Consider the following 72,089-nt stretch of genomic DNA (forward strand, 5'->3'; position numbering starts at 1 on the left):
TGAAGTACATAGGTACTGTTAGGTACGCTTACCGTAATAAGCCTTATATATTTTATCGGAATGAACAGTACTCAGAATCAACCATACAAGTGATGTCCAACCAATTGATTGACTTCAGAGTAGCAATGGGTGCGTTGATTACTAATTTTAGAGTTAGGAAAGACGAAATTCAGAATTTAAGACCCTACGCTTGCTACGATTTTAACAATTACATGGAAGTACCAGCAGAATGGCATCAGACAAGAAATGTAATATATCTGAGAGGTGACGTTGGACGCTGGAATCTAGATGATAACCGGTCAGCGTTTACAAATAAAGATAGACATAGAACATCCTGGGTGAGAGGGATGTTGAAACACAAGAATAGAGACTAAAACCAATCGTGACACGTATTGTTTACAATACTTTTAAAAGGCGTGGTCAGGGGGGTGAAACTCCCTCAGTAATGACGTGAACCGAATGAACTGCTGCCATCTCTGAAAGGTCAGCGAATTAATATAAAAAAATGTTAGTTTCCTACGCTGATAATTCTGCGCATAAACTAGAGTGACTTTGTAGCATAGACTAAGTTAATCTTTGATTCTGCGCTTGTGTGTGAAATTGATATGTCAAATGATCAACATTCGATTTCAAGTTTGTTTGTTCATTTTATTACAAGTTTTCGTTGGGAAGAAATATTGTTGTGTACCTAAATTCAAGAGCAACGAGTAAAAGTGAAAGAAGAGAGAAAAAATTGCCTATTCTTATGGTTCCTTATAGAGTTATGGTTGGCATAATTCTTGAGAAGCCGGACTATTAGGAATTCGAAGAATAAATCTTTTCTGATAACGTAGGATGTAGTACCAAAGAAGAGGTATGATTTTCTCATGAAGCGCTTGAAATCTTGTCCAAATTTGAGGTATTTCAGCTCATAAAAGATAGATAAGTTTCATTAAACTGATTTTTGTTTGTTTATGAATCATATATTCTATTGTTTTTCAATTATCATATGTGAACATTTCATCTAATAAATTGTATGTATGAACTCAGAGTATTATTTGTTACATAGTTGTCTCCAAATAAAATAAAATAAAATTACCTTATCAAAGCGTAAAGAGCGCTCTCGACAAATTAATCGAGATTAGTTTGCTGACGTTTAAGAGATGGCGCTTTTCTTCGTAACAAAATTTTATCTGAGAGTTTCCCATCTATAGTGTTTATCTATGGGCCCGGTACTTTCACCTTCGAATAAATTTTATTCACTGTCAATAAATATCCGTCAAATAATTTCCTATCTGAAGGATACCTCATTTCGGTGCTTCCAGATGAAATTATTCGACGAATAACAATTCTATGAAAACACGGTATACTACTTTTCACTGATTAATGTAGAATAAGACACCGCATTGTAGAAATTGTCATTATTCCAACTAGAGAGCAAATATTTCGTGAAAATCACACAAAAAATAATCATATATCAAGAATCTAAAATATTCAACCAATAATATCGTACCGATATTCGATCTATGACAAATAAACTCTTTCAATTAAGTTTCAATGACAGATTTATTCGATGAATAACAATATCTGAAAGTGAAAAGACTGCATTTTTACTTATTCTAAGGCCCGGTACTTTTACCTTCGAATAAATTTTATTCACTGTCAATAAGTATCTGTCGAATAATTTCCTATCTGAAGGATACCTTATTTCGGTGCTTTCAGATGAAATTATTTGACGAATAACAATTCTGTGAAAACACGGTTTACTTCTTTTCACTGATTAATGTAAAATAAGACACCGCATTGTAGAAATTGTCATAATTCCAACTAGAAAGCAAATATTTCGTGAAACTCACACAAAGTGTAACGATACATCAAGAATTTAAAAAATTCAACCAATAATGACGTACAGACATTCGATCTATGACAAATAAAATCTTATTAACGAGTTTCAATGACAGATTTATTCGATGAATAACACTATCTGAAAGTGAAAAGACTGCATTTTTACTTATCCTAAGAATAAGACTTATTTATCGAATAAATTTAGTTATTCGCACGTGAAAGTACCGGGCCTAAGAGTAAGACTTATCTATCGAATAAATTCATTATTCGCACGTGAAAGTACCGGGCCTTAATTACAAAGACACCAAATAACTGAATTGTAATTTTTTAAATTAATTCTATGAGGTTCACATTATTTTGTCAAATGTCATTCAGATCAGACTTAACATTGAACATTCAAAGTGGCGTAACTTTTGAGCTACTGGTTTCCTGAAGTTGAAACCGCTTTTTTTGAACTCAGCTCGTCGAAATATACACAATAAAATAAAAAATTCCAAGAAATCGAGTTCGGCGAAAGTGTAGGCGGAGCGCCATAATAATATCGAAATTAGAAATGTTTGGTTGTCTGCTTGGCTTAGAAGAAGATGGGACGTATCCCAGAGTGATTTTTTATATATTTATTTATTTATTTCTCAAAGCATTTCATGTCTGATGACATTATTAGTAATAAGATTGGTGTTCGATAGATTCAGTGGACTGTATTTTTTAATGATATTTTTTTTAGATTCTTTAGGGGGCTGAACTCACCAGTCTTCTGTTCGCCACTAGTCCAAAAACAGCCGACACTCCCGGTCACCTCAAACGTCCTCTTTGCGGCGCACCAATTTCCCAAGACCGAAAATCACAGTTTTCTAGAGTATGTACGCGAATTAGCCCCTAATATTTGCGAGACGAGAATTTGTGTTCGAAGTTTAAGCGGCGATTTCTGTATCTTTTCACTTCGAGTTTTTAATCGAGATTGTCCTCTTCTGTCCAGCCCCATATGTTGCATATGACCCGTGCAGAGATGCGCGATAAATAATATAAACAATATCTACCGGGGCTTCGCATGAAGTAACTCCCTCATACGAGAGCTCAGGACGAAACAATTGGTAAACGTATATTGAAGAATAAGCGAAAAAATCAGTTCTTCATAAAATACAGGAAAAGCTTATGCGATGTATTATGTGACCGCATGACTCCAAAAAACTTTTAAAGCATTTCGAAGACTGTCAAGCACGAGAAAACACAGGGCTTCACGCTGAATGGGCTCGAAAACGCGCCCGAAACAGAAGAAATTCAGGAGAAACTAAAAACGAAAGTGGGAAATTATTGGATCGAATTATTGACGCCGCATTCAAGGAGAAACGCACCCTTCTGTACCGAACAAAATTGCTCTTCCACCACGACAACTCACCAGCTCATTCATCAGCAGTCGTCACTGCAAAATTGGTCGAATTGGGCCACGAATTGCTACCTCACCCACCATATTCACCAGATCTGGCACCGTGTGATTTCTTTTTGTTTCCAAACATGAAAAATGGCTCGGCGGAAAGCGAAGGTTCACGTCAAACGAGGAGGACATCGCTGGGACGGTGGCCTATTTTGCAGAGTTTGAGAAATCATTATTTTTTGGAAGGCATGAAAAAGTTGGAATATCGCTGGGCTGAGTGTATCGAGCTAAAACGTTGAGAAATAAATATGAAAAATTTCAGAAAATTGAATTTTCTTTCATAAAATTATAAGATGTTATTTATTTCAACTGTAAAGTAGCCATGAATTGATGTTTCCAAGGTTTCAAAAAAAAAATATATATATACAGGGTGTCTCAAGTTCTAGTGCCTATTAGACGTTTCTGGAGAACTAGACATATTTGAAATCTGAAAATTGGGATCATGATATTGTTCGAAGTTCTCTACAGAGCTAAAATATTTTCGGAGCCCAAAAACTTCCGGTTATACAGGGAGTGAAAATAAATTCGACGAAAAAATTTTTTTTCAAGTTTTCTATTCCTGGTATGATCGAGTATTCAATAGTGAATACATTTCTGTTAAAACCATTGTATTAAATCGAATAGTTTTCAAAATATCCTAAAAAAACTGGAAAAAAAGTCTAATATGTTCAGTCAATAATATGTTCATTATTCTTATTTTAAATATCCTGAGCGTAAACCGTTTTTACAACATCGAAGAGGAAGGATGTGAAAAGGTCATGCATCTTTTGGATTTCAAAAATATCATCACAGAGTGTTTCAAATTTTGTGTTGAAAATTGTGATCTTAAATTGGCCATAACTTCTGTTTTTCAAATTAGAACCCTATTTTTTTATAATTGTGTTGGATTCTGCGGTCAAAAATAATGATAGTTTTCTCACATGATTATGCTCCTAAATTCAATAATTTCTGAGTTATTTGAGATTTTCTGGATTTATGGTGTACGTAGAGTCAAATTGATTGCATCTAAAAAAATTCAATGAATATTCTTTCGAAACCATGGGAACACTCTGTACCCATAGAAGATAAATTATCTGTTAATATTTCACAAGTGTCAGGTGTTATTGTTATTCGTTATCTTCATTTCTCGATTTAACAAAATGAACCGTTATTCTAATTACGAAATTCTGGATCTATTTTATATACATGGTGAATGTGACAGAATTATTAGTAGAACCTGCCGGGCCTTCAACGAGAAGTATTCCCATTTACCTTCCATGACGGAGAAGATCTTTAAAAAATATGTTTCAAACTTTCAAAGTTTTGGATGTGTAAGAGCCCCTAAAGAATACGAAAAAAGGGTAGTTGATGATGAGGAAAATGAAATTAGTGTTTTGACTTATTTCGAAGCGAATGAAAATGCATCTATTCGAAGTGCAGCTCATGAAATCGATTTAGACAGAAATTCAGTGCACCGAATTTTGAAAAAACACAACATGCATGGCTACAAATATGAGAAATTTCATGCATTAGAACCAGGTGACTACATAAAAAGGTTAAATTTTTGTAGAGAATATTAGAAAAACTTGAAAATGATGAAAATTTTTTGAAAAAGTTCATTTGGACAGACGAAGCAAAATTCAATAATGAAGGACTATTTAATAGAAAGAATTGCCACATTTGGAGAAGTGAACATCCTCATAGAAAAAGACAAAGAAACCCCCAGAACAAATTTAGTTTTAATGTGTTTGCTCTTTTGATGAACAATAAAGTGCGGTACTACATTTATGAAGAAAATTTAAATACAGAAAAATATTTGGAAATCCTGAGAAATTTTGTTTCTGAGTTTTTGGATGAACTGCCGTTGAGTATGTCGACTACCGCATATTATCAATTGGATGGGGCTCCGGCACATAGTTCGCACGAGGTGTCTGAAGAACTGAATGCAATGTTTGGTAATCGGTGGATCGGACGCCGTTCTTCACTGTTTTGGCCCCCACGATCTCCCGATCTTACTCCCTTAGATTTTTATTTAAGGGGTAGAATAAAAAACATAGTCTATGAATCTCCTATTGAAAGCAAAGAAGATTTGAAACGGCGTGTGGAGGATGCTTTCCACTCGCTAAAGGGGGAGGAAATTGAGCGAGCGACTAACCGAGGTGTTTCAAGACGTATTCGAAAGTGTGTGGAACAAAATGGTTACCATATTGAAACTCTTACCTGATCATTTATTTTGTTAATAAATAATGTTATACAGGATGCGTCAGAGAAACTCACTTATTTGAAAAAATTCCCGCGCGATGAGTTGGGCGGGTAGAGGGGCGAGAGGGGGCGCATCTGGAGGGGGAAGTTCCCACATTTGTTGCTCCTACCAGTCAGTTGCCATCAGGGGTATGAAACTTCCTTGAATTTTGAGTAGGGATCACGTGACCTACCCAATATGGCTGCCTGCCGAAATTACCCGAATGGATCCGTAAAAACCGATTCAGTCCAAAACGAATTTGACAATTTTGACATTAGTGGTATGTGTTTGACGGATAATACAATTATGATGGTAAATTACCATAGATAAAGGAGGAGAAATAGATGGGACACGCGCCTTCCCCCACCAATTTCCTATTTTTTAGTTAGGGATCGCAAATACTCGCGGCGCTGTGTACGCTGCTTTTTTGCATTTATAATTTTTTTTAATTATTTATCATTTATTTATTAAATTCTAACCATCAAAGAGCAAATCCGCTGTTATTTGAGTCAACATTCACATTATTAATGTTCAATTTTGCTATACAGTCATAGAATATAATAATTCTATATGTTACATGTTTCATGGAATATTTTTCTATGAAATGTTTTTCGATCATAGGTTATCTTCAGAAGACAAACTTTATTTATTAAATATTTTTATTTGAACACTTCAACAAGCAACAGCTGAGTTTGTGAGTTACAGCACCTTTCGAAATATCTAAATTCAGCCACTTTGAATTTCTTGAGGTGTCAATTGAGAAATCAAAAACTACTAAAGAAACAGCGGAGGTACACTCTTGAAGAAAAAATTCTGTCCCTGGCCCTTTTCAAGTCTAGTCCTAAGGGCTATAGATTATTGAGTAAAATATTTGCCCTACCTTCTAGCAAGACATTAACTAGACTGCTAACAAAAATACCATTTGGTCCTGGTCTCAATGATCATATGTTTGAGCAATTGAGACCAGCAGTCAATAGAATGGATGATAAAGAAAGGTTGTGTGCTCTCATTTTTGATGAGATTTCCCTATCAACAAACTTAAGGTATGAGAAGTCTGATGACATCGTGGTTGGTTTGGAAGACCATGGTTTTGAAAGGAGAGCAGTGTTAGCAGACCACGCCAATGTGTTCTTCTTAAAAGGGGTATATAGGCAATACAAGCAGCCTATTGCCTTCACATTTAGCAAGGGTGCGATCAAAGCAGTAAAATTGAAAAGGTTGATCAAAGAATTGATCGAAAAGTGTCAGCTCATTGGTCTGGAAGTTCTTGTCACAATCTGTGACCAAGGTTCTTCCAACCAATCTGCTATTAAAATGCTGATGGAAGAGCGAAAGGCGTGGTGCTTAAGAGAGGACAAAGAAGATAGGTACTTCGGTTTCCTCATAAATGACAAGGAGGTTGTGCCCCTCTTTGATACCCCCCATTTACTGAAGGGAATCCGAAACAATCTTCTCACGAAGGATGCCCATTTTTACCTCGATGGCCAAAAAAAAATTGCGAAATGGTCGCACATCGAGCAATTTTATGCATTGGATATTGATGACCCCGACACAAGATTGTGTCCTAAATTAACAGATGCTCATGTTTTACCCACAAAAATCAATAAGATGAAGGTAAAAATGTGTACCCAAGTGTTTACTTACACAGTAGGATCATTAATGAAAAAAATTTCTCAATGGGGTGAGCAACAATTTTCTTTTTGTATTCGAAGTAGAAATATATATGTCATTAAAAAAGCTTAGGTAAATGGACTGTAAAATAATACATTTCGTAATTAACAGATTTGTAATTAACAACCATAAGTGCTACAATTACAAATGTTATAACAATTTTTTCTGTTTCTAGGCATCCAGAACAAGTTGAGGTTACCTGCCGAGGCACAGGACACAGGAGAACTTATAATATATTTGGATAAAATTTTTGATTCCCTAAACATTCGCAATACAAAGAGGACTGCAAAACCTTTGAAGAGGCCAGTGGGAAAGCATTCAGGTCATGAAATTTTTTGGCACCAAGCCATAAATTTTTTAAAGACTATGACTTTCTACTGTCCTCTGAAAAAACGTACTATTGTGGTCCCCTCTATAAAAAATTTAATTCATAGTCTGGAAGCATTTATCTATTTACGAAATGACTTATTGAATGAAAGGGGTTTTAGATACATCTTAACTGGATCATTAAATCAAGATTGTTTAGAAAACTTTTTCAGGTACATTAGGTCCCACGGAGTAAGGAACATTAATCCAGATGTCGGACACTTCATGACATCATTCAAAACCTTGATAATAAACAATTTCATGACAGTACACTCAGTTGGTTCCAATTGTCAACAAGATTTGACCACTGAGTGTTTAGATAATCTTAGATCTTTCCTGACTGGAACAAAGACCCATGTTTATCGTTCTTTGTCAGATGATGAATTTCCTATGATTGTTCCTGACAATATTGCAGCCTATAATAGAAACAGAATTGCAAAGTGCACACTCGTTTACATGAGTGGTGCACTTTGTAGAATAATTCTGAAGAAGAATTCTATAAAAGGCTGTTTGACCTGTAAGGATAATCTGCTTGGAAATAATGATTTAGTAAAAGATCTAGATTTTATTGAATGTCGAAAATATGAATTTGGGGAATTGCAGAAACCAGGTGATTTTACAAATTTTTTATTCATTCAGTGTTTCAATTTTCTTTTTTATTCTATTCCTAGAACTTGTGAAAAAACAAATATTTCAAAATTCCTTCAAAATTTATTATTCTCTAAATTCAATTTTCGAGTCATGAAGTGTCCTTTACATGACCTAGATGACATTTTATGTCAAACTATAGTGAAATGTTCCTTATTCTGGTGGTGCAAACAAGTAAACAAAATTGCAAATGGTAGTGATACAAAATTTTCCAAATTTCTTTTAAAAAATCCTAGTGAGGAATTTATTGATCCAATTAAGCTGCAAGCTAAAAATCATTTTGATTCTACAAGAAGGGCTCGCAAATAGATAAATGCTTTTTTTAGTGTTATATTATATTTTCTCAGGGGCATCAAGAATTTTATCTGACTATGTTCTCATACTGGGTTATGCACCTGGGGGTAGGTGGCGACAATACCCAGGAAAAGAGGAGGGGGTTTAGTGAGGTGAAAGTCCCACACGAATCCGCAGCATACATCAATCATTTAATGCATTTAACAACTAACGGCCTGCCGCGGAGAAGGCATTAGCTTCCCCCTACCTCAAGGCCAAAAAAAAAAAAAACTTTAGTTTGATGTTTGACGCAATTAATAATTTAGGTAAATAATATTGATAATATATATAATGTAATAATATGATGATGTATATAATATTGATAATATTAATATTGATGCAATATTCATTCTGTAGTTTTATTTTCAATGATTTCTTACACACTGTTTGATATTCATTTTCAATGCAATGTGAGTTCAATCATTGCGATTGCATTCGCATTGTTTTGAAAACGAATTTTGAACAACACTGACTTCCAACAGTGTTGTTCAAAATTCATTTTCAAAACAATGCGAATGCAATCGCAATGATTGAACTCACATTGCATTGAAAATACGTACTACAATATGCAGATAGATAAATTCAAATTTCCCGCCTAGATAAATTCAAATTTTCCCGCCTAGATAAATTCAAATTTTCCCGCCAACTTTCGATCTAAACATTGCGTTCAGCGCCCCCATGCGTCCGCGATCCAGCACTACAAAATGAATTCAAGTGACAGTAGGGTCGTGTCGTATCTATTTCTCCTCCTTTATCTATGTAAATTACAAATTTCGTTTCGAATGAAACTTTATTACCTAGATGAATTGCTTTTTCAGGTAAGTTTTGATGTCTCATGACAGAGCATAATTGTTCTACATATGTAGTTTTATTATTATTAAAATTCCCTAATTTTGTCAGGTCCCTGTTTGATGAAAGGCTGAAAACAAACAAAAAATTGGATTTAGGATTCAAGCCCCAGGTAACCGAGGAGAATTTATTTGAGTAAGAAACAGAGCTTATTCATGGTAAATTACAAATTTCGTTTTGAATGTTTGAAATTAAAACTTTATTACCTAGATGAATTGCTTTTTCAGGTGAGTTTTGATGTCTCATGACAGAGCATAATTGTTCTACATATGTAGTTTTACTATTATTAAAATTCCCTAATTTTGTCAGGTCCCTGTTTGATGAAAGGCTGAAATAAACAAAAAATTGGATTTAAGCTCCAGGTAACCGAGGAGTCTCTGGATATATTTGATGAAAGGCGAGTAGCTTAATTATCGAGGATAGGATTTGAGCCCCAAGGGAGATTGTATTTGGGTAAGAAAGAGCTTATTTTATTTTCCTTCCATCAATTGTCGACAATCTAAACATGTCGGGAACTACTGCAGTGTCATATCCCGGAAATAGAACATATTCCTGCAAATATCCATCTTGTCAAAATGCTTTTTATTCCCATGTGCCAGCAGGATATATCCAGAAATTTTTTTTTCGATTTCCCAAAGATAACTGCAGATTGAAACTCTGGAAAAAAATTTGTAAATTTAGCCCAAGCATAAATTGTTTGCATTTTCGGATCTGCGAAGATCATTTTTTATTGTCTGATTTCAATAACCCTAAAGATCCCCGCCGATTAAATTGGAAAGCTGTTCCTCGGTCACCAGTGATAGCTGATACTCATGATGAGCACTGCTATGCCAACAAACTTCAGGATGAAGTTGTTCCTTCTGATATTGCTTCTTCCAACTGTCCTACAAGTATTCCTACATCTGACCAATATTCAAATGATTTCCCAATGGAATCTATGTTATGCCCCTCCATTTCTGTCAATCATCTTTTGTCTGATTTTACTGGATATGACACTACTGTAGAACCTAACATGTTTCCAAGTACCGATTTGGAGAACCCCGTATCAGATTCAGTAGGAAGTTCTAGTTATTCTGAAACAGCTATCGATTACACAGATAAATATTCATTTTTGACGGAAAATAAAACAGGAATTTTGAGTAAGTCTGGGCTGAGTAGATCAGAATTAACACCTCAAAAGGATAGTCTTTATAGAAGTCATAGAAAATTTATTGAAAAATGAACGTGCTCAATTACATTCTTTGAAAGATCTATATAATCAGGGTAGATTTAAATTCATTGAGGAAAATTTGAATGATTTCACCAAAAGTTTCTTAAACAGTCAACTCCAAAATGTTAATAAACCCCCTACTGGTCGCAGCTGGACAGTAAAGGATAAAGCTTTTGCTCTCTCGATATTCAAAAGAAGCCCCAGGCTATATAGATACCTACGCGCTTTTTTTCAGTTACCATCCCCTCGTACCCTTCAAACCCTCCTGTCGCATATTCCTTTTGAATGTGGAGTTTTGGTTCCTGTTTTAGAGTACTTAAAACTTCAAACTGAAGAAATGACGGAGCTAGAACGTAACTGCGCCCTAATCTTTGATGAAATATCTCTCAGTGGTGGCTTCTCTTATGAGAGCGATAAACAGAGGATTTCTGGTTTTGAAGATTTGGGTCAGTTAGGTAGAACATCAAACCAAGCAAATCATGCTCTAGTCTTCATGATACGGGGAATCAAAAAAAATTTCAAAATACCAGTAGCTTACTATTTTGTTAAGGATACTGTAAAATCGAGAGATTTGAAGAACTTGATAATATTAGTAATAGAAAAATTGCAAATGGTGGGGATAAAGATTTGTGCCACAGTTTGTGATCAAGGCAGTACCAATAGAGGTGCTCTAAGTTCCTTGGTTGCAGACTGCACAAATGAGAAACCTTCGCCCTATCATTTTGTTGTGAATGGGCAAACTATCTTTACAATTTTTGATGTTCCCCACCTTTTAAAGAATACTAGGAATGCACTCATCAAGTGCAAAATAGAATTTCGACAAGGAAAGTTTGCGAGTATGGAACACATCAAGCAAGCTTTCCTTTCAGACAAGATGAGCCGGACCTATAAATTATTGAATAAATTAAATGACAATCATTTCAATTTTAACGATACATACATGAAAATGAAGGTGAATGTGGCTGCCCGACAACTAAGCCACACAATGGCAGCAGCCATTGAGACTTTTCATGCGTGTGGGGAGTTGAAGCCTGATGCATTGGGAACTGCAGAATTTTGCCACATTATTGATAATTTATTTGATTCTCTTAATAGTTCTCAATTCAATAATTTTGAAGGAAAGAAGTTTAGGTCTGCATTATCTGTTAATTTACCTCATTTAAAGTTTTGGTCTGAAATTTTGCCACAAATCAGTAACTGGAAAGTTTTGGAAAATGGGATATACAAAAATAATTTTAAATTCATTGAGGGTTGGCAAACAACTATAAGGTCGGTGATGGCTCTTTGGCAAAATTTGCGTGCGGAAGGGCTGCTCTTTCTAAATCTTAGAAATCTTAATCAAGATCCCATAGAAAATCTTTTCGGTCAAATAAGGCAACATGGTTGTTCGAACACTAACCCAACATGTTCACAATTTGTTGCAGCCCTTGAAACGGTTATTGTTAATAATTTGAGCACACCTGTTTCAAAAACTTATAATTGCGAAGATGATTTCTGTGAAGGTTGGGTAATTTTGGAGATTTTATAGAAAAATTCACTAGAAACGAAGTAGCAGGTGAAGATGATATTGATCTTTCCAGTAATATCATCACAGATGATGCAGATGATGACGATGACTTAGATAATTTTGCTGAGCAGAATTACGCCACTTCTAATGTAGCAGGCTACATCTTGAAGAAATTGAAATTAGATTGTCCTGAATGTAGGGCTAACTTATTTTCTGAGCCTTCATTAAATGTTCATTTATTCGTTAGTTTTAAAGAGTATGACGAAAAGCAGAGATTAAATTATGCAAGCAAGCGGTTGATTCAATTTTTAGACGATATTCATTCAAAATTATATAAGTTTTTAGATCAGCACGGTTTTTGTAACAATTTAGAAGATAAATTTTTTGAATCATTCAGTGAAGAATGTGAAAAGTTTAGTTTTTGTAGCGTTCACAAAATTTCGAGAGATATCCTTAAAATCAATTTTAAATTAACAATTTATAAATATTTAAGAGAAAGGAATATCAAAAACAAATTGATTAGTTCTGGCCATTCCAAAAAAATTTTTTCTTCAAGTAGAGTTCCATAATTAAGATGATACTGCTGGTTTTTTTTTTTTTTTCATGCATTGGAACATATCGAGACCAACCAAAGTAACTGTGATGCAGCAGCCTAGTCTTACACCTTTACTACCAATTGTGACACTACCTACTGTGATATTAATGTGATATTGATTAGTGCAATTTGTATTTTTTTTCGTTTTCTTATTATTATCATGGACACTATTTTTGACACCTAACCTAATCGATTGTGACTCCGAATGTGTTGCAGCAGGCTATTCTCTGCACCATTCAAACCAGAATATTATATAATACTGTGATATGTTATTTTGATTAGTGAAATTGTGTTCAGTTTCTAAGAATATTATTTAAGTTTTTTTTCACTACTTCTAATTAGCATAGACACCTGTACCTGACTGTGACTGTATATAAATTGTATATACTGACAATTTTTTTGTGAGGATTATATTTGCTTTTGTTTTTTGTTCAAGAAATATATATATTTTTTAATAGAAAATTTTTATCAATGTTCTGTTTTTCTTTATATGATATTAATTTATTTTTTTGTTATTACCTGAAAAATATTGAGATATTCTGAATATGTATAACAATAACTCGTATGTTCTTCATATTTTGAGATTACTTATATTCAATAAATAAATTTTTTAACTGTGCTTCATTTCCTTAATATTAAAAAATCGATAATTTCATCTTAAGCCCGTTTGCAATAGCCGAGAATTCTCTGGAGAATTCTCTACAGAATTTTGTCAAGAAAACGGCAGAAATTATTGTATAAAAATTGTCGGTATAGCTTTGGATATGTATGCAACTGAACATAATTTTCTACAAAATTCTCGGTACGCGCTTGCGCTTTATAATCGTTTGATTTGAATTATTAAATTTGACATGTTTATTCTAACCTCAAATATATCGTATGGTTTATGTGAAGACGCGTTATTCTGAATAATTCAATAATACGTACACGTTCTCTTTATTATCTTATCGCCTGTGATTTGTGATTTTCCAATAATGGATTTAAATGAAACACTATTGCCTTTGGCAGGAATCATTGTTGCTACCGTTATGTTAGGTGTTTCTCTAAAATTAAAACAGAAGAAATCAATGAAGAAGAGGAATCCACCTAGAAAATGGTTCTCAAGAAGGGGATCACATGGTTTAGGAATTTTAAAAATGGTGAATGAGTAATTTACATTGGAAGATGCTGATTCATTTAAAAATTTCTTTAGAATGAGCAAAGAAAAATTCGATTTTCTATTGAATTTAATCGAAAAAGATATAGAAAGAGCTGAATTGCCAATGCAAAACACAATATCAGCAAAACATAGGTAAGATTCAATTCAGTGCAAAATATCGGTGAAAGTAAGCAATATTTTTTTATGTTTAAAGGTTAGAAATAACATTACGATTCCTGGCTACCGGTGAGTCTTTTCGTTCACTGATGTTCAGTACGAGGGTTCATGAGAGCAGTATATCTCGATTTGTACCCGAGGTGTGTAGGGCAATACACAAACAGTTGAGAATCAACCATTTGAAGGTATATACTCAATTTAAAAAGATTAGTTGGGAGTATTCATTAATTATGTATTATCGTAGATGCCCTCGACTACAGAAGAGTGGATGTCGATATCTGAAGGCTTCAACAATCTATGGCAATTTCCCCATTGCTTAGGAGCTTTAGATGGAAGACATATAACATTTAGAGCTCCAAAATCAGAAGGCTCCTATCACCATAATTATAAAGGAAGTGAGAGCATTGTCCTTCTTGCCTTGGTCGATGCTCGCTACAGATTCATATACGTAAACTTAGGTTGCAATGGCCGCATCAGTGATGGTGGTGTTTTCCGGAACTCAAAGCTATCAGAAATATTACAGAAAAATTCTGCCAACCTCCCCAAAGATCAAGCATTGCTAGGAAGATCAAAAGCAATACCTTTTGTTGTTGTTGCTGATGATGCATTTCCTTTAAAAACAAATTTGAGTAAGCCTTTTCCTATGAGAGGTTTGAGTCTGCAACATAGAAGATTCAATTATAGACTTTCAAGAGCACGTAGGGTGGTGGAAAATGCCTTTGGAATTTTGGCAAACCGGTTCAGAGTTCTTCTCAATCCAATCAGTTTGAACGTTGAAAAGGTTGAAGCGATTTGTTTGGCTTGTGTTTGCCTCCACAATTATTTACTTGAAGACATTCCTACTGAAAATCGAGCCTGTAGTGACATCACAGACATTCCCAGAATAGGTATTCAGGCTGGCAATAGATCCTCGTCAGATGCTAGAGCTGTGAGAGAAGAGCTCAGCGAATATTTCTCTGCACCAGAAGGACAAGTCGACTGGCAAGATGAACAAATCAATAGTTTTAACTCATGAGCAATAAAAAAAGAACAGTTAATGAGTCATGTTTTGACATTATGTGAATAAAGATTGTTATGTTTTGTGATTTATGAATTAAGTAAATGAATACAGTTATTATCTTTCAACTTTTATTTACTGACAAGTATTTAGATTTTATTTCATTCTACTTTCTCTGATTCCTTCAAACAAGAGATTAATTATCCGTTCTTCCACATCAGATTTAACTTGTGGATCTGATATTTGCCTCATTTTGGAAACGACATATTTTCCAAATGCTTCTTCTGCATCAATTTCTTTATTTTTATTTGTCGGTGCTTCAGAAATAGTTTTGGATATTGTGCTCAGGGCAGCAGAAGCTTCTTTCAAAAGTGAATTTGAGTCATCATCCAACTTCTTTTTCCGTTTTGGCCTTGGAGATTCAAGTGGCAGCTCAGATTCCTCTGATATTAGAAAGCCAGATTCATCCACAAAACACTGTTCCAATTCATTGGGGCATTCTTCTGATTCTTGAGGGGCAGCTTCGATCTCCAAGAACTGAGATGAATCAAAAGAAGGCCTCACATCAACATGTCGACAATGAACTTCATACTATTAAAGTACCATAATGAAGGTATATAGATCTGTAAGAAAATGTGTTAGTTTTACACTGAAACAATAGTAATTCATCTCAACTCTTACCTCATCTTGTCTAGCACCACTTTTCATGCTTTGAACATGTTTTCTATGCTCATTCAAGAAATTTGTTTTCAGAGCTTGAAATTTGCTCTTAATTTCTTGGGACGTTACACTGGGCCTTAACGTCTTCAGGGATGCTTCTACAGCTTCTATCGCTGTATTTCGGGCATGTTTGTTTTTGTACATGGGTGATTTTACCGCATACAAACATGGGTACTTGTGATACTCCTCTATCAGGAGTGAAACTTGATCTCTAGACCACGACATGATATCAATATTACTTGACTCAACAGAACAACACACACCACACTTAAGACTTTTCTTTCGAAAACTATGATTGTATGCACCAAACTCTCTAAACACCCTGAAATGGTCTATTAACTTTCTACCCTCCATAACTTAACCCCTGTAACGTAAACAGAAATCACAGATTTCCTTAACCTACACGATTAGGCTATGTTATAATTCTTCTTCTATCTTTTATTATGTGCCTGCCTGGTAGCCATCTACATGTTTTATTTCTCGAAGATATACTTAAAATGGCGTCAACCCGTTCTGGTTCATTGCGCATATTTACTGTCATATTTTCGACCACTTTTAGAAAATTTCGGAATGAAATGAATTCTCTGGAGAATTCTACCGAAAGTGTGTTGCAACTGCAGATAATTCACGCTGAATGAATTTTCGAGTAAATTTTCTAGAGAATTCTCTGCTGTTGCAAACGGGCTTTAGGTTTGAATAGCTCTTCATTAAAACTGTCTAATCAAAGACAACTGGATAAAATTAAAAATTCATTAAAGGTAACTCGTTTGTGCAGCCTCAGTTCAAATGAAATTCAAGCTTGAACCTAGTTTGAGCTTGAATTGAATTGAACTGAGAGTATAACCGAGACTAGCATTAGCTTTGTTCACAGTTTTGAAATTCCCGCTATCGGAGGCCACGCCCCTACCCGAAATGGCGGTCGGCCAAATGTCATTCGTGTTTTTGACGATTACTACTGACATTTCACTTCTTGATATTAGTGTTCTGTGGTTGCCATCATGCTCTGGTCTAGAGAGCAGCGTGCCTTCGCAGTCGAGACCTTCTTTTCTACCGGTCGCTCAATTCCTCCTCACAGACTCGTTCAGAGCTTCACCAGAAGCCACTTAACTGTGAGCGAGTTACTGTCTGGTGTGCGATGTCGGTAATGGGAATAATTGGTCCTTATTTTTTTGAAGAAAACGAACGCGCAGTTACCGTTAATGGAGCTCGTTACAGGAACATGATCGAGGAATTTTTTCTTCCAAGACTCGAAGAAATGAACGTTAGGAACGTGTGGTTTCAGCAAGATGGAGCCACAGCACACACAGCACGAGACTCAATGAATTTGTTGCGACAACATTTCCCCGACCGCCTCATCTCTCTCAGAGGCGATCTCCAATGGCCGCCACGCTCTCCAGATTTGACTCCATGCGATTTCTTTTTATGGGGTTATTTGAAATCTCTGGTTTATGTCGATCGACCACGGACCATAGCACACCTCAAGAACAACATTCGCGACGCCATTGCCAACATACCGATTGATATGCTGCAAAGAGTGGATACGAATTTCAAAAATCGACTTCATCAGTGTATATGGAATGGGGGCCGCCATTTACCCGATGTCATTTTCAAGACTGTATGAAAAAAAAATTGGGATATTGTATTCTCAAATAAAAAAATTTTAAAACAATAATTGAAGTACTTTTGTTTTTATTGACCTTTCAAATAAGTAAGTTTCTCTGGCGCACCCTGTATATTGAAAAAATATATATTGACAACTGACGACAGATTTTCGTTTTGACCATATTTTAAAGAAGAACCTTCGACCGGATATAAACCTACTAATTACAGGTAAAGACTCTAACAGCGGGTACTTATCAATCCAGCCTCGTAGGTGTATCTACAGTGACTCTAACGAGACAGTGGCGACAATTGTGGTCTCGTTTTTCATCGTTTTAGCAAGAATATGGCGGATTTGGTCACGTGACGTGACGTGAGCCAATCCCCATTCCGAATTAGAGATCAGAGCATTGAAATCTGTGCTTCTAATCCGCCATATTCTTGCTATATCTCCAATTGTCGCCACTGTATTTCATAGAGTCACTGTAGGTATATCTAGCTCCACATTGACAGCTCCAGAGGCAGAGGAAGTTCCTAGTATAAAAGCAAAGGCAGAAATTGGTACACGAGAAGAAGTACCAGCAAAACAAGGACCCATTAAACCTAATAAAATTCTAATCAAACGGAAAAGGTGAGGTGAGGTGTGGCATTGAAAGTTTTAGTATCGAATTATGGTTTTTGTTTTTAGAAAAACCCATGTTGGACAAATGGATGAAGAAGAATTCAGATATTCCACAACGAGAAAAAATTTATTATTCTGAAAAGAACAATTTTTCTCTTCGGAAAAAAGTCCAAACTCTGCAGTCAAAGCTATGGAAATAAAAAAAAAAAAACATATAAGTAACTTGAATGATCTGCTGAAATATTTCAAAGAAGAATCTTTCGCAACAGAATCCCAGAACCCAACATAAAACTATTCAATTTTTCATGATGAATGAAATATTTTATAAATTATGTTCCCCTTGTAGGCATCTGAATGTTGAAAGGGCGATCAACACAGAAATATAGTCCTTCCTTACGATTATTTTCTTTGACTTTGGCGTTCTACTCACCAAGAGCATATAATTTTGTGCGTAATACATTCAACCGTTCCTGAGTACAATTGCAAAGTGGTATAAATCAGTTGATGGTAGTCCACGTTTTTCTCAGGGAGCTCTCAATGCAATGAAAATAATTCATTCTGAGGCAGAAAAACGAAGTAAATTTGTATTCTGTAACTTGGTGTTTGATGAAATGTCAAAAATGAAATTGAGGCATATTATCGAAGCAGAGGTTTCCCAGGGGTGATTGGTGCCATCGATGGTTCTCATATTAGAATTGATAAGCCATCCCTAGATCCAGATTCATACCTGAATAGGAAACATTTCTATCCTGTACAGGTTGGTAGAATGTTCTTAAAAATTCCTGCTTGACAAGTAGTAAGATAATCAAATTATACTATTGCTACGTAATATCTTTTTGAAAAGATATTGATTTATAGATTATGAAAGAAAACACTGCTTCTTTCTTAGGTGTTTGAATATAAATATTAATGTTTCGAATGCTAAATAACACCTATTTATTCCACAAACTTATTGATATCATTATAAAATATGTTCATTATGTATGTGTTATCTACCTAATTGTTTATAAAGACTTGATAATTTCTATGATAGTTCAGATGCAAATTATTTGTGATCATAAATGGAGGGTCAGAGATGTTTTCATACGCTTTCCTGGTTCTGTGCACGATAGTAGAGTTTATCAGGCTTCACCATTGAACGATTAATTGGTTCAGAAGTGTGGAGAATTTTTCATATTGGCTGATAGTGGATATGCATGTCTTAGAAATATGCTGACACCATATAAGGATAGAGGCAATCTACAACCATTCTAGATTAACTACAACTTAAAATTGTGTAGAAACCGTTACGTTATAGAACATTGTTTTGGTATGATGAGGCAGAAGTTTCGGCAACTTTATCACCTGAAACTCAGGAAAATAAATGAAATTGTTCATTTCCTCAGAGCATGTTGTATATTGCACAACTTAGCACTGGATGACAATTTTCCCACTGATGAAAATTTTCTTCAGGAAGATATCGAAACAGGTATATTCGAAGATGAAGGGGTAGGAAATGACGTGTAGGGCAAAAATAGCCTGGAATTTAGGAATCAGGTGGCTCGAAACCTTCCAATGTAGAATATATTTGTCCAATATTTTTTTACTATTCCTAACAATTCACTTAAGAATAAATCGATGAAATAAAAAAGTGTTTTATTCTAATAAACTGTATAAAATGATAAATATATAAACTTGGTAATATGGAAACTCAAAAATATAATACATAAAATCTAAGGCTGAATTAAGGACTTCGGTCGATGGCCATTAAAGAACAGTTATTAGTTGGGAATTGCCACTACGAACAAACCTTATATAGGGTGAGTTGGCCTGAAGATATTTAGTTGTTTTCTCGCAAATCAATTCTAACCCAAAAAAACTGTTCTGGGGCAGATTGACACAGCTTGATTCACAATCAATGCGCGGGCACGAAGTTGGCACGTAATTTACCATTCACAATTAACTTCGGACTTCAATTGAACGCATGCGTTATGAAGTTTGTAGCAAATCTGTCATATAAGAAGAAGATAACCTAACTTTCAGTGGAACTGAAACCGAAAAGAGAAAGAATTGAGAAATTGTCTGTAAACCAATAACATTATGTTCGAATTTTCGTTTATTCCCTTCTTTCTGTTCCTTGTGTTGTTAAAGTTAGTTTTCTTGTGCTGTAAAACAATAATGGATGCTGTACGAAGTGAAATTGATGACGAAGCGTTGCTACAGTGCATTTCGAATTTCAAGCCCTTGTACGACAAAAAAGATAAAGGGTATAAGTCAAATTTACAAAAAGAAAATTGTTGGATATCTATATGTAACACCCTAGGTTGCACAGGTAATGTATTAAAAACTTCAAGTGTTAATATCAAGTACTAATAATTTACTTACGTTTTAGTGATGGAAGCAAAGGCCAGGTTTAAAAGCCTGCGAGAGAAATATAGGAGGGAAGTTCTCATTAAAGAGAAACTTGAGAGAAGTGGTGCTCCTTCAAATAGCAGACCTGTATGGCCCCTCATGAGCTTCTTTCATTCCCTGTATAAATGTAGTGAAGAAGCAACTAAGGAGACCATTTCGAATATCCCTGTCGAACACTTGGAAGTATCAGATGCAGAAGAAGAGCATATATATGTTCAATTTGCTGAAGATGCAGGTTCCTCTACTCCGTCCTGTAGCAGTACATTCAGGAGTACTATTCCGAAACGTAGAAAAGACCGCTCTGATGCAAGCTCGACGGATAGTCAATGAATTCAGCCCGCGAATTGATTGTGAATCAATTCACGCAGATCTCAGTATAATGAAACCCGAAGCAACAAGTCTAGCTTCTGCTTTCAATAAAACAAATGTATCCGCGCTTTTCAAAAACCTCAAACTGTGCTGGATCGCCTTCATCTTGGACCTAGTGACTTATGGAATATGGATAAAACTGGATTGACAACAGACAGACAGAGTTGTAGGTCGCAGAGGTTGTAACAAATTGGTAGAATTGTTTCTGCTGAAAGAGGAACACTGATCACGTTAGCTGCAGCTATATCAGCTTCGGGAAACACAATACCACCGTTCTTCATATTTCCGAAAGTTCATTTCGAGGATCTATTCCTTAATAGGAACACACTCCAGGAAGTGCAGGCGATTCAATTCCATCCGGATGGATGAAAGCGGAACATTTTCTGAAGTTCGTTAAGCATTTTGTGAAAAATACAAAGACAACGAAATAAACTCCTGCACTTCTGTTACTAGATAATCATGATTCCCAATTGTCGATTGATGCCCTGAATTATTGCAAAGATCATGGTTGTAACGGTTTCAAATAATAATACGGTACGAATTGAATTTGCAGGTTATGTTGATGTGGGGCGATCGGCCTACTGTTATTTACCGCTACCGGTCAAGTGGGGTTAGATCTTGACGTTTTATTTTAGTTGCCCACAGAGTTTTGAAGTTAGATAGCGTCAGATGAGTTTTCTGTGTAATTAGCCATTTTGTAAGTTCGGAGGTATCCATCAGGAATTTCTGGAGTTTTCAATAATTAAAATCGTCCATTTGTGGGATTAATCTTCGGGTATCTGTTTGATCTCCTGCCGAACTGGTTTATTTGGATTCTATATTGGCGTATCTCCTTAAGGAGGATTGATCGAGAGCTTTCTTCGCTGTGGCACGTGAAGTTTTTCTTCATACAGGTATGTTCGTCGTACGTCGTTCTGCAAATTCATTATTGTGTGCTGTTTTCTTTCCATTACCAGCTATTGCCGTGAAATTCGTTGACTTAGAAGAATTAGTTGGGAGCATCCTGCGTTTATTGTGATAGGACTGAGGTTTTGGCTGTCTGATTGCATATTCGAGCTTGAAAAGATTTGGTGGATTCACGTTAGATTTCAATTGTTCCCACGAAGAACTGGGTATGTATAAAACCATCTTTTGTGATACATTATGTTGTCATTCATTCTTCCTTATATGGTGAGGATTAAGTTCTTACGTTCTTTCGTATCGACAGGGTCCTAGTGTAGGGAGACGTGTAGGGTGACGTATCCTAGTAGACTTCCTAGTGTAGGGAGAAGTATCCTTGTATAGGGAGGAAGTCCTTGAAATCCTCGTATAGGGAGGAAGTCCTAGAAATCCTAGTATAGTCACAGTCCAAGTCGAGCCTTCTAGAACTACTCGTGAAATCCAGTCCAAGTGGAGCCGTTAGCATCAGAAACCTTGTAGAATTGCATACCAAAGAGGCCATCTCCCCATTCAGGAGCGGAGAGAGAACTCTCAGGACACTCAAGTGTATTATAGAAGTTGCATATCGTATTATATTGTTGTTTTCGTTAACGATAACGGTTTATATTGTAAAACCTTAACGTATTGCTATTATTATCACATTCTATTGCTAGTGGAATGAGATATAGATTAATTTAGTTAGAGTACGTCAGCCTGGTGACGTTGATGTTCTGTGCAGTTAAATTGAACGTATATTAGTGTTGTTCGTACATTTGGGAGTTCTGAAGAACCTCGCGCTGCGCCTGAGCTCAAGCGACGCGATTTCGGTTAATTATATATAAGGCCATCCTTTCGAAGTATTACGGTTATTATCAGTCACCACAAACCCCCCTTGGCGTTCAATACAACTATAGCCATACAAGTAGGCCCGTGTATTTTATTTGCTGCCTGAATGAATCGTTCTTCAGTACAACTCGTTTGGTTGATTTGAGGTTGTTACTGTTCCTAATAGGGGTGAAAGAAATCTACCTGGCGCCCCAATCTCTTTTATCGGTTCCGAACATTGAACCCACCCCATCTTCACTGAGTGAGCCGTGGATACCCTCGCTTGGCAGCCCGGGTATTTTGCGTTTTGATGTGAAGAAAGGTCACATGGTGTGACCGTCCTTCCTTTCCCACCACACTGCAGTCACAAATTGCAACCTATGGACCGAAGTGTCTACGGACCTTTGAAAAAGTATGTCAATTCAGCATGCGATGCATGGATAACAAATCATCAGGGAAGAACGATGACGATTTGTGACATCCCGGGAATAATCAATTCGTGTTTCCATCTCGCCGCAACTCCATCAAACATCAAAGCAGTTTTCCAAGTATCGGGCATTTGTCAGTTCAATGAAAATATATTTGCAGATGAAGAATTAATGCTAGGGTGTACCCTCCCCAATATCGGAACCGAAACAAACTCCCAATTTTCTGCTGATGATTCTGTTGCAGGTCCTTCTCGGCTGATTTCGCCTCCTAATACTCCCCCATCACCAGTGACACCAGAGGCTCGGAGGCCATTTCCAAAGGCAGCACCCAGAAAAAAAATTTAAATAAAAGAAAAAGATTCACCCAAATTTTGACTGATACTCCAATTAAAAATTGTTTGGAGAATGAACAAAAATCTGTAAACCACAAAAAAGATTCAGAAATCTGCAGCGCAGAAAATGAAGAAGTCTGTTTCGAACAAAAAAACAAAATCAAAATTAGAAAAGGATGATTCAGAGAGTGATGAGGACTATTTCTGCCTTGTGTGTTTGGATAAATATTTCAACAGGTGTACACCTGGTGAAGAATGGATCGAGGGCACAAGATGCCGAATGTGGGCCCATGAGCAATGCAGTGGGGCAGAGGTATTTTACATCTGTGAAAACTGCAACAGCGATTCGGAATGATTTTTTTGAACCCCTTTTTTTGTTTTACAAATATTATATGAATAAAAAACTTATAGACTCATTAGAATTTGCCTAGGTTTCTCTAAAAAAAAAATCTCAAAAATGAGTCAACTAGCCCCGGTCTCCCCTATCACATAGCAAATGGAATTATAATTTTTCTTCATCTGCTGTGTGGGATTTAACTTCTTATTGTGAAGATGTGGTAGGATATATCAGACTAGAAAAATAAAGAAGTGTGTCATGTGCACAAAATGCAAAAGTGACTCATTAGAATTTGCCTAGGTTTCTCTAAAAAAAAATCTCAAAAATGAGTCAACTAGCCCCGGTCTCCCCTATCACATAGCAAATGGAATTATAATTTTTCTTCATCTGCTGTGTGGGATTTAACTTCTTATTGTGAAGATGTGGTAGGATATATCAGACTAGAAAAATAAAGAAGTGTGTCATGTGCACAAAATGCAAAAGTGACTCATTAGAATTTGCCTAGGTTTCTCTAAAAAAAAATCTCAAAAATGAGTCAACTAGCCCCGGTCTCCCCTATCACATAGCAAATGGAATTATAATTTTTCTTCATCTGCTGTGTGGGATTTAACTTCTTATTGTGAAGATGTGGTAGGATATATCAGACTAGAAAAATAAAGAAGTGTGTCATGTGCACAAAATGCAAAAGTGACTCATTAGAATTTGCCTAGGTTTCTCTAAAAAAAAATCTCAAAAATGAGTCAACTAGCCCCGGTCTCCCCTATCACATAGCAAATGGAATTATAATTTTTCTTCATCTGCTGTGTGGGATTTAACTTCTTATTGTGAAGATGTGGTAGGATATATCAGACTAGAAAAATAAAGAAGTGTGTCATGTGCACAAAATGCAAAAGTGACTCATTAGAATTTGCCTAGGTTTCTCTAAAAAAAAATCTCAAAAATGAGTCAACTAGCCCCGGTCTCCCCTATCACATAGCAAATGGAATTATAATTTTTCTTCATCTGCTGTGTGGGATTTAACTTCTTATTGTGAAGATGTGGTAGGATATATCAGACTAGAAAAATAAAGAAGTGTGTCATGTGCACAAAATGCAAAAGTGCACTTGAAACTGAAATTATAGTTTCTCAATGGCAAGGGCGGAAGCAATATGGAAATTTCATTAAAGCCCCTCCTACTGTCAGATTTGTGTGAAGCCGCAGAGGAGAGCTTTAGGCTTTATCAGTGGCGGATTATCCCAGAAGTGCACTAAGCGCGCGTTTAGGGCCCCTAAGTGAAGAGTGGCCCCCTGGCTCTCCGAAAAATATCCGTTTCTGTCGGATGTAATAAATCGGAATACGAGATTCCGAATAAATTTGGCATAATTCGAACGGGTATCGTTAGAAGCTTCATACACTGTTGCAGCAGAACTGCAAAGGCGTTGTAAATATGACACTTTGAGACGCTTGAAATCAGACGGTATTAAGACGCGGGAGTTTAAATAATAACCTGATCGATAAGAGCTGAAAGTGTTTTTTCATGACCGTCAGTAAGGAGATCTGTAATTGACTCCAATATCCAATGATAGGGACTTCAGAACGGGTGAGAACGGTCAGTCATGTTGATTGAAGGGATTTATTAGTCTGGAGACCCTAAGAACAAATCAGTTCGCAGAATTCGAAGTAGCCGAAATTTTCTCGTAAGCGCCGCGCTTGGGAACGCTGATTTTTCAACTCAGCAAGAATGATCGTCCAATTATTTCGATTTTGGTACCACCCATAGCGTGGGAGAGAAAAACCGGCGTGCAGTGTAAAGGAACTTTTCTAGCTGAGGTAAATTTTGGTTTTTCACCTGAAGAGTTATTCCATATGATTACGAGGATGTGAGAACGATGCGAGAGGATAGCTAAGTGGTACCGGGAGAGTTATGAATTTTGCTTTTATTTTTGTGCGGAGAACAAACCACCTTAGTGGTTTAGAACAGTAGTAGGTTGAGTAATAGGGAAGGAACTATAAATTGTGAGATAAATTCTTTTATGAAACTCAATTTTGTGAAAGTTAGTTTTAGGAAAGAGTTAGGGCATCAAATGCCAAAACTTTTTTAAAGGAGGGAGTATTGTAATAAATCGGAATACGAGATTCCGAATAAATTTGGCATAATTCGAAAGAGGTATCCCTAGAATTTTTATACATTGTTGCAGCCGTGCTGCAGAGGCGATTATTAAGTGGAAATATGACACCTTGAGGCGCTTGAGATCAGGCGGTATCAAGTCGCGGGAATTTAAATAATAACCAGCTCGATAAGAGTTGGAAGAGTTAGTGTCACTCAGTCAGAAAATCCGCAGATATTCTATTCATACAATGTACGTTTTCGGAGAGCAACCGGCGATCGCCGGCCTATGTAATTGATTCCAATATCTGGTGATAAGGACTTCAGAACGGGTGAAAACGGTCAGTCATGTAGATTAAGAAAGATTTATTAGTCTGGAGAACCTGAGAGGAAAACAGTTCTCAGAATTCAAAGTAGCCGAAGTTTTGTTGTAACCACCGAGCTTGGGAACGCTGATTTTTCAACTCAGCAATAATGATCGTTCAATGATTTCGATTTTGGGACGTTTTGGTACCACCCATAGCGTGGGAGAGAAAGATCGGGGGAAAAAGGGCATACATTAATTGTCTCCAAGATGCCAAATCATATCGACCAATCAGAGTGCAGCGCATCTCCCGCTAAAACATTTCTCTGGTCTGAATGAATTTATTAACAAGAGGGGATCTTGCATATATTATACGTAAATTCAATATAAACAAACAGCGTGATACAGATGACATGACAGTAACAGCCCTGAAAGTAGGAGAAATGAATAGTCAAGAAGAAAATACTGTTTTTTTGTTCAAACAGATAGGTAATATTTTTTCACTGATTATTTGTATTTTCCTGATATTTCAACTTTGTTAGGGGAAAATTACCCTGAGCTGAGAAACGAGGATTTCGCTTCAACCTTCATGAATAAAATTATGGAAAAAAAGCTAAGAAAATACAGCAAAATCATTTGCATTGACGGCATCCATGGAACAAATATCAGGAATTGGGGACTCACCACAGTTTTAGTCAAGAATGAAAATAATATGGGATTCCCAGTAGCATTTCTGATAAGTAATCGTATGGATCAAACGATCCAGAAAATATTTTTCAGGTCATTAAAAGCAAGACTTCAAGTGTCCCTAAGGTGCAAATACATTATGACAGATGATGACATAAAATATTTTAATGCTTGGTGCGAAGCAATGGATGATGTTGAAAAGCCAAGACGCTTACTCTGCACTTGGCATGTCATCAAAAACTGGAATATTCAAGAAAGGAATAAATTGAAGAAACCGGATAATAAGAAAGGAATGAAACTAAGAATGAGAAATATCTTGAAAGAGACCAGTATTTCAAAATTTCTAGAATTGAAAGATGAATATTTTAAATATCTTGAAGAAGAAAATGAACTGGATTTCTTGAAATACTTACAGAAGTAAATTACCATATAGTCAGTATGGTCAAAATCATTTCAATACTTTCTTTATTTTCAGTCATTATTTCCAGTGCAATGAGAGAATTATGATGTGGGCCCACTGCCACAGAATAAATGTAGGAATAAATACCAATATGGCTATTGAGAGCCTACATAAAGTACTTAAATATAATAAAATGAAGGGACATCAAAATTTACGGTACAATTTAATATATATAAACTACTCTTTTCACTTGACAACCTATCAATTCCAGAATCGAGAAGTTATTAGACTTATTAGAAGACCTTGTTAATGAAAAAATGTGGAGAAGAGTCATCGAGTCTGAAAGGTCAAATGTTAATTTCTACCAATCTAGAGTTAATAGAGAGGCTCATATAAAGACAGAAAAAGAAGTTTTAGAGAAAGTTGTCTGTCTAGATTCTGGTGAGTTTAAGGTTTTCTCAAGTAAGGTGGGGGACCAATTTTATATAGTCGATTATAATGAATTGTGTGATGATGATTGTGGAACTATGTATTGTGATAAATGTAGAATCTGCATTCATAAATACAAATGTACTTGTCCAGAATACACAGTAAAAACTGCATTATGTAAACACATACATGCAGTTGCTCTGATCGAAAAGAGAAGCGATTCTTTTCCAGGTCCAGGTATTGCTGAAAATTATCCATCTATTGATGAACCATCAACAAGTGGAGTACAGAAGAGGACAGAAATCAAAGAATTCCTAGATGAGACGATACAGAACCAAAATACTGTTCTTACTCTAGATCCAAGCAAAAAACGAGAGGTAAACTAGGAATATTTGGTGATGGGAATAGCTTTGCATAGGATTTTAATTGTTGATTGTAATGAAGGAGATTTTTATGAAATTGGAATCATTAGATGATGAAGATTTTGATAATATCGTGGAGTAATTTTTAACCCAACTCTATCAGCTCGGTGCACAACTCTATCAACTCAGTGACTACGTTTATCGTTACATGCTTCTGTGAACGTAACCTTTAAATCGCTATCAATCAGCTGTTCAAAAAAACCGGTGGAACCTGTTGAATCTGCTCAATTCAATTCATTCGATTCTAGATTCTTCGTTCGCTCAAGTGAATTGTGAATTGTTAACGTGATTTTTTAGTGCACTCTCAACCTTCTCAGTCAATTCGAATGTAATAATACCTATTATTTTATAATAATCACTCGATTAAAGTCTCAAAAGGTACAGTACGTTTTTCATACAACAAAAAAGTAATCATTTTTTGCATGTGGCTCGTTAGAATATCATGTACATAACTTTCCTCTCAACATTCACTCCATCACTATGCCTTTTCTTACTATTACATTCGAAATATTCTGCTCTACATCTCGTCACGTTAGAGTTACACTGTTGTATGTCGCATTTTTTACGATTTTGCGTTTTTGGTATAACATTGTTGTATGTGCATGGGATCGTCACTCTACAGAGTTCCAAGGTTCCATGTTATATCTTGAATTGTGTACAACCAGAAAAACATAGTTGTATCGAAAAAATCACGATTACGAAGTGGTATGTGACACATACAACTTTGTTACATAGTTGTATGGAAAAAATCATAATTACTAAGTGGTATGTGACACATACCACCAGCAACAAAAGTATAATATATTCAGCATACCTACTACATACAATTTTGTCATTTTTAAACCAGAACTTCTACGTATCCGGTCGGAAAATGATCGTTGTGAAGTTAATAGTCGAAAGATCAATTGAAAAACATTGTGCGTCTGTGAATAGGAAGTGAAAAGACTCAATGATATAAACTGTGCAGGTATTAGTGAGTTAAAAAAGAGCTAGAGGATAAATAATAATTGGAAATTGAAAAGTGAGGTTAGGTTGAATTTATTTATGATGAAATAATGTATTGAAAGTATATTTCAATATTTTAGAGAAGAGTTCTTGGAAGATATGGATAGCCATTCAAACGATTCTGAATCTGAAAACGAAACACTTGCTCATTTAAGGTAATAAAGATTGTTATTTCATTTTGTTTTTGGGTTTATGATGAATGAATTTTGTGGCCTTTTAGGAACAAGATCAACAAACACAAAGCTGCTGCAAGTGCTGCAGCTGCAGGAATTCTAGAAAACTTCCCAGAAATTTTCAAAAGGTTTGATGGATATGATTCCGACATAGACAATGAATATTTACCACCACACAACACTTCTGAGAGCGAATTTTCTGATGAGGCGTCCCAGGATAATGCAGCTGAACATGCCAAAACTACATTGCCTAGTGAAACCGATGCACACGTTTGTGCGGATAATGCAGTCGAACTTGCCCAAACTACAATGCCCAAATCACTAAAACGAAAGAGAGTAAGAAATCCTGAAAATTGGAAATGTAATGTTAGAAAAACTGCCCACAGTGCCGGTAAAGAATACGTATCGATAAGAAAGAAATTAGTTCCTGAGAAACGTATAAAGACATTAAGAGACTGCAGAAACAATTGTTTGTTTAATGAAAATGAAATTTCATTGCTTTACACGTGTTTCAACGGTTGTTAGTGTGCTATATTAATTTGTCGTCTGTTTGTTGACACTGTGTGTGTTCATAGATTATGTTATTGTAGGGTGGCACCACTGATTTGCGTGCCACTTGTTTCATCTGTCATAAGTCACCCTTCATTCGTTTGGAGGTCACTTATCTGTCTTGTCGTCGAATGACAGATGTTTGCGTTTGTATTCGTTTGTTCCTTCTGGCAAAAACTGGACCCGATTCTAGCGTTTAGTTTTAAAGTTTCAAGTTTTAATTTGCATTGACTCTTCCGCATGCCGCCTGTGGTGTTATTCCTGGACGGGTAATCATCAAAATAAATTCTCTCTCTTGTAATAATCATAGTTACCCTTCCAGGGAACCCTGATGATGACATTGTCGAAAGCGCTCGGTTCTTAATTGAAGTTTAATAAACTACACACTGCAGTACTTCGTTTCAATTAATTAAATATGTATATGTTCTAAAAAATATTTTTTTCCAAAGTAAGAGATACGAGGATGTATTGATATCTAGTTAGCCTAGACCAGTTCCACGCATAAAAAAAATATTGCGTTAGCATAGCCACGAACAATAACTCATTAGATGTGTCAGTGTGAAGTTTGAGGTAAAAAAAGTAAACCAGAGTTACGCAATAAATTGAAAGAAAGAAGATGTCCACCGAAATTGTGAAAATCGAAAAATTGGAGTTTCGAGCCATCATCATATTACGATGTGTGGAAATTTGGGAAAGAGTAGCAGAGTCATTGAAATTTTTGGTTTGTGTTTGCAAAAACATCGGCCCTCTCTCTCCTCAGATCCTCACGAAATTAAGGAGAAAATTATAATCGATGAAGGTTCGGCCATAATATCAGCATTTACCTGTTTTTGTAAGGCCGGTTTAGGAGGGAGGTGCAAACATGTCTCAGCAATTCTATTATATTGCACCAGGTTGTATAAATCCAATGTATTTGACGTCTGAATCGGGACTTGCAATTTGACAATCATATGTACACAGTATAATTGTTAGTTATTTGTTTCAGGACTGACCTTCTCAAACTTGAGAAAATTTCAAGCACCGACCTAAAATGCTGGTGAAAAAAGAAAAAAAATGAGACGAAATCCAAATATCAAGCTATTCCACTTTTGGAAACGAATTGCCTAAAAGACGAAGCTTCCCTTGTGCATCAACTATCATCACAGGATGGAGAAGATATAAGGAAATTTGTTAATAATAATAATAAATAAGATGCCTTCATCCAGCATTGCATCTCATAAGTAAATAACTACAATCTCATTTGAACCTTTGAATCTGTAATTTTCATGTATTTTCAGAATGAAGAATTTGAATAAGGCACCCACTAAGATGTTCAGCACAGAAACATGTAAAATGGTTAATAGAAATGCAGAAAATTCTGATTTTCTGAAGAATTTCAAATGCCCTCAGTGTATTATCACATACAGTGAATTGGCTATGTTCGATTCTTTAAATGTATGTATGGCAACTGAATCCAATAAGGCTTTCTGGGAGCAAGAAAGAAAATTTCGAGTCACTGGTTCTCCATGCTATGATCTGTATACTTATTCGAAAAATGATTTGGAACAGAAATGTAGAACATATTTCTATCCCAAGCAATTCTCGAATGTTTATACCAGACGTGGTATAAAATATGAACCATTGGCTCGAGAAATTTTCGAAAAGAAGACAGGGTTGTCAGTACTGAAGATGGGCCTAATAATATGCAGAAGCGAAATTTGGCTGGTATATTCTGCTGATGGAATTCTATTAAAAAATAATTAACCTTATGGTCTCTTAGAGATAAAATGTCCATATAAGGCTAACAAAATGTTATTTATTTTCTTAGTTATAATTAAGATTTTGCAACTCGCCATTATTTTAAAGTTAAACAGAAGTAAAGGTGAACATTAGAGACAAATTGTGTGTTGGCTATCATGGCGAGGGGTATCCAACATAATTGGAAGCAGCACATAATTCTTGTGAAGTGAAATATTTGCATCAGATAATAACCACAAGCATAAGAAAATTGAGTCAGATAGGATTGAATATTTTGGCATTAATAAGTAACCAAGGTTCAAATTTTTCTAAATTTTCAGAGGAGATTGATGAGCCTTATTTCTATATTGATGGAAGAAAAATTTTTCATATTTTCGATACCCCACATCTACTGAAGGGCACAAGGAACAATCTTTTTAATTATAATTTCTGTAATATATTGTGTGCGCATGATTAATTAATTATCTAGGTTTCCACATGCGTTGGAGAGTTCAGTATTCGGAAAGATTTTATGTTGGTAGTCGAGATTGAGAAATTGTATATCGAATAAATTTGTAAATCACCAAACGTAGTTTTCTTATGGACATGACAATAATCTGGCGACGAGGATTATGGTAAAAATAGTTGGATTATTATTCCGGCTTATGAATTTGAAAGAGTATGTCGGACGCAGATGGTGCTGCAAGTTCTCAACCTAGTTCCAGAGGAAGAAGTCCATCCAGTGAAGTGAGAGTGAGCTGGGTGTACGAACTTAATAAACAAGAACTAATTGAAAAACTAAAAACGTATAACGTTACTGTGAGTGAAACTGATAGTGTTGATAACTTACGAAAAACGCTCGTCAAAAAACTTCGTGGAAAAAACGAAACTTTCACAAAGAAGGAACTATACCGGTGCGACATGTCTGACTTTAATAAAATAAGTTTTACCCTAAACAAAGACAATTGGGAAGTTTTTATCGAAAGACTAGAATTAATTTTCGAGTGTCAGTGTATTCCGCCGGAAAGACAAAGTGCAGAACTGTTAACAAGAGTTTGTCAAGAGACTTTCATGTTGTTTCGCAATTTAACTTCACCAAAAAAGGCTAAAGATCTTTCCTACTCTGATTTAGTTAATATCATGAACTCTCATCTTCATCCAAAGCCTTCAGAAATTTCCGAAAGGAATAAATTCTACACCACGAAACAATTACCTTCGGAATCGATACACGCATTCCTTACAAAATTGAAAGAAAGATCTTTTTATTGTAATTTCAAGGACCTTGATATTGCTCTTCGTGATCAATTTGTATTTGGACTCATAAATCACGAAACAAAAGTGGAATTATTTCGTCAAGAAAATCTAACATTTCAAAGTGCGGTGAAGATAGCGGAGGATCGAGAAGCAGCTATAAAAAATTCCTTATCAATGAAGTCCGCAGATGCTGTGTCTGAAGATACAATTTTTTACATGAATAAGGCTGGTTCAAAATATTCCAATCATCAACAATACAGAGGAAGGGGAAGCGGAAACGCAGAAGGAAAATTCAAATCTTCGCAACCAAACAACGCAGCCGCGGCTTCCACTTCCAAAGACCAGAGCCAGAAACTCATCAGAGACAATAGACAAAGACAACACGATAACAGGAGCAGTAACTACAGACGAGAAGACAGAAACGGCAGCCGTAGGTCGAATGTGTCAAACAATTCTCAGGTACATATAACCTCAAAAACGCGTAATAATAATAAATGTTATTGTTGTGGTGGATTTAATCATTTCGCAAAAGACTGTAAACTTAGGTGGAAAACTTGTAATTATTGTAATGTAAAAGGTCATATTGATAGAGCATGTCTAAAAAAACAAAACGGAATTAATTTAGTCAATGACAACATATTAGAAAATGAAGATTTGGATAGTTCTGATTTAGATTTTTATTATATGCAGCAAAACGATTTTACTGAATTTCAGGTAAACAATATTGTGGTAGAACCTCATAGTTTGAAATTAATTATTGATAATAATCAGGTAGAATTGGAAGTTGATACAGGTTCACATGTGACTGTGTTTTCAGAAAAAACGGTAGCTAATTATTTTGCAGCTAAGAAAATCCACAAGGCAGATATTTCATTGTCCAGCTATGACAGAACAAAGTTGAATGTAATGGGCATGTTGACCGATCTTAAGGTGCATTTCGAAGGGGTTGAAGCAAATTTGAAAGCTTACGTTTTGGCAGGTAACGGGAAAAATTTAATAGGAAGGCAATGGCTTCAAGCCTTGGGTATGTGGCCGATAACTTTTAAACCTCAGTTTACGTTGAATTGCTTGAATGATCATAACAGTATTATTTCACATTTTAAATCAAAATATCCCCAATTGTTTGACAACAGCCCAGGTAAATATAAAGGTAAATCTATTAAACTAACTTTCAAAAAAGATTATCAACCAATTCAATGTAAACCTTATCATGTCCCTTTCGCTTTGAAAGACAAAGTAGATGCAGAAATCGATCGTTTGGTAAGAATAGGTAATTTGGAACAAGTTGAGGTGAGTGAATGGGCTACTCCAGTAGTTCCTGTGGTGAAAGGGGAAGGAGTTCGTTTATGCGGAAATTTTAAATTAACAGTGAACCCTCAAATAATTATTAAAAGATATCCATTACCCTTGAAAGAAAAAGTATTTCAGACGTTACAGGTTGGAACCAAATGGTCCCAAATTGATTTAAAACATGCATTTATGCAATTTGAAGTTGCTGAAGATTGTAGAGATCCATTGACAATAATCACACAGAAAGGTTTGTTCAGGTACAAAAAATTGCCAGAGGGTGTAGCCTCCAGCCCAGCAGAATGTCAAGATATTGTTACTGATATTTTGAAAGGTATTCCGAATATTGAAATTTACATAGATAATATTTATTGCACAGGCAAGAATGATTCAGAGCATCTCGATAATTTAGAAAAAATATTTTATAAGTTGAATGAAGCAGGACTTAAAGTAAACGAATCAAAATGTGAATTTTTCAGATCTGAAATAGAGATATTAGGATTCAAATTGGACAAAAAAGGTTTATCACCATCTCCTAGTAGAATTCATTCAATTGTTAATATGCCTTCTCCAAAAACTAAAAAAGAACTTCAAGCATTTTTAGGGTTAGTAAATTTTTACGAGTCATTTTTGTATAAGCGAGCTGATGAACTAAAGGTGTTGTACGATGTTTTGAAAGCGAGCAAATTTTATTGGAATTCTAATTGTGATCAAGCAGTTAATTGGGTAAAGAAGGAATTAGCATCGGATAAAGTTTTAGTTCCATATCAGCAAGATATTACTTTAGTATTGGCTACAGACGCAAGTTACTCAGGGTTGTCAGCTATTTTGTCTCACAGATTTTCAGACGGTACAGAGAGACCAATTGCCTTTGCTTCTAAATTAATACCTCATAATGAATTACATAGATCTATTCTAGATAAAGAGGCAGCAGCTATAATTTTCGGGTTTAGGAAATTTTATCATTATATTGTTGGTAATGAAATTATTCTTAAAACTGATAATCAACCTTTAAAGTATATATTTGGTAATTCGAAGAAATTGAATGTTACAGTTCAGAATAGGTTGTTAAGATGGATATATTTTTTATCGGGTTTCAAATACAAGATTGAATTGATTTCATCATCTAAAAACAGTAATTGTGATGCGCTTTCCAGGTTAGCAGTACGAGATAAGATGGCTGTGTTTGATTCTGAATTAGATGTTATAAACTTTATTGAAAATGAAAGTAATTTGATTGATTTAAATTTGATTAAGCAAGAAACAAAAAAAGATAAGATTTTATGTGATGTGAAAAGAAAGTTAATGTTTGGATGGGTAGAAAATTCAAATGATATTTCTTTGGAAGAGAAAATGTATTTCGATAAGAAAACAGAATTAAGTATTGAGAATGAATGTCTTGTTCGAGGTTCTAGACTAATAATACCAAAAGTATTGCGAAAAACTTTATTGAAATCACTTCACCAGTCTCATTTTGGTATTGTTAGAATGAAACAAGTAGCTCGTTCGTTTTTTTGGTGGCCGGGTTTGGACGATGATATAGAAAAATTAGCAAATAGTTGTGAGTTATGTGTGAAAAATAGAAAACAAAATAACAAAATCAGTACTTTTCAATGGCCATTTCCATCTAACCCATGGTCCAGGTTACACACTGATTTTTTAGGACCTATTCAAGGAAATATGTTTTTAGTCATAGTTGATGCACATAGTAAATGGCCTGAAGCTATAAATATGAAAAATAACACCTCAGCTAGCAAATTGATTGAAGTTTTTGATTCTATTTTCTCAAGGTTTGGATTGTGTGATCATTTAGTCTCAGACAATGGTCCACAATTTGCAAGTGAAGAGTTTAATGAATTTTTGAAATCGTTAGGTATACGGCACACATATTCTCCACCCTATCACCCAGCAACTAATGGAGCAGCAGAAAATTTTGTGGGTACATTTAAAAATAAGGTTTTGAAAATTACAGGAGAGGGTAAGTCGTCATTAAATTTTGCTGTGAATTCATTTTTGTTTGATTATCGTACAATGAAGCATTCGACAACGGGAAAATCACCATCAGATATTATTTTCAAAAGGGAGATTAAAACGAGGTTTCATCTTTTAAGAGAAAATTTAGTCAGTGAAACATCTTTTAAACAATTCAATATGTCAGATAAAAATAAAATAAGTAAAATTGATTTCAAGTTGGGTGACGTGGTTTTAGTAGATGTTTACAACAATAATAAGAGGCACCGAGTTCAAGCAAAAATTGTTGAAAAATTATCACCAGTTACATTTAACTTGTTATGTGATGGAGGACGAATTATAAAAAGACATGTTAATCAAATGTTGAAATTTTTAAATAATGACAATGATATAAATAAAGACTTGAAAGATGATATAAGTATAAGGAGATCTGAACGCTTGAAAAATTTAAATAAATGAAATTAAGATCCAGTATTTCTGTTTATATGTATATTGTAATTAATTATATATTGCATAATAATTGTATAGTAATGATAATTGATTGTATATTGTATAATAATAGTTAATTCTATTAATTGATTATTTCTATATTACATAAATAAAAAATAAAAATTTTTGATTGTAAATTATTATTTTGGAATCATATTGTTAAATTAATTTTGATCGTATTTGTGATATTTATGAAAATAACAAAAAAAAACAAAAATTATAAAATTTAAAAAATTAAAATACATACCTATTTGAATTCTTAGATTAAGATGTTATTGTAATTTCTGATTAAATCAAATTGTACTTATTTAAATGGGGGAGATTGTAATATATTGTGTGCGCATGATTAATTAATTATCTAGGTTTCCACATGCGTTGGAGAGTTCAGTATTCGGAAAGATTTTATGTTGGTAGTCGAGATTGAGAAATTGTATATCGAATAAATTTGTAAATCACCAAACGTAGTTTTCTTATGGACATGACAATTTCAAATTAGGAGAAAAGGTAATTAAGAAGATCTATATAGAAAAATTGTTCAATTATGATGTGGGTAGAAGGAATCGGCTAATTCCTCGGATCTCAGAACTCTTTATCAATCCCAATTCATTCCAAAAAATGAATGTTTCTTTGGCTGCTCAAGTTTTTAGTACTACGGTAGCATGTGGGATAGAAACACTTGTATCGTTCTATTATCTACCCGCTGATGCCATTCATACGCCGGAGTTCATCGCACGAATTGATAAATTGTTCGATGTTCTGAATGCATCAAATTTTCAAGCACCGAAACTTTCAAATATACCTTTTCAAGGCACCACTGATCAAAAAGATCACCTTTTGAAATTATTGGGCATTTTTGAGAGTCTTAGGATAATAAAAGGGTATAATAAAGACATAACAAATACTGTCAAATTCATTGAAGGTTAGAGACAAACTATTAGAGCTGTATTGTTACTTTGGGAAGAAATGAATGGTAGGATGAAATTTATGTGCACTAGATATCTAAACCAAGATGCACTAGAAATTTTTTTTGGCAATATTAGGTATCAAGCAAGATTATAGAACTAGGAAGATAGGAAACCAAGCGTATACACTAGCGTGAGCGCCATCTAGTGGTTCAATTGTTGTACTAAAATACTAGGAATGGTCAAAATATTTATTCGGGGGCCATTTGCAGAAACAAAATTTTAAATTTTGTGAGTTATTTCCAGTCCACATTGGAGAATGATGATCGCACATGGCTGTTTTCATACATAACCTAGCTGTTTTGTTTTGATTTCGTACGGTTTTTTGTGTTTTTTCTCAGTGAAAACGATTTCAAAATTGTTATATAAACTCTCTGCTCAACATGTCTTACAGCAATTATTGTATGGTGCGGAACTGTGGAAACTGCAGTAAGAGGAGTTCCCCGAATATCAGTTTTTTAACTTTGCCGAAGAAAATGGAAACGTAAGTATTGAAACTCGTACCACGTGAGTGGGGTATTGATTAGATTTATATTTTCAGTGCTTTAAAGTGGGTAGAATTCTCAGGGCGTGAAGACATTGACTTCAGTAAACGGTACACCATGTGTAGTGAACACTTTACTGCAAGTCAATTCAAATAATTCCATCCATGTGAGTTGCTATTTGCAGGAAGCATCCATTGCATGACGGGGCCGACAAAAGAACCTGGTGGGATGGAGAGTAAGCAGTTTGAAACTGATAAAATGAGCACTGATGGTAAGTCGTCCTAGATATCTGCAATGCATTACTGAATGCATTACTCATTAATCATATATTCAATAGTTTTTTTTCTGTATGCAGTAAGCATTCCAATGATGGAGGAACCAAGACCTGAGATGGAAAGCGAGCATATTGAGTGTGTTACAAATACTGATAGTAAGTCTTTCTACATATCTGCAATGCATTACTGAATGCTTTATTTCTTAATCATATATTCAATAGTTTATTTTATGTATGCAGTAAACATGCCCTTAACAGAGGGACCACTTGAGATGGAAAGAGAGCATATTGTTACAAATACTGATGGTGAGTCTTCCTACATATCCGCAATGCATTACTGAATGCATTACTCAATAATCATATATTCAATATTTTATTTTCTGTATGCAGTAATCATTCCATTGATGGAGGAACCACCTGAGATGGAAAGCAAGCAGCTTGAGAGTGTAATTTCAAATACTGATGCTAAGTCTTCGTACATATCTGTCACAAAAATAATAAGGAGCACTACTTATTTATCTTATATTAAATAAATTATTTCATTATATAATTAGATTACCACAACTTCTCTTTTTTCAGATATTCCTTTGCGTGCACCCGTTGGAACTTCACATTCGAAAAAATTTTCAAAATCTCTAAGAAGAGACAAAAAGATATGAAGAGGACAATCAACTCCTTACGAGCTAGGCTGAATAGAAGGAAATCACAAATTTGCTACTGCAAAGGTAAGCCTGTTGAACCAGTTTTATCCAGCAAAAAAGCTGCAATTTTTCAGTTGATAAACGAAAGAATTCATAAGTTGCCTTGACATCTACAAAACAAATCTAATTACATTTTTCCACCCCTGCTACCATACCTGTCCTCCCTTCTCAATTTTCCATAACCATAAATTTTTCCATTTGATTTATGAACATTCAACTCTTCGCTGGAAGCATAGTCATTCAACATAAGGATGGCATGAATAAGTCAATCCGAATCTTCTAGTCAGAAGTTTCTATAATTCTATAATAATTGTTACTTAGGGAAGAAATGAATGGTAGGATGAAATTTATGTGCACTAGACACCTAAACCAAGATGCACTAGAAAATTTCTTTGGGAATATTAGATATCAAGGAGGAAATGCCACAAATCCTACTCCAGTTCAAAAGTTTATTCAAAAAGAATTTTTGTCTTCAATTTTTTGAGCAGTTGGAAGAAGCAAATTGCATAAAAGATTTGTCCGAAATACTCATTAATTTTGATGACTTAAAAATTGAAGCTTCCCCTAAAGTCACATTAGAGATAAAGGTCTTCTCAGAAGTTCTTAAAGTAGATCCAGAAAAGAATGTGTTGTCTTATGTGTGTGGGTATCTTAATAAAAAATGTTTAGAAAAACATCGATGCAAGTTATGTGATGAATTTTCGCAAAGCCACAGCCAACTGACTAATGAGACATTATATTGTCACATTAGAAATCACAAAGAGAATAATTGTTTGGCAATTTAAAATCGCCTCCAAATTAATTTTATGAATACTTATATAAACCAAATGGATAGTACTTTCATCTCACATTTTCCACTTTTGTCAATTCAAAACAATGTTGGGATTAAATTGAAAAAAGAAATGGATAAGCTTTGCCCTTATAATCACCCTTGTGAGAAATTTCCTTCAAATTATTTGTTAAGTTTCTATGTTCGATTAAGAATTAGAGCTGTATTATTACTTTGGGAAGAAATGAATGGTAAGATGAAATTTATGTGCACTAGATACCTAAACCAAGATGCACTAGAAAATTTCTTTGGCAATATTAGGTATCAAGGAGGAAATGCCACAAATCCTACTCCAGTTCAAAAGTTTATTCAAAAATAATTTTGCATAAAAGATGCCTCCCCTAAAGTCACAATAGAGACAAATGTCTTCTCAGAAGTTCTTAAAGTTGACCCTAAAGATTACTCAGAACTTGATTACCAGAAAATAATGTGTTGTCTTATGTTTTTGAGTATCTCATTGAAAAATGTTTAGAAAAACATTGATACAAATTATGTGATGAATTTTCGCAAAGCCAAAGTCAACTGACTAATGAAACATTATATTTTCATTTTAGAAATCACAAAGAGAATGAATTGTTTAGCAATTTAAAATTGCCTCCAAATTAATTTTATGAATACTTATATAAACCAAATGGATAGTACTTTCATCTCAAATTTTCCACTTTTGTCAATTCAAAACAATGTTCTGATTAAATTGAAAGAAGAAATGGAAAAGCTTTGCCCGTATAATCACCCTTGTGGGAAATTCCCTTTAAATTATTCATTAAGTTTATATGTTCCATTAAGAATTTATTACACTCTTAAATTTTACAATAAAAACTCCATTGCACAAAAAAAAAACAAATAGAAAAGAAAAGAATTATCAAAATTTCACATTTATACATAGATATATAATTATTTTTAGCGCTGTGAGCGTAATAACAGCAAACCCTAAATTTTAAATGGGAAAAAAATATTTTCAAAATATGCATTACCTATTTAGTAGATAACCTAAAGGTTCTATATTCAATGCAGATCACAGCAGCTTTGTGACAGAAGGTGGTTGATTACCATAGAAATAAGAAATCTAGAAAAATGAGACCTCTCAAAATAAAGGAAAAAACCTTTCTAACCAAGAATTTTCCCTAACAGAAAATTATCTGAAAAAACACTAATTCAGACACAACCATCGCGTTTACTTTAGGACATATGCACTAAAAATGCCAAAAAATATCATAACATATTTATTAATATGTTAAATTACATAGTACACTTTTTGAAAACCCACCTACTTTAAAGTTTTTATCCTTTTCAGATAGGTAGACTGCTAATAACTAACTACAATGCCTAGAAATTAGAAATAGCTAAAAAACATTCGTGTAATCGTACTAAAGCTATAGCAATAGCTACAGGAGTTTCGAGTCCTTTGTCGATTGCCGAACTAATAAAAAATGACTTAGAAAACATTCCGTTTATAAGGGCGGCTACTGATGCTAGCAACCATGGCAGTGAGAAATTATTTCCTTTGGTAGTTCAATTCTCGATGTAATAAATGAAGGAATCGCTACGAAACTCCTCGAAGTAGAGACCACGGTAAATGAAACGTCCGATACCATTTCTGAATTGATCATAAACCAACTTCCAAAACATGATCTTTTGTCTAAATGTGTAGCGTTTGGAGGAGATAACTGCAATACAAACTTTGGGGGAATGAAACGACAAGGAGTCAACAATGATTTCTATAAGCTAAAAGAAAATCTGAACCCCAACCTGGTTGTTGTTGGTTGCTCTGCACACGTTCTGTATACACAGTCCGAACCGAATCTCGAGATCCTTTGTATAATGCCAAAAATTGCCAGGTGGCACTCTTCAAGCAATACTGAAAAACTTGAATGTAACCAGTTGCATTTTCTTCAGATGTGAATAATTAATCGATTACGTCTGCCGAGCAATTTCATTAGGTAGAACACTCAGCATCGAGAGAAGACCTACAGTGAGTCAGGACCTTCGTCCCAAAATGAAGAAAATTATTTTAATAATTATAGTAATACAGAAGTGATACATGCACTGAGTGCATTACTTATAATAAAGTTGATGTTTGGATAAGCAAAGGTAGAGGAACCAAAGAAGATAAGGAAGCTACATTTCAAATGCTACAACTGAGAGGTCCAGAAAAGTATTCAAAAACGTTTGAGGATAAGTCTACTGTGAAACTATTCATTCTTTTTCAAATGAAGTGAATATATTTTTTCCAGGCAAAGGGCAAAGAATTATATATAGTATGTCATACTGGTAGTGACACTGTTTTTTTTTAACTGGAGGACTCTGGACTTTTCATCCAAAAAAACTGGTGACTATCATGAAGAAATGGATGGTCAGGCCTTTGAAAAATGGTTCGAGGGTATACTTCCTAAATTGGAAGAAAATGCAGTAGTAGTTTTAGATAATGCTCCTTACCATTCAAGAAAACTGGAAAAAATTCCTAACTCACGACACAGAAAGGGTGATATCCAACAATGGTTGAGAGCGAAAAATATTGCATTCACCGCTGACCTCATGAGAGCCCAATTGATGCAGATAGTCAGGCAGAACAGAAAAAAATTTGAAAAACACATCGTGGATGAAACCGCAAAGGCCCAAAATATTACTGTTCTTAGATTACCGCCCTACCACTGCGAACTGAACCCTATTGAATTGATTCGGGCCGATGTCAAGAATTTTGTGGCATATAAAAACACCACATTCAAAATGGCTGACGTCCAAAATCTTTTTCAAGAGGCTCTCTCACGGGTTACTTCCGAAAAAGGAGAAAGTGCGTGGAATGTCAAAAAAAAAGTTGAGGTAGACATGTGGAAACTGGATAATATTATGGATGATATAACACCAGTCATCGTCAACTTAGAAGAAAGTTCTGCATCTTCTGACGACATTACGGACTAGTCACTCTCACAAAAAATATTGTTACACATTTATATACATAGTATGTATTAAAGTGAGGACTTTAGATTAACTGTTCATTACTGGGACTCATGAATAGGCATACATATTTTTCGGTACAAGGGGGAACATAAAATGCCCAGAAATTATGAAACATTATAACACATACATGAGAGCAGTGTACCGCGCAGACAAACTCAAGGGAATTTATGATGTAGATAGGAGGTCCAAGAAATGGTGGCACCGACTTTTTTGGAGTCTCCTGAATATCGCTTTGGGCAATTCTCCGATTCTGTATAAACTCGATGAAAATGAAACCATGACCTTGCTGTAATAAGGTAATTTTATTCTAGTAGATCCGAAGTCAGGGATCTGATGAATCAATACAGCATCAGATATAATCTAAGAAAGAGGAAGTCCTCTTTGTTCCAATCAGAAAAAAAATTGGTTTTCGAAACTTCATGATATTGAATAAAATAGATTTTTGTTAAATTTTGTTTTCTCAACGATACTTATTTGTCCTTCATTCATGGGCAAATACGGATCTCACGGTACCAAAAAGTACCAAGGTGATTTGACTATACTTCAGAGTCTTTCTTTTGAAAAATATATATGAAATGCGATTAACAAAAAAAAATATGGGGTCTTATTTGAATGACATTAACGAGAAAATTTTTTTTCCCAAAATAATAATGTCGTGGGACACCAAGGGTTAATACAATTTAAAGGCAAAGAGGATAACCTGACGACTCTGGAAGAGTTTCCACAAATGCGACAGAAACCGCTAAACTTCTCTATGGAACTTATATCAGACCAGTAATGGAGTATGCGGGTCCGGCTTGACGGGTTGGTCAGGGGGATGATCTGGCCTTGCTGGAATCTGTCCAACGCATTCCTTTACGGTCTGAAAACTTTTGCAGAACGTCTGAATGGACATTTTTCCCTATCATTCGGTGAAAACGGTTGTCAGAGTTAGCTTGATTATTGATTTTCAAAATCGTGAGTTTTTTCAGTCCAGGATTATCTGAGCGTAAATATCGTTTCTTAATGTATTGGTTCTGCTAAATATATTGTGGTAATTTCTTCAAAATTTTATATTTTCAGTATGAGCAAGTCTAACTGCCCATTCACAATGATGTTGTTTGTGTAGATGCGCACTGTCGATTTATAATTTGCTCACAAACCTAACCTCTATAATCTTTGCCTAACCTATTTGTGTTTAGTAGTTCAGTCAGTTCAGTGCTATCTTCGTTTCAACACTCCATAATTTCAAACAAAGTTGGTTTCAAACTCGACGATTTTGAGAAACACGTTGTTAAATTCTATAATAAATATAAGAGAGAAGCTTCAATCATGCCGGTTGATGTATCGTTATTAATAGAATTGGTGCAACAATACAGCTTCCTCTACGTCCTACGATAAGAGTAGAAAGGATTTAAGAGATCTACATAAAAAAACAACGCGTGGATTGAGATTGCAGAAACTCTGGACTGTAATGGTAAGTAGTATTTTCGGTCATTGTCTTGTTTTACCTTCCCCTACAAATTGTAGGGGCGAGTTTATGCTAGCCGGTAACTTTTTTCCTAATATCTTAACTTTAGCCCTAACTATGAAGCCAAAAAAAATTTCTCAAGGTAAGGGAAAAGTTAAAGTTACCGGCCAGCATAAACTCTCTCTAAGATCCGTTTGTTTAACAAATCTATGAAAATTCTTCAATTTTCAATACCTACTCAAAATTTTTTGTTTTTGTAGTTGAAGAAGTGGAAACTCGATGGAGGACGTTAAGAGAAAGATTCGTCAAGGAGAACAAAATCCATGAGATCCACACAAAAAGTGGGCAGAGTCAGGAGAAGCCAAGCTCTTGGGAGTGGTTTGAAGCCATGACTTTCCTTAATCCTCATGTAAAGGCAAGAAAAACCACTTCCAGTAACCTTTTAATAGAAAATTTCATTGAAACTGTGGAAGTAGATAGCCAGGATGATTGTTTCGGTGGGCCTGAATTATCTCCCTCTATTAGTATATCTGCACCAAGCTGCTCGAAAGATGTCAGTACCCCTTCAAGGGTAATGGAAATGAGTTACGGAAAGAAAGGGAAAACTTCAGAGGATATAGATGTGGAAGTATTAAATACTTTAAAGGAGATGAAAGACATCAAATCACAGGCTCCTACGGAAAATGAGGATGACGTTTTCTGTCGGGCTGTTGCTTGTGAGTTAAGGAAAATAGCAGATGTGAAAGAGAAGCAAAGAAGAAAGGCAAAAATATATTTAATTGCAATTGGAAATGAAGAATTCATAGTTTAATTAAAATCATATTTTTGAAATGTCTATTTATTTATCAAAAACAAGAATCAAAAACATAAACAAATTTGGCCCCTTTTGTATCACTTTCAAAGTATAAGTTAAAAGTTAAATTTATAAAAAAATATGAAGGTGAAAAAACTTATTAACTTGAATTTTCTAATTATAATACTAAATATTGCTTCGCCTCCTTTTTACATAATCTACTTGACCAGGTAAAGATCCTACTGAGCTGATGAGATACTCTGTTAAATTTTCTCTAATCGTGAGAGCACTTTTACCAGGATTATTGCCACAATTTCGCCCTCTATGCACATCTTCTAAAACTACACATTCCCACTTCCCTACGCCAATCTCCTTCAACCACTCCATTGTCAGTTTCTCGATCAAAAAAATTTTGAGGACAGTACTTTCTCTTACCCTCACTCGTATGATATTCTTTTTTCTTAATGAAATGATGTAAACAAACTGTTGCTTTTATTATGAAATCCATTGTCTCTGGGCGTGAGGATATAGTTCTGGTGAAAATTCTCCACCGTGCAACCAATATACCAAATGAATTCTCAATAACTCTCCTTGCACGGCTCAATCTATAATTGAATATTTGTTTTTTTAACGGTAAATTCGTTCCCTTGTATGGTTTCATTAAATATTTGCTGAGGGAAAAAGCATCATCCCCCACAAAGAAATATGGCATTCTTATTGTGCTGTTTGGAAGATAACATTCTTCTGACAATTGTAATTTATCCAGTGTATCAAGAAAGGCTGAATTTGATAAAACACCACATTCACTCTGTGAACCATAAGCTCCAACGTTGACATAACGAAAATTTGAGCATCACATATAGCGAGTAGTACAATGCTAAAATGTTTTTTGTAATTGAAAAATTCGCTTCCTGAATTAGGAGGACACTGAATAGCTATGTTTGCCATCTATTGCACCTAAAGTGTGGGGAAAATTCCACCTATCTTCTAATTGTTCAGCAATTTTTTGGAAGTCTACTAAAGTCAAAGTTTCTGTAGTTTCCTTGATTATTAGGGAAACTGTTAATCTACCAACTTTATATCCTGAAGCTAAACTGAATAAGGAGTCACCCTGCGATAAGAACCTACAATTAAATTTATCATTGCCATAGGCAGAAGTATTATACAACGTGGTCCACGGGAACCTGACGTTTTTCAATTGGGTAGTACTCGGCAGGTAGGTGGAGTGGGGCCATCAGAAGGGTCCCATTTGAACCGTTGGAATGTGCCATTTAGTGTACATCATGACTGCGTGGGGTGTGAGGCATCGCATGTTCGCGTTTGAAGCTTTTATCAAAAATGGTGAATCAGTGGTGGCTACGCAGAGACTGTTTCGGCGTGAATTTAATATTGGCCGTCATGGAGCTGTCCCAAGTCGTAACACGATTCTGAAGTGGGTCAACGATCTTCGAACAACTGGAAATGTGATGAAAAAGAAGCCACCAGGACCTACTCGCACGGCACGGACCCCCGAAAGTGTGGAGAGGGTGAGGCACGCGTTGCGAACAAGTCCATGCCGCTCAGTGCGAAAACAAGCGCAAGCATTAAGACTAAGTCGTTCCACAGTTCGCCGTATTGTCGAACATGACCTCAGATTCCACCCATACAAATTGGCAATTGTCCAGCAGCTGAAACCAACTGACTTTCCACAACGCAATGATTTCTGCTCTCAATGCTTGAAGTGAACGAAGATGCTGTACTGTTTATGAGTGATGAAGCTCATTTCCATTTGAACGGTTTCGTCAATAGGCAAAATTGTCGTTATTATGCCAGTGAAAACCCTCAGCAACTTCATGAACGGCCCTTACACAGTCCGAAAGTGACGGTCTGGTGTGCAGTATCGTCCAAATGTGTGATTGGTCCATATTTTTTTGAGGAAAACGGCAACACAGTGACTGTGACTGCAGCCCGTTATGTTGAGATGATAAACACCTTCCTGAGACCTGAGTTACGCAATCTACGACTTCCTGCTGAAAGCATCTGGTTCCAGCAAGATGGGGCAACCCCTCACACAGCTAGAGTATCGATGGATGTGTTGCGCCAAATGTTCCCAGAGCGCTTGATCTCACGGTTTGGGGACATGCCTTGGCCTCCGCGGTCACCTGACCTGACAATCTGCGACTTTTTTCTGTGGGGGTTTCCTCAAATCTCGTGTCTACGAAAACAAACCGAGAACGTTAGGCGAGCTGAAGGAAGCGATTCGAGCACAAGTCCACGCGATTGACACACCCTCATTGGAACGCGTTCACCAAGGGTTTTTGAACAGACTTGCAACATGTTTCGAGCAAGATGGTCACCACTTGACAGATGTTATTTTTAAGGTTTGATTTCTTAAATGGCATAGTACTGGCTGTAAGTACATGAAAAAATAAATGTTATATGCTGAAAAACAAATGTGTACTACTCATTTAAAAACCGTCAGGTTCCCGTGGACCACCCTGTACATGAAAGTTATGCAAAGTGCTAAAGGTCTACCTCAATGTTAATGCTAAGCGCTGTGCTGGACTTATTGGTTCACGGTTGCTCTTTTTGGCTAGAGAAGGCCCAATTAGAGATAGTATTTCGTCGAATTGTACAGGCGTCATTCTAGTGTACAGGAAGAACCATTCATGATCAACAATCTGTGATAGTGAACAGTCTTGACATAGACATCAACATTGACATCTTAACATTGACGTTACCATTAACATCATTGTGAATGGGCAGTTAGGACATATCCCCAGGAAAATGTAGAGAGATACAGACCTTACTTCTTCACTCTACATATTCCCAGAGAAAAATAGCATCACTCACAGGTGTTTCCAAGTGAGTAGTCAACCGAATCGATATAAAAACCGATAAAAACCTGCCACTTGAATCGGTCCGAGTCGGTAGATGTGGCAGAAAAAGAATAACCACTGCTCGTACTGACCGCAAAATCAGAGACATCTGTCTTCAAAATCGTAAAAAGAGTGTGGCTCGGCTGACTACAATGATGAACGACGAGGGCATCAACATTTCCAAAAGGACAGTCCAGAGGCGCTTGGCCGAATAGAACCTGATCGGTCATCGTCCAACCAAAAAACCACGCCTCAACGAGGCAGTGAAGAAAAAGCAATGGGCCAGACAACACCGAAATATGACAGTTGCGGATTGGAGTCGAGTAATTTGATTTCAATTAATTTGTGGTATTCCTCAATAGTGTTTTAGTAGTAATAATAATATTTTACAGGTATGCTTCTCTGACGAGTCGTCTTTTGGTTGATAAGAGCTCATTCGTCCGCCGACGCCCAAGGGAGCAGTTCCAGCCTTGTAGAGAGGGTTAAACATCCTGTTAGCATCATGGTCTCTACATCGTCGAAGGGACCATGAGGCAGGACCAGTACAGGCGTGTACTCTCAAGTCGGCTCTAACCACAGGTTGAAGAATGGTTTCCTGATGATGAGGAATACGTGTTTATGCAAGACTCGGCACCGTGCCATAAAGCCAGGAGTGTAACTGCATTTCTGGCCGCCAAGAACGTGAATGTTTTGTCCTGGCCGGGGTATTCACCAGATATGAACCCCATTGAAAACCTTTGGAAAATCACGAAACGTGAGGTTGCCAAAGAAGTTAAAACCACCAAGCGGCAACTAATTGAAACACTTATTAGGGTGTGACATCACAACCCCAATATACAGCACAATGCAAAAATTTTCATTGAGAGCATGCCCCGACGTCTGGAAGTCTTAAATGCAGCCAAAGGCGGCATTACCAAATATTAGATTTTTTTCATTTAATTATTCGTCATCATATTTTATGGAAAAATAATTATTACGTGTGACTATGGAATATGTTGTTTTCCTGTCCTAGTAAAAACCTCCAATAAATAAAGAAGAAGTTACAATGCATCATACAATTACAATACTAACATCAATTATTTGCTCATAAAATTAATTCAAACTTGTCCCTAATAATTTGGCAACCTACTGCATACCTTATTTCAACATGGTAACTGGTATTCCCTTGGAGTAAATGCATTTAATTTGTCTCAATGTAATGAAGAAGCTCATTATTGTAAATATAAGGATATATGGTAAACCTTCTTTCAAGTTAGGTTCGGTAGCAATTGAGGAAATATATTAAGGGGACCGGAAAGTAATGTCGTTTCTGCACATGTCCATATTTGATTGTCATTTAACACCTGATTTTGTATCTCAAAGGCGTACCCAAGTTATTTTAAGGTTATTGTAACTTGTTAACTTCTAAATAATTCAATATTAAATTTGAGGTTTTGTAATTTGAAGTAAAATGGCACTCCAAATAGAAGAAGAGCATATTCGGCATTGTATGCTTATTGAGTTTCGCAAAGGTAGTAACGCAACAGTTGCGACCAAAAACATTTGCGTTGTTTATCCAAGTGCATTAGACGTTCGTATATGCCAAAGATGGTTTTCCAAGTTCAAATCCGGTAATTTTGATCTCTCAGACTCCTATCGGTCAGGAAGACCAACGACATTAGACAATGACATGCTAAGAGTAGAAGTCGAAGCAAATCCATGTCAAACGATCGAAGAACTGTCAAATACTCTAAACCACTGATTCCCAAAGTGGTCCAGGTGGACCCCCAGGGGTCCATGGAAGACTCGATGGGGGTTCACGTTGGCGTGACAAAAAAATGGGGGTTCGCAGTTCGTAAGCTGGGGTCCACGAAAATTTATCTGGTTTCGATAGTGAAGAACTGAAATGTTGGTTTGATTTCACCTATCAACGTAGGCAGATAATATTTTGAGAAGTTCACCGACTGTTACTTGTAAATCTTTCATATTCCATATTCAGTACAACGTGTCGAGACTTGAAAAGGGCCGCCGCTGCCGTCTGCAGCGCTTGGTTGGAAATGCAAATACGAAATACGACTTGTGGTGTGCAAGCTTTCAATCTTGCACGGACTTGTTGGATTCTTCACTAATATAAATACGAATGCCAAGAATCAACGTTACTCATTTGTTTCCGGAATTTCGAACAGAAAAGTTAAGTGAATCGATTTTAGTGTTTGCCAGTGTCGGAAAAAGTAAGTACCTACATACTAATTTGGCTATTTGTTATGGGTATACAATTTTTTTCGAATTTACAGAAATACATAAATCCAAATAGAATCAATGGATATTCCACTTTACATCAATCGGTTCTGCTATTTTCTTAAAAGTTTATTATGGATCTTAGCAATTTATTGCTATCAATTATTAGAATCAGTTTGCTGCCGGTACTTTTTTTATTTCATTGCAATAATTATTCAATCAAATTCTGTTGAAATAATCATATTCTGTTGAAGAAAACAGTCTTAAAGAAGACTAAAACAGAGCCTTTTTATTTACAGGTACGTAACTGATACGCAACATGGCTGAATATAAGAAAAAATGTCGACGGTACAGTGTTGATTATTTAAAATTTGGTTTTCTTCCATCAAAGGCAGATAAGCGATTGCCCATATGCCTTTTATGCAACAAACTTTTGAGCAATGACTATGAAACCATCGAAGCTCGAAGATCATCTAAGAAGGTGTCATCCCGATAAAGTAGGTAAAGATTTGAAATATTTTCAAACATTGAAGGAAAAATATGAAAAGAGACCCACTGTGCAAAGCATGTTCGCTTCAACGTCTGAAAGTAACGAGGATGGCTTGCGGGCATCTTACAATATTTCATTGCTTATAGCGAAATCTGGAAAACCGCACACCATTGGAGAACAATTAATTTTACCCGTTGTTGAAGAGGTTTTGAAAACTGTTCTGCACAAATCTCCATTTGACATACTCAAAAGAATTCCTTTGAGTAACAACACTGTACAAAGACGTATTGATGAAATGAGCTCTGATATTGAAAGTTTCTTGTGTAATTATCTGCAAACAACTCATTTTTCTATACAATTGGACGAGTCAACTCTACCTGGTAATGAAGCATTACTATTGGCTCATGTTCGATTTGTTATGGACGAAGAAATGCGTGAAGAGCTACTCTTCGCGAAAAAATTGGAGACGGACACTAAAGGTGAATCAATATTCAATATCCTGAGTGATTTTTTTAGGGAAAAATCGATACCATTCACAAACGTTATTTCGGTGGCAACAGATGGAGCTCCTGCCATGGTCGGGCGATATCGTGGGTTTATAAGCCATCTTAAAAGAATTGTACCAGAGGTAATTGCAATTCACTGTGTCATCCACCGACAACACCTCGTAGCAAAAAATTTGTGTGGCAGATTGCACCAATCGCTTCAATTTGTGATTAATGCAGTTAACAAAATAAGAAGCAATGCATTGAATACGCGTTTATTTGCACAATTGTGCGATGAAAATGATGAAGATTTTCGACGATTGCTCTTACATACTGAAGTACGCTGGTTATCGAAAGGTGCATGTTTAACAAGATTTTACTTACTTTTTGAATCTGTTCTAGAGTTTTTGGATAGTAAAGATTCAGATTTAAAAAAAAAACCTGATCAATTCGAAAGCAGACATCGCGTATTTGACGGATTTGTTCAAAAAATTCAATGACCTCAACTTACAATTACAAGGGGATAGCCTCAATTTAATAAAAACAAAGGGTGCAGTCTCAGCTTTTCTTGGAAAATTGAAATTTATGAAGCAAAATATTAGTCGGCGAGAATTTTCTCAAACTTGTCACAGGTAGAACGCCTTGATGAGGATATTCAGACATACGTTCAACATTTAATTGCCCTGCATGATGACTTTAAAATCAGATTTGAAGATATCTTGACAATGGAAATACCACCATGGATCATAAATCCATTTGATGAAACGGAAGTGGGGATTGTGATATTACAAGAGGAGCTACTTGAACTCAGCACTAATGAGGAACTGAAGGTTAAATTTAAAAGAGGATATCAAGCATTTTGTCAGAAATACCCGAAAAATATCCTGGACTGTGGGGAATTGCGAGAAAGCTTCTGATAGCCTTTCCCTCGTCATATCTTGTCGAAAAAAGCTTCAGTGTCGTCACAAATCTTTTAACAAAAAAACGGAGCAGATTAAATATCACAGAACGGGGAGATTTGCGGTTATTCCTAACAAAACTGAAGCCAAATATTGATAATTTGCTGTCAATCCATCAAGTACATCCCTCCCATTAAAATTATGAGTTTTTTGTCATTATAGTTATATTACGTTATTAATGTTTGATTTTATTTATATTGTTATCATATTACATTATAATATTATTTGTAATAATTACATATTTGAATATTGAAGCAAATATACTATTTTTTTATCCTTACCATCTGCGAATGGGGAGTTTTCTAAATAAAATAAACTGCCACTGCCAGTGGATGACGAAAAAGAAAAGTTGGATGGAATTACTTTTTTGATTGGCCAACTTTTCTTTTCTTACAACCACTCACATCACAATAAATCAATTAATTAACCAATTATTCTCAGATTTTTTTCGAAATTCGTGATTGGAACGCAGCTTTAACGCAAATTTCTTTTGTTTGATTTAATCTTCACATTTTTTGTTTTGAATTTTGGGAATATGGTAGAAATGTAGGCAGGGGGTCCATCGAAACTAGCAAAATTTTGAAAGTGGTCCATGAGAGAAAAAAGTTTGGGAACCTCTGCTCTAAACAAACCTTAGTCGACCATTCAGGAACACTTACAGCAGATTGGAAAAATAAGCAGAGCAGGTGTTTGGGTCCCCCATAATCTGTCCGAACAGAACAAAGCTAACCGATCTATCACATGCAACAATTTGCTTCAACGGCACTATACAGAACCGTTTTTTAGTCGTTCGATTACTGGTGATGAAAAATGGGTCCTATATGATAATCCAAAACGCAAAAGGCAGTGGCTATCTCCAAATGAATAACCACGAAGTACTGCAAAACCAGGTTTACATCCCCAAAAGGCCCTTTTGTGTGTTTGGTGGAGTATTCAAGGAATTGTTCACTTTGAACTTTCAAACCCTGGACAAACTGTTAATGCAGAACTCTATTGTGAACAATTGGATAGAGTGAACCAATCATTAATCGAAAAGTATCCGGCAATTGTCAACAGAAAAGGTGTTATTCTGCAACATGATAATGCAAGACCCCACTGTGCAAGACAAACACTGGGAAAAATTAATGAATTGGGGTGGGAGGTGCTGCCTCACCCACCATACTCACCCGATATTGCACCCTCGGACTTCCATTTATTCCGTGTTGTAAATGTACACCATAGACTTAATAAAGCGTGGACTGGCCCTGCGAGAGAGAACATTGTCCGGAGAATGAGATGCAAAGCTTTTGGGCCTTGTCAAAAGATTGAGGTTAATCTTTGTTTACGTGCGTGAATATCGTGAAATAAATATTTACTTTTTTGCGTTTCTAGCTCTCGATAGTGGTTGTTTGTAGTGATTTCTGTGAAGTGACTTGCGGTTGTTTGAGTGTTAATAAAGTGAAGATTATTGTTCATTAGTTTTCAGCTTTCGGCAGTAGTTGAAGTGATTTCGGTGAAGTGGTTCACTTTTTATATTTTCAGGAAGTAGTAAGCAATCATGCCTTGGACTTGTGCTGCATTCAATTGCAAGGCTCGATATAAGAAAGGCGAAAATTTGAAATTTCATTCGTAAGTAGTCTTGGAGTGATTGTGATTGTAGTTGTAGTAAAATGGTATAATTTTAGCTTTCCGAAGGATGAAATATTAAGGAAAAAATGGACTTTAGCTTTGAGGAGAATAAATTTTAACCCGTCAGCTAGTTCAGCTAGCTCCGACAGGACCTAGACAATAAAATCACGAACTAGAGGGAAGAACTTCAGCATACATCAGAGCTCAATCCTGTTGATATTTCTGAAATCCAGGATGAGTGAATGTTTTCCTTAGCGGAGAGTGTGAAAGCATACAGAAGGTTTTTCTTCTGAGCTGGAAATCATTTGTACACCCAATTAGACAAACGGCCTTTTTACTAATTTTGGAAATAATTAGTTTATTTTCAGAAGTAAGTTTTTTACTGTTTTTATAGAGAAAAATTAAAATAATTTTATGCCAGGCCAAGAAGAAGGCTACAAGGCCGAGTATTGACGGTAGAGAAGAGGACCAGATACAGCGGAGCTCAATCTTTTTGATATTTGTGATATCCTAGATGAGTGAATGATCTCCTTAGCGGAGAGTGTGAAAGCCCATCGAGAAGAGAGAATTTCTCTTTTACGCTGACAGGCTAAAGTCGTATATTCAATAAAAAATTAATATTAAATTTAATAAAAATCTGTCCAATTTTATATTTTTCACATCGCTAATGTTATATACAATATATTCAATAAATACCTTTCAACTGATAATTTTATTCATTTATCATCCTTCTTTGGGTTTAAAGGAATACCGCTGTATGTGTTCTGTATTGCTAAAAGCACCTCTACTCAAACAATTAATCATTCAAATATTTTTTTCAACTACCTTGACTGGGAATTTAAGCAATGTTGGGTGTTCAATATTGCGAACTGTTTCTTTGACATACTTAAATCTCAGTAATTGTTTTCCTGAAAACTATATAAAATTATTGATTCATAAAATTAATTGAGGAAAGATTCAAACCAATTTAAAATTTGATTGTACCAAAAAACACACTATTACTTGCCTTCTATCTTCAAATAGTGCATATTAGTTATTTCCCTTATTTTAGGGTTTTTTCTCCGAAAATTTCCGCATAAATTAGTTCTCTTACATAAATATTATATATTTCCATTGATTCAAGTAACGATTTTGCAGTAATAGGACCGGAAACCAGAAATAAAAATCATTTTCGCTCGGATGGATTTTCGATCAAATTCGTCAATTGCTAACAAATTTCAAGGCATAATTACCTCAAACTGATTTCTGATGATTCCTCAACATGTTTATAAATTATTTTGGTCAAAATGATCATAAGTTTCTTTCAGAATACTAGAAAAATTCGTGTTTGACCAATGCTTTACCTTAGTGGAATTAAATCTTAAGCCCAAAGTATGTCTATCTCTCTCGGTGATTCTCTCTCTAATGCTCATAGATAAAGGAGGAGAAATAGATGGGACACGCGCCTTCCCCCACCAATTTCCTATTTTTAAGTTAGGGATCGCAAATACTCGCGGCGCTGTGTACGCTGCTTTTTTGCATTTATAATTTTTTTTAATTATTTATCATTTATTTATTAAATTCTAACCATCAAAGAGCAAATCCGCTGTTATTTGAGTCAACATTCACATTATTAATGTTCAATTTTGCTATACAGTCATAGACCAGCAGTCAATAGAATGGATGATAAAGAAAGGTTGTGTGCTCTCATTTTTGATGAGATTTCCCTATCAACAAACTTAAGGTATGAGAAGTCTGATGACATCGTGGTTGGTTTGGAAGACCATGGTTTTGAAAGGAGAGCAGTGTTAGCAGACCACGCCAATGTGTTCTTCTTAAAAGGGGTATATAGGCAATACAAGCAGCCTATTGCCTTCACATTTAGCAAGGGTGCGATCAAAGCAGTAAAATTGAAAAGGTTGATCAAAGAATTGATCGAAAAGTGTCAGCTCATTGGTCTGGAAGTTCTTGTCACAATCTGTGACCAAGGTTCTTCCAACCAATCTGCTATTAAAATGCTGATGGAAGAGCGAAAGGCGTGGTGCTTAAGAGAGGGCAAAGAAGATAGGTACTTCGGTTTCCTCATAAATGACAAGGAGGTTGTGCCCCTCTTTGATACCCCCCATTTACTGAAGGGAATCCGAAACAATCTTCTCACGAAGGATGCCCATTTTTACCTCGATGGCCAAAAAAAAATTGCGAAATGGTCGCACATCGAGCAATTTTATGCATTGGATATTGATGACCCCGACACAAGATTGTGTCCTAAATTAACAGATGCTCATGTTTTACCCACAAAAATCAATAAGATGAAGGTAAAAATGTGTACCCAAGTGTTTAGTTACACAGTAGGATCATTAATGAAAAAAATTTCTCAATGGGGTGAGCAACAATTTTCTTTTTGTATTCGAAGTAGAAATATATATGTCATTAAAAAAGCTTAGGTAAATGGACTGTAAAATAATACATTTCGTAATTAACAGATTTGTAATTAACAACCATAAGTGCTACAATTACAAATGTTATAACAATTTTTTCTGTTTCTAGGCATCCAGAACAAGTTGAGGTTACCTGCCGAGGCACAGGACACAGGAGAACTTATAATATATTTGGATAAAATTTTTGATTCCCTAAACATTCGCAATACAAAGAGGACTGCAAAACCTTTGAAGAGGCCAGTGGGAAAGCATTCAGGTCATGAAATTTTTTGGCACCAAGCCATAAATTTTTTAAAGACTATGACTTTCTACTGTCCTCTGAAAAAACGTACTATTGTGGTCCCCTCTATAAAAAATTTAATTCATAGTCTGGAAGCATTTATCTATTTACGAAATGACTTATTGAATGAAAGGGGTTTTAGATACATCTTAACTGGATCATTAAATCAAGATTGTTTAGAAAACTTTTTCAGTTACATTAGGTCCCACGGAGTAAGGAACATTAATCCAGATGTCGGACACTTCATGACATCATTCAAAACCTTGATAATAAACAATTTCATGACAGTACACTCAGTTGGTTCCAATTGTCAACAAGATTTGACCACTGAGTGTTTAGATAATCTTAAGGCGCGTATACATCTGAGCAAAATAGCCGAATGAGCACGCCCCACCGAATGAGCGTTTATGCGGACAATTTTTGTTTCCGACGCACAGAACAGCATGAGCATGTGTTCGGAGCCGCTCCAACGGATGTGCCAGTTCAGTGCTTACGAACTGAAAACTTAGAAAAAAGGAATCATTCTATGTTCTAAGGATGAAAAACTTGTGCACTTGTGTTGATGCACACTTGTGTGTGTTGTGCTAGTGCCTCTTTCATAATTCTGTACGAGTTGCTAAAGAAGAAGAGGCGACGGAGTACTAGATGGTCTTCACAATTATATCTACAAAGAAGTCGAGACCGTAGCCTCAACAGCACATTTTTTTTGCACGACATTCAGAGTGAGGGCGACAAAATGGGGCGGTTTTCATACTATTTTATTAAATTCAAACACGTTTCTTCCGAGAAATTCATATTTAAATGTGCTCGTTCGGTTCGAGGAAACATGTCAACTAAACCCGTCCACACCGAGCACGAATTTTCTTTGATGGACCGACAAATTGCGGATCGGCTCCGCGCAACATGAGCGCGTTCGGTGCGGTGTGTTTTGTCCGTCCACATCTGAATGCTCATTCGGCGCGATGTGCTCATTCGGCTGTTTTGCTCAGATGTGTACGCGGCTTTAGATCTTTCCTGACTGAAACAAAGACCCATGTTTATCGTTCTTTGTCAGATGATGAATTTCCTATGATTGTTCCTGACAATATTGCAGCCTATAAAGGCGCGTATACATCTGAGCAAAATAGCCGAATGAGCACGCCGCACCGAATGAGCGTTTATGCGGACAATTTTTCTTTCCGACGCACGAACAGCATGAGCATGTGTTCGGAGCCGCTCCAACGGATGTGTCAGTTCAGTGCTTACGAACTGAAAACTTAGAAAAAAGGAATCATTCCATGTTCTAAGGATGAAAAACTTGTGCACTTGTGTTGATGCACACTTGTGTGTGTTGTGCTAGTGCCTCTTTCATAATTCTGTACGAGTTGCTAAAGAAGAAGAGGCGACGGCGTACTAGATGGTCTTCACAATTATATCTACAAAGAAGTCGAGACCGTAGCCTCAACAGCCCATTTTTTTTGCACGACATTCAGAGTGAGGGCGACAAAATGGGGCGGTTTTCATACTATTTTATTAAATTCAAACACGTTTCTTGCGAGAAATTCATATTTAAATGTGCTCGTTCGGTTCGAGGAAACATGTCAACTAAACCCGTCCACACCGAGCACGAATTTTCTTTGATGGACCGACAAATTGCGGATAGGCTCCGCGCAACATGAGCGCGTTCGGTGCGGTGTGTTTTGTCCGTCCACATCTGAATGCTCATTCGGCGCGATGTGCTCATTCGGCTGTTTTGCTCAGATGTGTACGCGGCTTAATAGAAACAGAATTGCAAAGTGCACACTCGTTTACATGAGTGGTGCACTTTGTAGAATAATTCTGAAGAAGAATTCTATAAAAGGCTGTTTGACCTGTAAGGATAATCTGCTTGGAAATAATGATTTAGTGAAAGATCTAGATTTTATTGAATGTCGAAAATATGAATTTGGGGAATTGCAGAAACCAGGTGATTTTACAAATTTTTTATTCATTCAGTGTTTCAATTTTCTTTTTTATTCTATTCCTAGAACTTGTGAAAAAACAAATATTTCAAAATTCCTTCAAAATTTATTATTCTCTAAATTCAATTTTCGAGTCATGAAGTGTCCTTTACATGACCTAGATGACATTTTATGTCAAACTATAGTGAAATGTTCCTTATTCTGGTGGTGCAAACAAGTAAACAAAATTGCAAATGGTAGTGATACAAAATTTTCCAAATTTCTTTTAAAAAATCCTAGTGAGGAATTTATTGATCCAATTAAGCTGCAAGCTAAAAATCATTTTGATTCTACAAGAAGGGCTCGCAAATAGATAAATGCTTTTTTTAGTGTCATATTATATTTTCTCAGGGGCATCAAGAATTTTATCTGACTATGTTCTCATACTGGGTTATGCACCTGGGGGTAGGTGGCGACAATACCCAGGAAAAGAGGAGGGGGTTTAGTGAGGTGAAAGTCCCACACGAATCCGCAGCATACATCAACAATCATTTAACAACTAACGGCCTGCTGCGGAGAAGGCATTAGCTTCCCCCTACCTCAAGGCCAAAAAAAAAAACTTTAGTTTGATGTTTGACGCAATTAATAATTTAGGTAAATAATATTGATAATATATATAATGTAATAATATGATAATGTATATAATATTGATAATATTAATATTGATGCAATATTCATTCTGTAGTTTTATTTTCAATGATTTCTTACACACTGTTTGATATTCATTTTCAATGCAATGTGAGTTCAATCATTGCGATTGCATTCGCATTATTTTGAAAACGAATTTTGAACAACACTGACTTCCAACAGTGTTGTTCAAAATTCATTTTCAAAACAATGCGAATGCAATCGCAATGATTGAACTCACATTGCATTGAAAATACGTACTACAATATGCAGATAGATAAATTCAAATTTCCCGCCTAGATAAATTCAAATTTTCCCGCCTAGATAAATTCAAATTTTCCCGCCAACTTTCGATCTAAACATTGCGTTCAGCGCCCCCATGCGTCCGCGATCCAGCACTACAAAATGAATTCAAGTGACAGTAGGGTCGTGTCGTATCTATTTCTCCTCCTTTATCTATGCTAATGCTCCGGACATCCATTTCTTCCCGAGAGTCACGTGACGGCCAGTCCATATATTATTATGTCTATGATGTACAACGAAAGCTCATCTATTCTATGTGTGACATGCGCAGCATGCTACTTCAGATTTATGTATCTGTGCTTCTCATTCTGTCAGCTGTCAGTTCAGTTTAACTCGTCGTTGTGTTCACAGTTTACTTTTTATTTTTTCCTTTCGAATAAACGGTTATAAACTCCGCAAGTGTATTATTAAATATAATAAACAACATTCCGATCTCTACAACATTTTCTTAGTGGCAAAAGATTTGAAAATTTGAATGATGTTCAAAATTCCATCTCCAGATATTTTACTCAAAAACCAATCGATTTTTATCGATCCGGAATTGAAACTTTGCACACTAGATGGCAAAAGGTTGTCGATAACGAGGGTGATTATTTTATTGATTAAAATAAAGACTTCTTAAAAAATTATTCGTTTGAATTTAATGTAAGAATACGACATTACTTTTCGGTCCCCCTTATATAATTTACTGTTATCATTTCAAAATCACACCTCAATAGAATTTGATAGAAAATCTCGTTACTTTGATGGTGCTAAAGGATGGAAAGCTGCAGAATTTCGATTTTTCCTTTTATATTCTGGTCCAGTAGTATTGATGAAATTTCTTCCCCAAGAACTGTATCAAAACTTTATTTGCGTGCACATGGAAGTTACATATTAGAATCCTCCTATCTTCCTATAAACGATCATGTTTCATCTTGGGATATTATATTACACTGATACTAGGAATTATCCTATGAGTAGGGTAATGGTAGGTTACCTGTTATATTAATTACAATAGTTAAGTCATTATTGTATTGAATGTCGAGACTTTAACATTGTCCACTTCAACAATAGTCAATAAAGCTTTTATAAAAATCAAAGTTAATCATTCAGAAACATAAGTTGGAATATTTTGTAATAATGACAAACATACCGCTAACAAAGATTATTTTGAACTTTCTTCCGAGATATTTTGTTCAAGATTCTGGGAATATATGGTCGAGAAATTATATCACATAAAATTCATGTTGTAGATGATGTACAAAGCTGGATAGCTACAGTGCATTCCCATTTGAAACACATGGTGAGAAAACGTGATAGGCTTCTACTCCAAACCATGAAAAAATTGTCTGAAATTATGAAAACTCCACGTGAAAAGAGAAAAAGGAGGTATGAAGTGTGAACGTTCTCATAATAATGGCCCTACTCTAGAAGTATACAACACCCAATATGAGTTGGTCAGATTTGATTACTTCACCATCAATATAGCAAAGTCAGGTGGTTCTTGTTGTTTACTGGAAAATTAAAACATTATGAAAGTGTACCATTTCACTTCAAAGAATAATATAGTATCTGTGTATGGAAAAGTGGTAGAAACTTGTGTTTATTGTATTGTGTTCTCATCTTTGATATCCTAGGGAATTGGAACAATAATTGAAGTTTTTATAACTTTGTCGACGTTTAGGAAACGTTGATTTCTTCTTCAACACTGAAATATTTATTGAAAGAATAAGTGAATACATCCGCTGACTAAATAGCTAGTACTTGGTAATTCTGATAGGTATTAAACAAAAACAAACTAGAGAGAGATATGGAAATATCTATAACGTCATGCGGTAATGGAGTCGAGCGTTATTAACGTTCTGAGTGTTTTTGTAAGTGTTTCTTAATCGTGTTTTGTTGAATTAAGTGTTTAAAAATGTGTGATAGTAACGAAGTGTCAAAACAGTCGTCGTTAACCCCAAAAAGGTTGAGATTTTCGGCTGATGACGATTTGGCTCAGCTAGGAGAGTTTTGAAATAATAATCCTCTCAAGGATGCTGACAAGTGGGAAACCATTCAAAAAAATGTGTTTGAAATAGCTGGAAAAAATTTCAAAGTAAGAACTTTGAAAGACCACGTCTTTTTGTTATTAGATATGTGGAAACAAAAGGACTAGAAAAGTCAAAAGAGATGAGTACTATTGGATATTAGACAAGGAGCAGTATCAGTATTGTTTGAATGTTCAATTAATATTAGATCAATGAAAGAGATATTGGTTTTATCAATATATTATTATGTATTAGTTAGTGTTTACTAACGATGTGTCTAGTTTTGATTATCAAAATGATTGTTCATTAGAAAACTTTACAAAAATGAATATTATAGTTCTGCCGATAGAATGAAAATATCATTTGTCTATTTTCAGATCACAACAATCCGACTTCGGCGTTGTCACAGACTCCAATGTGTAGGAGATCCCGTATATTCAAAAATATCGACAGTTTCAGTCTGTTGAATGCTACACCAAGAAAGAAGAAATTGGTCGATATAATACGGAGAAAGGAGGATCAACTGCGGAAGGTGAAGGCTTTGTGCAGAAAAAAGAGTGCTGCTGTCACTGATATCCTTGACTTATCAAACGAGAGGGTTGTGAAAAATATTTTTAAGGATGTGACAGCCAATTTCATGATATCGCAAATTAAGAACTATGGAGTGAGAAGTGTTCAAGGAAGAAGATGGACCCTTGAGGATAAAATATTGGCACTATCTCTCTTTAAGAGGAGTCCGCGTTGCTACAATCTCCTCCGAAAATTTGCATCCCTACCAGGCAAAAATAATATTTTGAATTTGCTGAAGAAGGTTCCTTTCAAAGTTGGCATTAACCAAAATATTTTTGACCAAATTGATCAAAATCTTTCCCAAGGTAAAGAAAGATGCTGTGTCATCCTTTTCGACGAGATGGACATTAGAGAAGCAGTCCAATACGATAGTGGACAAGATAAAATTCTTGGTTTTGAAGATTTTGGAGGACCCAACTTCAGTAGAAGGCATGCCATCAAAGAATTATTTATGCTGTTAGGGTTAGGAAAAATTTGGAAGCAACCAGTGGCCTTTTTTTTTAGCCACAGGGGTTGTAATACTGCAGAGTTGAAAGATTGCCTCTCAGGAGTCCTATCTGCAGCAAAGCATATGGCCAAAGTTGATGTTGTTGCTATAATCTGCGATATGGGTCCCAGCAATGTGAGGTGCGTGAAAGAACTTGGTACTACCATGGAGACACTCTTTTTCTTCTTTGAAGAAAAAAAGTTTTTTGCATGTTTGACCCACCACATCTGTTAAAATGCACATGTTCTCTATTTCGTAAGCATATTGTCCAAATTCCGTTGAAAATTGGTGAAACCATAGTAACCGAAACAGCGAAATTTGAACATGTGGTTAAAGCTTACGAAATAGACAAATCAAAAAATATAGTGCTCAGAAGTCTATGCAAAATCAAGGAGATTTATGCAATGAAAGTAAATGTAGCTGCAAAAGTACCAAGTCATACAGTTGCAGCTTACGTATTCACTTTGGTTAGTGGAGGTAATATATTTCATCAACCAAACTTAACTACCTGTGAACAGGTAGCGTGGCCTACCTCTACAGGTATATTTTGCAATTGTTAATATGCTCTTGTAAATATAGTTATCTGGTTTCAATAAATAAATAAATAAATAAATAAATAAATAAAAATTTTAATATATTGAAATATCTAAAATGTAAATCACAATATATTTGTCCTGTAAACTGTGAGAAATATTGGATAAGACATTATTATACTTCTGAATATCTTGTAGAATGTTATGAATATTGCTCTATCATTTTGAGTTCATATAAAAATTGAAAAATTACTTACCCATTCGTTTCATCAAGTATTCTTTGATATAGGATAGATGAAATACAAAATAATCAAAAAATTAGTTTCCATCATCGTCGTCAGAAACAGAAATTATGATTATTTGGGGTGGCGGTGATGGTGGATGCGCTTCGTATGGTGCTGATGGTGGCTGCGGTGCTTCATACCATCGTGGAGGTGCGTCGTATGGTGGTGGTGGTGACAATGAATGCTACAGAGGGTTTTTATAAATTACTATTCAAGAGAAAACCTGAATATTATAATAATTCTGACATAGAAAATTATCCAAAAATACTGAAAATTACCAATGTTCATAGGAGAAAATTCGATTCTAATAATTATGTTGGAGCGAATAAAGGATTTAAATATCGTGAAATCATTAAACCGTCAACTAGTCATGGATTAATGACATTCAATGAATAACCTATTGAGTATATTTATTGCAATGATATAAACGAAATTGCTAAAACTGTATCTCATACACATGCTATAATTATAGTTTGCTGTTCAAGATTGTAATGCTCTATATCAAAAGAATATATATATATATACTCTATGCATCCAAAATTGCCGGAAATACATCTGTTGATAATGAAATAGGAGCCAATAGTCTAGGAGATTCGAGAAGAAAAAGTTATATATTGAATCGCATTGAGAGAAAAGCGTTAAATTCGATATGTCTCTCGATAAGTTTGGTCGTTCTTCTCATAGAAGTAAATTAAGAAATATTCAATCAACTACCTCTATCTTCCCACGAAACGCAGATGGTGAATGATTTTAGTAACCGAAAATTATGTAATGTGGATAAACCTGTATCTGATTCTGATAGTGCTAACAAGGAATATGTGGATATTCAAATCAATGCAATATACAGGGTGTGGCGTAATGAATGGATAATATGGTGCCTGCGCGTAGAGGACCTTATGGCGGTTCGGAAAAATATATTTTATGTTTAGTAAAAGTCCCATGGTTTTCGAGATATTGGAGATTCGAAAATTCAAGAAAATCACACCCTTCGCCACTCGTTTTGCAGGCAAGACTCCAAATGAAGGATTTTTTTCAAACTGTTTTTTGGATAGTATTCCTGGATAGATGCGCTATAGAATTCAAATTATAATTTTTGGGGCGCATGAATAGTTCTTCATGAAAAAAGAGATCTAACTCAAATTTTCTGCTTGGCTTTTTATTTTCCTAAGTTCAACCCAGCGTGGTGTTAGAAATAATATGGTTACCTGATTGCAAAACCAAGAGAAAACATTCCTGTTTCACTGAGATTCTGAAATGGTATAACTCACCCTATTTCCAGCATTAAATACAAAATAAATTTCTATTACAATGAGTCAAGACAGAGTTTGACTTTTTCTTTAATTTTTGGCAACTGAAATGGGACTTGCAAGCAGAATAAAGCAATTATTCATAGGAAGTTATTAAGCATCTAGTAGAGTTCCCGATGCCCACTTTGAACACTTTTTGTGAAACTTTATTCAATTAAACGATATTTAAAAAAAAAATTTCTCTCGTATTCTTTCATTATAAAGCCCTGTAGTTATAAAGTTAATAGTTTTTAAGCGCATTTCAAGATTTCAAGACCATCGTTACAAAAATCTAATTCATAACTTGAAATTAATTTGAAAATATTGATTTCACAACGTTGGGGTTCAATAATAAAACAAAACGAGACAAAATAACAATTTTAAAATATCGTTTCATTGAATAAAGTTCCACAAATGATGTTTAAATTGACCACCATGAGTTCTGATACATGCTCTATAGTCTCTAATGAATCATAGCTTTATTGCATATCAACAATTTTAAAATGAGTGTCGTTTCATTGAATTAAATTTCACAAAAGATGCTCTAAGAGGCCACCATGAGCTTCAGTACATGCTCTATACCTTCTTATAGATGATAGCTTTATTTTGCTTGCATTTCTCATTTTAGCTGCTAAAAATTTTAGAAACTGTGTTTACATTAAACTAGGCCTGAACTGATTGCAATAGGAATTTATTTTGTATTAAATGCTGAAAATACAGAGAGTTATACCATTTCGGAATCTCAATGAAACAGGCATGTTTTTTCTTGAATTGGCTCTCAGGTAACCATATTATTTTTTACATCACGCTAGGTGGAACTTATGAAAAAAAAATAAGCAAAACGGAAAAGTTGAGTTAGATCTTTTTTTCATGAAGAACTATTCATGCGCCTCAAAAATAATGAATTACATTCGATAGATCATCTATCCAGGAATACTATACAAAATTCATTAGGCCACACCCTGTATAATGAAATGAAAGTAAATACTGCAGAATTTAGAAAGTTAGGATTAAATTTCTATCAATTCAAGAGTTAAGTTATTAATAGGTTAGATAATTTGCATATCAAACAACAGGAATTTGATGAAAAGCTCAGAGTTTTGCATATTTCAAACAAGAATTCAGAAGAAGCAACCAAACATTGTCTTCACTTTCGAGGGAATACTATCAGAAACTAGAACTTGGTGTAGAAGGAAGGTAATTGAACGCATTTCAAAATAAGGTTATCAAAGCATTAGATAAATTAAATAATAAAATCAAACGATTAGATGAACAATTTTTCTATCATCCATACGAAGGAGAAGATACAAGTGAATCGAGAACTACACAAACCAATTCGCAAAAACTTCCCTTGCAGAAGAACAATAATTAAAGGATTGAATGACCAATCTGATTTAGCACAAATGGATCTTTATGTGAAGGATAATAAAAATTTTAAATACATTTTAGTAGTTATAGATTGTTTCAGTAAATTTGTTCGAGTGAGAGCGCTTAAAACAAAAACCGGTGTGGAAGTATCAAACACGTTCAAGAAAATTTTGATAGATAGCAGAGTTAAACCGACAAATCTTCAAAAAGGTCAAGGAAAGGAATTTTTCAATGTGAATTTCCAATCTCTGATGAAGAAAAATGATATAACACATTATTGCACTTATTCCAAAACCAAAGCCTCCATAGCAGAAATAGTTATTAGAACTAAACTATTCAAATATTTCAGTTTGCATGGAACATACAAATGGATCGACAGCATATCTAGTATTGTTAATGAATATAATCAGATGAAACATCGTACTATCGGAATTAAACTATGTGATGGCGAAAAATTAGGCAGTCTCTGTCGGAGTTAAGCACAATATGTGGATAAAATCAATTACATGTGTAATTATTGCATAATAATATATTATTTTTTTTTAGCTTGCCTCTAGGTGGGATTACTGGTTTCATCCCACATGAACATTTGGCATCATCATGCATTATTTACAGGAACCGAAAAAGGCTTTCCAATATTAAACAACAATTTTAAATAAGTGTGAATAAAAACTAAATTTACTTCTTATTTTCCAAAAGGAAGGTCCTTCAAGCATAGCAAATATTCATCAAAATACTCACTTCTTCTAGCAACTGATATGGCTAAGGCAGCATTCTCAGATGAGGTATCTTTAAGTAGGAAAATGGGTATTCTTCATTTTTTTTGTTCTGAAAATAAAGTCAAATTACTGAACTGACTTAATATTCAGTCTAATAGTATGTCAATTCTTCTAGATAGTTATGGAATTTATCCCAACACAGGGGCTTATATAGGGAGGCCCACCCCTGAAACATGAATGTTTAGGAAATTAATTGAGTGAACTGAACTATATAAATGAATCTTTTCATGGGGTAAGCGTCTCTGCCTCCTTGAAAATATTGGCTATTTACATTAGTGTCTCAACAACACTATAACAACAATAGGATATAATTTTGAGTACTCAGGTACCATGAAATCATAGTCATAGTTCAATGACTCTGATTAATCTTTTAAAGCCTTTCTTGATTGCATAATATTCCAAATGAGCTGGACTCGAAATATATTTTATATAAATCACAATTCTACGAACTCTAGCAAGAGCAACATGAACAATGAATGATATTAATAAAAAAAAAGAAATTCTTTCAGAAGAGGAGGCTGACAGTTCCAAAATCTGATTCATATTTCACAGCAATGTGCAGTGTTCATACACTGAAATGAATAGCTCAGTCAACATTTTTTGGTATACCCATTTTTTACTTAAGTTAAGATTTATTGTAATTCAAGAACTTCTTGAGAATACTCTTCCAGGTCATGGTGACAGCATAAGCATGTTTTCTCACAAATCTCAACCAAGATCATTTGAGTATTAAACTCAATGCTAGATCTATCGCTACAACTACAAAATGTGTGGAGAAACATAATATATGCGTATGAATCGTCCATGAAACAGTTTAAAATAAAACGTAGAAATGATGAAATTACCGCAGACAATTACTCACTTAAAAAAATGTTTCTGGATTCTTGATGATTAGTTTTATGGCTAGTTAATTCTTCTCTCTTTTGGCCTTCTTCCTTCTACCGGCTTTTTTTGTTTTTTAAATTGCCAATTGTCACTGGCGATTCGTAATCACAGATCCGAAGAGTAAGGTTAGGTCAAAGATCTCTTTGGTTAGGTGCACAGATCATGTTCTTTTTCTTTTTCCTTCAACTATGTCAACGGCTACTTAGGCAGACAAATTTCCAGACCAACTAAAAGAGACTGCTGGAAACACAGAACACAAATAATAAGCTGGTAAGCTGATCTTGGTAATGCCAACACTCAATCGGATTTTATATATAAATTTCATTAAGAGAACATTTTTTTTCAGTGGCCAAGTGGCCTTTAATATCAAGTTTCTTCGTAGACTGGTTTGCAACGGTTGTGAATTGTACAGAGCAAGCGCAATTCCATTTCAGACTAGCGAAAACCCATTTGCGCTTGCTCTGTACAGTTCACAACCGTTGTGAACCCAGTCTACGAACAAGCCTAATAGTAGAGGTATCGATGGTTAGAAATGAAGAACTGAAACATAAAAAAAAAAATTTCAAGAAAGAAAATAAGTTAACTTGTTCCAATTCCATAATGTTATGTTTGAACATGAAAGAAAACCAGTCAAGCTGAACTGAGGCCTCTAGTGACCCATTTATCGATTGAAATTTATTCTGGGAGGATTCTGCATTTCTTAATAAACTTTTTAGGGTTTTCACTCCCAATCTCTGAAACAAAATCAATTAAAAATGAAATCGATGATTTGCTCCTGCGTAAATTCTTGCACTAATTTGTGACCCATTGTTCGTCCGCTTGCAGTTGGAGAGACTCAAACACTGAGACACGCTGACAAAAACGCCACAAGTCGACAGACAGGAGTCCCTCTCACCATAGGAACTGTGGGTGTTGTGTTTCCTAGGTGTGTCATCCTTAACTCTTCAAGGTTGCTGCAGATGAACAGAATATGTTCAACCGTTTCATCAGTGCTCCTACACCAGCGGCACAGGGAACACCCACTTAGCCCCATTCTATTTAAGTGTCATTGCTCCAGTCACTAGACTTAGTTGTTTCCCCAGAGCGCCCGTGACATCTAGTCATAATGGTGCGGTTGTAGTCCTTCCCCATGGAAGTCCTCCACACCAGAGATGCGTAGATTATGATAGGCCTCACCACTACAGTATACAACCAGTGTATAATGTCGGTTTGAAGCCCCATCCCTTACTATCCACTCTCCGAGTAGACCAAAATATTACATTAGCCTTGCTCTGATTTTCGATCCAGTGTCACACCGAGATATCGGACTTACTCAGATAGAGTGAGCCCAATCCCAAACAAAATGATGTTGTGGGGCACCCTCCTCCTAGTAAAAAGAACCATCTCCGTTTGACCAGGATTAACCGAGAGTTCGTTCTTTAAGTACCATCGTTCAATCATCCGCAGAGCATTTTGCATCAGATCGAAGATGACACTGATTACCTTTCACCTTACCTCTGATCAGTAGGACATAGGCCACAACAATGAACCCAACCCTTACCAGCTCGACCAAGACCCTGTTCAGGAAAAGATTCCACAGTAGAGGTGATGAAACACCACCCTGTGGACATCCCCTTCCCGGTGAGCCCCGGATTTTCGAGCCACCTAGCCGAGCAATTATGCCGCGATCCCTCAGCAAAGTATCGCCCAACGATAAAGTAGGCAGAGACAAACTGTCTCTGAAGTAGGTATCGGTTCCACGCCATGTTTGGACAACGCAGCTTGCATCGCGCTAAACGCAGTGTTGTTGAATGCACCTTCTATATCCAGGAATATAGCCAGTGTCCATTCTCTGTGATGTAGTCCGTTCTCAATACAGTTAACAACGGAGTGAAGAGCAGAATCTACTGATTTGCCTATTTGGTAAGTGTTTAGTTTGTGACCCTGCGCGCGATTAGTACACTGCTTGTGACCGCCTTTATAAAGAATGCAATGTGTTAACTGACTTCAAGAGACAATTATTCTTGCGCATTGCGATATGAGACATCGACTAGCGAACAACTTGTAAAAACCCAAGAATTATCAGTACCATTGTAGCTAGATTAATAAACGAGAAAAACCCAAATTTTGTATCAATTATAAGTTTATGCAACGGCGTAAACAGAGTGAGTACCTATTTCTGGTGAATTATTATCTTTCTCGTTACTGATTGAATTTAATAATAAAGTAGATTAATCTACTTAGTTTCTTCTTTCCTGTTCAGAAATTTCATTTCCTGAATTTAGTAATTTCTATCCTTGCTCGCCATCAGTGGGTTGAGATTTTGTTTATCAATTTTTTTCCATTTCTTTAATTGCCAGAGTGCGTGCTCCCTTTTTGTCCCCATTTTTTTTGTCTGATTTCTTGTATTGTTCCTTGTGACGAGGCAGATTTTGCCCCGCCACGAAAAGGAAATTTCTTCACTTATACTTGTATAATAAGACCCATCAACCGGAATATTTTCGAAGAAAACCGATATGTTATCATAGGGGGTCTTTACCGATTGATATTATGTCATTGTTTTCCACTGACCAGTCCCATATTTGTAGCGGAAACCGTATATGTCTTTTGTTTTCAGAATTTATATATTTTATAATTATTTCCGTTCAACCGTACATTTTCTGAGTCGAGAGCGGTCTTTCAACTTGTTCAGTTTTTCCTTCTCTTCAGTTGTTTCTGTTTCTTTCCGAGCCGGCTGATTGACCGAGCAGTTTGAGTGCAGCCAATGGGGAAATGAGTTACCGATAGTGGGGCAGTTTTCCCGAGGAGTGGTACTTCTTCGAGCCCTGCGCGGAAGGTCAAGAGCGAGGTCAGTGGAGATCGAGCTGCCGAGGAAAGTGCGTAAGGTGTTATTGCCGTGAGTTGGAAATTACGTCAAGAAGTTTGAAAGTTTAAGGCAAGTCACTTGTAGCATTATTGTTCCTTTCGTAGTGCAAACCTGAGGGCTATTTTCCGCTTTCTTTAGTCCGTTAGACTGGCTGAGAATATTTACCTACCGTTTTAAACTTGATCTAGTGATCGTAGACTGTGTAGAGTGCCGGCTTCCGCGTCCGTTATTCGACCGCCGTTGGGTCCCAGGAGGACTTGGTGTTCCTACCGTATTTTTGGTGCTTATTTTGTTAATAGATTGCCGACTTCCGACCGATCAAGTTACAGGTTGACAGTTCCTTCCGACCTGCTGTCTGACTGGCAGCCATTTTGAGGACCACAGAGGGAGAGAGAGAGATAGATAGAGAGAGAGAGAGACAGCACTGCCATTCGACTGAGGCCAGCTACGGTACCGATTTCCGCCGACAGAGGGTAACAGAGAGAGAGAGAGACAAGGAGAGAGAGACAGGGTGCACTGCCATTCGACTGAGACCAGCCACTGTACCGATTTCCGCCGACAGAAGGAGTGACTTGCCAGGATCTCAACAGACCGTAACTACCGTCTATTTTTACCGTACTCCTCTGGAGTGACCGTACAAAATTTAACCGTATTTACCGTCTATTTCAACCGTATTTTTCCTGGAGAGACCGTGTTTCATCAGCCGCCCCCACACTGACCAGGACGCCGGTTGACATCAATATTTGTTGAGACTTGTACATTTCTGTATATAATTTAATCCAGTAGGAATAAAGGACTAAACATTTATTTTGTTGCCAGTTATTTTTGCCAGTGAGAGACAGTTCCCTAAATCAGTTAGAACTAGATTTTCGTCAGAAGAGGTAGGTACTCTTTTTGAGCGATTAAAAACCGTCAGAAAGCAGAGACCAAGAAGACGCTACCACCCTAGTTTTCACTGCTACCCTTCTCCACTGATCATTCAAGTCTACCCGGGCTCTCTAATTTTTGGAGATTCTGTGAGAGACGTGGGGTTCCACTGATTGCCCCACTGGCGCCCGAGCAAAGGTAAGGAGCGTCCAGGGTGAGAGAAAAAGCCCATCACATCTGGCGCCCGAGCAGGGACTTCTGCTGTTCTGTGAGTAGTTCCTGTTACCGTTACCGTCCGTACCGTTTCTTTATTTTTTTTTTCTTTTCGAACCAAAATACTCTACACTGGCAAATTGGTAACCGTTCTTTGTTTCTTGTATATATCCATAGAGTGCATATTGTAAATATTTCTTCTGAGTTTCTGGTGCCGTAAAAATGGATGTCAACCGACTGAAGAGCGACGAACTTACGTGGGAGTTAGAGGCAAGAGGCTGCACCGTAGGACATACCGTTCAGGATAAGAGAGCTCAACTGAGAAGGGCTATCCATGCCGAAATTCCATTAATACCAAGAGATGACATTGACCAGGCACAGGAAATTGGTGTTTGTGGTGCCAAGTTGTTCGACTTGATGGGAGAGATATGTGAGTTTGACTTTGCTAATAGAGACAATGAGTTACAGCGCATTAGGAGCCGGCTACTGCACGTTCAAGGCCGACTGAGAAGTCTATCTCCGGAAGCTGCCAGTCTGCTTCACAAGAAAACCGAGCTGGAGCGCTCCCTGAAGGTTGCTATGAGATTGCTGGAGAATACTCATTGGTTGGGTGGTGTCCCAGGTAATCTGACCGCCAGCACACCGTCCCTGATTGACCAGGAATTACCGGAGTTCGCATCTAGACTTGGTCCAGGTTTGATTCCGTGTTCAACAACCGTTGGAGATGCAGACTTGTTGAACTTGGGAGAAGAAGGTGACATATCCCGACCGACCACTCAGGATAACAGGCTGCAGCAAGACCGCCAAGAAGTTTGTAGGGTAATAAGCCAACAAATCGAACGTACTTTTTTGCAGAGTCGACCCTCATACAACCGACCGCCCGCCGTTAACCTTCCATTTATCGCTGAACAATCTCTACCAACAGACCAAACCGATGATGACCACAGACCGTTGATAACATCCCCTGAGTCCAGGCGATTAGCGAGGGAGTTTGCCGAATCAAC

At 35.9% G+C, this 72,089-nt stretch overlaps 6 protein-coding genes and 1 long non-coding RNA gene across 7 annotated transcripts; 5 read left to right on the plus strand and 2 right to left on the minus strand.

The window, feature by feature from the left end:
- Window positions 1-13,819: 13,819 nt before the first annotated feature.
- On the plus strand, window positions 13,820-14,986 carry LOC123306367. Its single transcript, XM_044888336.1, has 3 exons — window positions 13,820-13,947; window positions 14,009-14,156; window positions 14,216-14,986. Exons 1-3 carry the CDS (start codon window positions 13,850-13,852, stop codon window positions 14,984-14,986), a joined length of 1,017 nt encoding a protein of 338 aa, XP_044744271.1. The 5' UTR covers window positions 13,820-13,849.
- Window positions 14,987-15,124: 138 nt separating this feature from the next.
- Window positions 15,125-15,913, minus strand: LOC123306368. The gene is made up of 2 exons (XM_044888337.1): window positions 15,650-15,913; window positions 15,125-15,505 (listed from the first exon to the last, which is right to left on the minus strand). Exons 1-2 carry the CDS (start codon window positions 15,911-15,913, stop codon window positions 15,125-15,127), a joined length of 645 nt encoding a protein of 214 aa, XP_044744272.1.
- A 4,153-nt stretch (window positions 15,914-20,066) lies between these two features.
- Window positions 20,067-20,630, plus strand: LOC123306371. The gene is made up of 2 exons (XM_044888345.1): window positions 20,067-20,220; window positions 20,281-20,630. Exons 1-2 carry the CDS (start codon window positions 20,067-20,069, stop codon window positions 20,628-20,630), a joined length of 504 nt encoding a protein of 167 aa, XP_044744280.1.
- A 6,071-nt stretch (window positions 20,631-26,701) lies between these two features.
- LOC123306372 lies at window positions 26,702-27,421 on the plus strand. The gene is made up of 4 exons (XM_044888347.1): window positions 26,702-27,003; window positions 27,062-27,202; window positions 27,258-27,360; window positions 27,404-27,421. Exons 1-4 carry the CDS (start codon window positions 26,726-26,728, stop codon window positions 27,419-27,421), a joined length of 540 nt encoding a protein of 179 aa, XP_044744282.1. The 5' UTR covers window positions 26,702-26,725.
- Window positions 27,384-27,992, plus strand: LOC123308112. Its single transcript, XM_044890660.1, has 2 exons — window positions 27,384-27,792; window positions 27,848-27,992. The coding sequence occupies exons 1-2, from the start codon at window positions 27,514-27,516 to the stop codon at window positions 27,917-27,919; spliced, it is 351 nt and encodes a 116-aa protein (XP_044746595.1). The 5' UTR covers window positions 27,384-27,513; the 3' UTR covers window positions 27,920-27,992.
- Window positions 27,993-53,266: 25,274 nt separating this feature from the next.
- Window positions 53,267-53,808, plus strand: LOC123308115 (THAP domain-containing protein 2-like). The gene is made up of 2 exons (XM_044890662.1): window positions 53,267-53,350; window positions 53,407-53,808. Exons 1-2 carry the CDS (start codon window positions 53,280-53,282, stop codon window positions 53,504-53,506), a joined length of 171 nt encoding a protein of 56 aa, XP_044746597.1. The 5' UTR covers window positions 53,267-53,279; the 3' UTR covers window positions 53,507-53,808.
- Window positions 53,809-62,685: 8,877 nt separating this feature from the next.
- On the minus strand, window positions 62,686-67,258 carry LOC123308118. The gene is made up of 3 exons (XR_006537052.1): window positions 67,138-67,258; window positions 66,238-66,324; window positions 62,686-63,026 (listed from the first exon to the last, which is right to left on the minus strand). It is a non-coding gene; the product is annotated as an uncharacterized LOC123308118 (long non-coding RNA).
- Between the last annotated feature and the right edge of the window lie 4,831 nt (window positions 67,259-72,089).

Source organism: Coccinella septempunctata, chromosome 2 (genome assembly GCF_907165205.1).
Source record: "Coccinella septempunctata chromosome 2, icCocSept1.1, whole genome shotgun sequence".
NCBI classification, from domain to species: Eukaryota; Metazoa; Arthropoda; class Insecta; order Coleoptera; family Coccinellidae; genus Coccinella; species Coccinella septempunctata.

What these genes read in the sequence shown, in the direction of transcription:
- LOC123306371 (XM_044888345.1), top strand. Translation starts at nt 20,067, where the DNA reads ATGGATGCTGTACGAAGTGAAATTGATGACGAAGCGTTGCTACAGTGC. An exon ending in TAACACCCTAGGTTGCACAG is followed by an intron (nt 20,221 to 20,280) that starts GTAATGTATTAA and finishes CTTACGTTTTAG; the next exon opens with TGATGGAAGCAAAGGCCAGG.
- LOC123306372 (XM_044888347.1), top strand. Translation starts at nt 26,726, where the DNA reads ATGACAGATGATGACATAAAATATTTTAATGCTTGGTGCGAAGCAATG. An exon ending in TTCTTGAAATACTTACAGAA is followed by an intron (nt 27,004 to 27,061) that starts GTAAATTACCAT and finishes CTTTATTTTCAG; the next exon opens with TCATTATTTCCAGTGCAATG. An exon ending in AAGGGACATCAAAATTTACG is followed by an intron (nt 27,203 to 27,257) that starts GTACAATTTAAT and finishes TATCAATTCCAG; the next exon opens with AATCGAGAAGTTATTAGACT.
- LOC123306368 (XM_044888337.1), bottom strand. Translation starts at nt 15,913, where the DNA reads ATGTCGTGGTCTAGAGATCAAGTTTCACTCCTGATAGAGGAGTATCAC. An exon ending in GTGGTGCTAGACAAGATGAG is followed by an intron (nt 15,506 to 15,649) that starts GTAAGAGTTGAG and finishes GATTCATCTCAG; the next exon opens with TTCTTGGAGATCGAAGCTGC.
- LOC123308115 (XM_044890662.1), top strand. Translation starts at nt 53,280, where the DNA reads ATGCCTTGGACTTGTGCTGCATTCAATTGCAAGGCTCGATATAAGAAA. An exon ending in GAAAATTTGAAATTTCATTC is followed by an intron (nt 53,351 to 53,406) that starts GTAAGTAGTCTT and finishes GTATAATTTTAG; the next exon opens with CTTTCCGAAGGATGAAATAT.
- LOC123308112 (XM_044890660.1), top strand. Translation starts at nt 27,514, where the DNA reads ATGTATTGTGATAAATGTAGAATCTGCATTCATAAATACAAATGTACT. An exon ending in ATCCAAGCAAAAAACGAGAG is followed by an intron (nt 27,793 to 27,847) that starts GTAAACTAGGAA and finishes TTTTAATTGTTG; the next exon opens with ATTGTAATGAAGGAGATTTT.
- LOC123306367 (XM_044888336.1), top strand. Translation starts at nt 13,850, where the DNA reads ATGAGCAAAGAAAAATTCGATTTTCTATTGAATTTAATCGAAAAAGAT. An exon ending in ACAATATCAGCAAAACATAG is followed by an intron (nt 13,948 to 14,008) that starts GTAAGATTCAAT and finishes TTATGTTTAAAG; the next exon opens with GTTAGAAATAACATTACGAT. An exon ending in TGAGAATCAACCATTTGAAG is followed by an intron (nt 14,157 to 14,215) that starts GTATATACTCAA and finishes GTATTATCGTAG; the next exon opens with ATGCCCTCGACTACAGAAGA.